This window comes from Phragmites australis, chromosome 14 (genome assembly GCF_958298935.1).
Source record: "Phragmites australis chromosome 14, lpPhrAust1.1, whole genome shotgun sequence".
NCBI lineage: Eukaryota > Viridiplantae > Streptophyta > Magnoliopsida > Poales > Poaceae > Phragmites > Phragmites australis.
In genome coordinates, this window is record NC_084934.1 from 21,728,871 (window position 1) to 21,800,513 (window position 71,643).

Genomic DNA, 71,643 nt, shown 5'->3' on the forward strand with positions numbered 1-71,643 from the left:
CTAGCATGGTTGTGTAGATCTCGAATTTACATGAATATCAGTGGAAGAATCGTTGAAAATGGAGTTAGGACGAGGAGAAACGGGCTTCGAAAGTTTTGCCAGGGGAGAAATTCAGAAAAAAAAAAAGAAAAGGGAAGAATATTCCCGGAATATTCTGCTGAGTCGGCTCGGGACTGGGCTCGACTTGTGGCTCGGCTTCATGGCTCAGTGGCTCAGACTCAGTTTTGCGGCTCACGGCTCGGCTCAGCAGCTCGGCTTAGACTCGATTTTTGTCGGTGGGCTTCAACGGGCGGCTCAGCTCGGCTAATATGGGGCCCACCTGTTGGTTGTGAAGATAAAAGAGAGGGGGGGGGGGCTCAGGCAGCAGAGAGAACGGGAGGAAGAGAGAGGAGAGGGTGACGGGCGGCGGCAGCAGCGCACCGACGGCGGAGCGCCGGCGGAGGGCGGCGGTGGGCCTCACCGGCCGGAGGGTGGCGGCGGGCCGGGGGAACGGCTTCGGCCGGTGCGGAGAAGCGGCGGTGGTCGGCAGCGGGGAGGGCGGCGACCGGCAACGGAGGCCCAGGTACGCCCAAGGGGAGGGAAAGGAGGGAGAGGGAAAGAAAGAAGGGGGCCGGGGAGGGGCTCACCGGCGGTGGCGCTCGGAGGGAGGTGGCGGAGGGCTTGGAGAGAGAGAGGGAGAGTGGGTGTGAGGTGGGGGAGTGGGGAGAGGAGCACTGTTCATCTCCTTATATAGATGTTGGCGACGGGCTGCGCGGCGCGTGGCGCGAGGTGGCTGCACGGGGCGCGAGGCAGTGGCACGGGGCTCGAGGCAAGGCGCGTGGCGCGAGGTCTGCCGGCGCGGCTTACGGCGACGGGATGGCAGGCGCGGCGCGGCAGATGGCGGTGGCAGACGGGTCACGGGGAGGGGATGGGGGAGATGGAAGAGAGAAGAAGAAGAGAGAGAGAAAGTGGGAGATGGGGAAAATTTTTAGGGATTTGACAACATGAGATCAATATGATTAAGGAGTTCGGACTTACCTTGGTGAAGATCAATTCTCGATTGGTCCTATCGTTCCAGCCTCACAGGCTCTTTATCATCGGGTCTTGCATTCAGTTCCTTCATCACGTCCTTGCTTAGACTCTTGGCTTCACGCCTACACAAATTAATGACAAAAAGCGTACAACAACTAAGCAAAGGAATATCAGAACAAAACTAAGGAACACCAAAGCAAAAGAAGAATGACTGGGAAAACGACGAAAGCTAACCAAGCGGGAAGACGATCGGCTACTCTTAGCTATGTTAAACTAACATATGAAGTCTTGTGGGGTTATCTAGTGAAGCTAGGCCAAGTTATTTAACCTAGTTGTTTTATTGACTTAAGAGAAAACCTAAACAAATCACGATTAACTAGGTGAACGTCTATTAACTTAACTGCTAAAAAGCATTGTTAGGTATCTACTTGTAGGAGAGTACACATGTACTGATATATATATATAGGAAAACTAGTATGTACTCTTGGGTGTATGTACTCCCACCTCTCATATACCACTTTTACACGTGTGTTGTACTTCTTTATCACTTTAAATATACTTCATTAGTAATTATAAGATACTACAATACAAATCCCACGAAAATTTTTATGAAATTCCATGATTTTTATCTTAATTTGCGTATATACTTCTTTTATGTATAAAAAAGAGTATATAGCAAAAATGAAAGGCTAACATTGAATTTTTTTTCATACAACTCATATTGTAGTATCTTAGAATTAGTATTAGAGTATACTAAAAATGATAAAAGAGTATAAAGTGTTTGTTTAGGTGGTATATTGCATGTGGGAGTACATACTCCTAGGAGTATAGAATAGGTGTCATATATATATACTCCCACATGCAATATACCACCTAAACAAACACTTTATACTCTTTTATCATTTTTAGTATACTCTAATACTAATTCTAAGATACTCCAATATGAGTTGTATGAAAAAAAATTCAATGTTAGCCTTTCATTTTTGCTATATACTCTTTTTTATACATAAAAGAAGTATATACGCAAATTAAGATAAAAATCATGGAATTTCATAAAAATTTTCGTGGGATTTATATTGTAGTATCTTATAATTACTAATGAAGTATATTTAAAGTGATAAAGAAGTATAACACACGTGTAAAAGTGGTATATGAGAGGTGGGAGTACATACACCCAGGAGTACATACTAGTTTTCCTATATATATATATATATATATATATATATATATATATATGCACACACATGTGATACATATATGTGATACTTACGTTTATATGTACATGAGAATATACACATATATGCGCAAATATAACTCTAGGTGATTATATGTGCTCAAGTATCAGATTAAATATTCAAATCTATAGCACTAAATCATGGTTATCTAGTATTTATTCTTAATTACCTAGTGTTACTTAAATGCCACTCTAATTAAGCTATATTTTATTGCTATCATAAAATCAATTATGTGATTAATTAACTAGATTAAATTATTCTTTAAATCTAATTATTATTATTTTAAAAAGCAATTAATTAATTACTAATATTAAATTATTCTATTATATTCTAATGATTGGTATTTATTTATCTAGTAGTTACACCGGTTAACTTATTATATTAATTATATTAAGATTAAATTAATAGACTATAGCATGCAGTAATACTCTATTCTAAACATTAGTTAAAGAAGACCTTTAGTTTATTTAAAAACTATTCTAATTAGCAAAAGGATTAAATCTACACTTAAGCTAGATTAACATATGTGACTTATATTATGATTATAACCTAATAATAATTATTGAATTATCTAAACTCAATTTTATTAAGTAAAAGACAAAAACTATTTCTAAGTTAAACGTTGCGACACCGAAATAAATATCGGATGAGAAAATTACAACCTTCAAATATTACCAGATTTGGCAGGGAGATAGATTGTGATTCTAGAGAAATATCGGTAAAAGAATCATTAAAATCAGAGTTAAAACAGTGAACATGCGACTCTTAGAAGATTTGGTAGAAAGGATAATCTGAAAAAAAAAATTAAGGGCTACTATTCCACGGACTCGGCCCATGGGATTTGTGGACCGGTGTGAACTGTGAGGGAAATGCATAGTGGCCGCACTACGCGGTGAACTCGGCTCATGGGCCGGTGGACCATGGGCGGCTCGGTGGGTGGTCCACTGTGGACCTGAGTTGGTGGACCAGTGGAAAGTGGGCCCACGTGCTAGTGAGGGAGGGAGAGGATAAGGCTGGTGGACTGGTTTATGCAGACAGCTCATGGAGGGATAGAGGGGGTCGGAGGGGATGGAGGCCGGAGGGAGACGCCGGGGAAGAGAGGACGCCGGCCGGGGCGAGGAGATTGGCAGCGACGGCCTTGGCCGAGTGCGGAGGCACGAGCCGGTCGCCCAGAGGAGCGGTGGTGCAGGCCGGATGAGGAGGACCTCCGACGGTGGGCTCACTAACGGCAGCCTCTTCGTATAGACGCACGCGAGAGAGGCGACGATGGGGAAGGCTAGAGCGTGCATGGTAGGAGGCGGCGCGGCGCGCACGGGCGGCAACATGCACGGTGGCAATGGCGTGCGGGAGAGATGGCGCGGCGTGGTGGCGAGCGAGCGGTGGCGTGCGTGGGACGACGTGGGTGCGAGAAATGCGACACGACACGATGGCGCAGGTCGGTGGCTCTCGGGACTGCATGCGCAAATGGCACAGCGTGGTGTGACAACGCGGCCGAACGGTGACGGTTAGAGACAACGAGGAGCAAGGAGAAGGTAAGAAGAGGGCGCCCACCGAGGACGGCAGCGCGCATGGCGACTCAGCTGGGAAGGCCGGAGCAGTGTGCGCTGGAGGGGTCGTGGGCTGGGCTAGCTGGATGTGCACGGCGGGGAGGCGATGCGGCGTGCTGGTTTGAGCGCGGCTAAGCGACTGGTGTAGTCTTGGAGATCTTCCTTCTATAGTTTGGAACTTGATGGCATAGATACCGAGGGAGTGTGCCATAGTGTCATGCAGCACAGAGGGGTAGTGTCATGCGGCACTAAGTCTTATGATGCATGATGCCTTCTGTTTCCTTCTGAATTTTATCTTCTGGTTCCAAGAGTGCTTTTGATGGTTATTTTTCAATTAGTCAGCGCTTCAGAATAATCATGATGATTCCCCCATAGTTAAACGATGCTCGTTCTCAAGCATAATTCATTTGAGAAGATGTGATGACTAAGTCTTCTTATTCCTTCTCTTATAAGCGACCATAGTTTGAGAGAAATGGCTCGATGAGAAACTCATATCAATGGGTTGTGGACAAGGAGGGGTAACACAAAGAAGATTTATGAGTTTGTAGGGAGGATAACCAGCAAAGTTTGCTCTAATATAGGGTAGAATAGGCAATGCATGGATAAAAGGATAGCAATCAAGTGAGAGGTACGCAAACAAATGGTTAGGTTAAAGCTTTCTACTAAAAGAATACAATTTTGACTCAAATCACAAAATCAGCAAGTTGCAAAATCTAAGGGTTTTAATCAATTTATTTTAATTATATCTCTAGTAGGTATAATCATGATAGTTCAACTAATAGATCTAATCATCATGATCATCTCTACCAGCTAATCATCTAGCTCCGAACTAAACAACGGATAAAGCATAATCATGAAAATCAAGCATCAAGGAAACAAGATCTCTAATTAAACTTCAATAAAGGCAAATCAGTCTTCATACAGATAGTTGATAAAAACACCATCATAGACATATCTTGTTGGCAATTAGATCTTGGCTCTTGAACTTGGATCTTTTCAGAACCTTGACTAATTAGAGCCTAATTAGAGTACACTCTAATTAGAATACTCTAATAAAACACTAATTATTAGGCTAATTAGATCAATTAGACCAACCTAAACTAATAAAGATAACTAAACAACTAAACTTGAAGTGGGGGCTATATTTCACTGAGATTGGCTATGAACTTGAGATTGGACGATTGAGGCGTCGAGAGCTTCTAATTATATAGGGTTGAAAGGTGATGGCACACACACCGAGGGAATTAGAATCGATACTGTGCGGCACTAGGGCTTGGTGCCACATGGCACTTAACCTTGATTTGCATGTCGCGACCAGTCTTTGTGTATGTCAATTGTTGATCTTCTAGAAGGCCTCCTACAACTTCAATGTGGGTCCTTTCCACCAAATCTTCTCGAAATAGACTCCTGAAGGAGTTTGTATCCTTATTGTTTTTAGATTCCATCTTTGTACATTTGGAATATTCTTCACGGCGATCAATGGATGTTTGATAACTGTCGTCAACATTCCCAGACCGTTTTCCCCCCTCGCCTTTTGACACAATCAGGTTGGTTCAAAGGACCTGACTGTCCTAGTCAGTTGCCTTCTCTCTCTCTCTCTCTCTCTCTCTCTCTCTCTCTCTCTCCCACAACTTGATCCTTCTCAACTCATCCATGTCGATCGTGCTGCTTCGGCTGCTCCACTGATCTCCTCGATGGCGTGTCCTTCTGGTGGTCCTCCACCACGCTTGCACCTAGATTGGCCCTTCTCCTCTCTCAGGACCAACCCATGACTCTTTAAACCCTAGTTGTCGGTCACCGTCACCATGGATGTCTTCTCTAACTTTGGCTTCACGATGAGGTCCCTTGTGGTTCATCGTTGTTGGCCGTGCTTCTTCCTCTCTTGTGGCTCAGTTCTTCCTACCAAAACTCAATGAGGTGGTTGAACCCTAGGGCTCGTAGCCGTCACCGTTCTCCATGCTGGTTGCTTGAGCTTCGATGACCATAGTGGAGCTCAAGGAGCTCCTCTGGGCCTCATCCTGCCTTGTCACCTTCTTCCCCTTCCTTGGCTTGGTGGTGGTCCTCGGCCGTGAGGCCTTGGAGACATCATTGGTCGCAGTCCTCTGTGCCCCGTGCTTGACATCACTGGCCATCACTTCTTCTTTGGCTGCAATTGGGCTCAACCTTAGATCCTGATGGCTCAGCTACCTCAATGTTGCCACTATTGACCATGAGACAGTGAGGGCTTGGTCTTCAGCGATCATAGTGGCCATCGTCCATAGAGCTTGGCTCCTCCCATGGTTCGATATCTTTTATGCTTAGCTAAACTGAGCCTAATCTATGAGCTAATCTTGCCCCAATCTAGCTTAATTGCACTAAAATGATGAATATGCTGATCTAGATGCATCTGATATGCCCTTTGATGCTTGTGATGTGATGATATGCTTGATGATGCTAGGATGCTTACATGATCTTAGCTAAAATCACACTAGCATGATGTTTGGTCCTTAGTTAAGTTGAGAGAAACATGTTGCCTATCTCTACTATATAAAATACGAGTTAGTTCTCGCATCACTTCTTTCCTTACTCTCCTCCCATCTAATAAAACCCCCTAAAATTCAAATAATTATCCACTTATCCACCCTCGTTCTTCAGCCTCCATGCCTTGTTACCAGCTACAGATATGTGACTCATTTTATACTAATAAAAATAAATGAAGAATTTATTAGGAAAATTAGCAAATAATCTACTTCTCTTTTTTTGGTCCCATCTGAAATCAAACTACGGTATTGCTCCTAACATATTCGTTCAATGGCGCTCCTATAACGCATCTACATCTCTATATCTTGAGTTTGTGTTTGATATTACCGCATTCAATGTTTTTGTTTTCGTTGCAATGCATGAACATGTAGCTAGTTAACATACAAAGATGAACACCATGAACTGAGCAAGAACATGGAATGCACTTATTAAATTGATAGCTACTTGTGATCCTTATGTTGGCCTATACTTGCTAATTGCTCACGATCAAACTAGCTCAATTTTAGTGATGTTGTATTCATGGCATTGTGAGAGATGGCTTGATCTATATGCTGCTCTTCAACTCCTAAACAAGCTAGTTGAATCAAGCAACTCCTATGCATGATATTACAAGCACTTGATCAACATACTCTTGTGCTTGTTCATTCACTCTCTTATGCCTATCATGGTTGCCACTCTTATTCCTGAGCTTACCTCACAAAGTAAGTAGAGTCAAGAATGAGATGATGGTTATGTGATGTATGATCTTTCTCCCTAGATTCCCTCCCCCAACCTTTCTATTTATGCTTGATGTCTACCCTCATTTCTAGTTTGTTTTGTGTAATTGTTTTGGAGTTTCCATGTTTTGGTAATTCTTGGAGATGACACCTAAGCTTTTGCATGGCTTGCATGACTTGGAAAAATAGCACCTAGATTAATGAGATGTCGTGGCAAGCTTAGGTGTCAAGAAAGGGTAATTAATTTGGTGAATCGATTGGATGAAATTTGTGGTATTTATAGGTTAAACTTGCATAAAAAATATTAGAATAATTTTGTTCATTTGGGAATGTTGTCTTCTTGCATTTGGACCCTTGGCACTTGTTTCGGCTTGCCCATAGTTCCTTTGTGTAGGTCGGTTTGCGCTATTGTGTCTTGGGCTATGGTAGTTTGTGATTTCCACAAAATCGAGGGTCTTTTATGCATATAGCCCTTGGCTTGGAAAAACCAAAGGACTTGTTTGGATTTTCTAAAAAATGTTAGGGTTTTTCTATAAAAATATACTAAAATGACATGACCATCATAGATTTAAACTGACAACCATATGGGATTCTGAAGGATTTCTGGCTTTGGTTGGATTTCTGGGTTTTGCAAGTTTTGCCTCCTACAACAAAATGATTCCCATGGGGTAAGCAAATATTTCTATTTACCAAAAACAATACAAGAATACTCCACGATGGATGCAAAATGTAACTGGACATGGATATATATATACCTTAATGCAATTGTTGTACTATTTCAATTTGAATGCAATGTATGAAAGTTTGGGACAAAAGTCAAAACTATCTGGTTTCCAATATAGAGAGCAGTTGCGAGCTCATGACTACCGATAGCTTGAAAACCAAACACATAGGATATATAGGTTAGACAAACCAAGTTGAATTATGCCTTGATTTATATGTGATGAGTGACTGATAAGGATGTGTATTTGGTGTGTTGATTTGTGGGATTGCAAAAGCATATATATGTACTGCGATTATGATCATCACTAACAAAAGTGCAGAGAAAAATAGAGTTGGCGTGTTTGTCTCTGAGTCTAGAAAAATTGTACATGCGGAATGGTCCGACGCTTGTGATTTTGAACATGCCGAATGGTCTGGCGTTCAGACAGACTACACGCTGGAGCATTTCAACTCAGAAGCAAAAATTGAAGTACACACCGGATGGTCCGGCGATGGGCATAGTGAACGTCGAAGTATTTATTGTAGAGAGATTGCAAATCGGCTCTGGTGGACTTACATGCGTCGGATGGTCTGACGATGGAAGATGTAAATACCGGATAATACGCCAGATCTTTTGTTGTAGAGAGGATGCAAATGGTGGTCCGATGAAGATGTATACGCCGGATGGTCCAGCGATGAAATGAACAGCACAACAGAACATTTATTGCAGAGAGGATTGCAGGATGGCCAGTCTAATGAATTACACACGCCGAATGGTCTAGCGCTCAGGAGGAATGTATGCCAGAACATCTGGTGTTCATGTTTTTACTAAGAAGTGCTTTCAATTGAGAATTTTGAGCTTGACTAATCTATAATGGGGTTGGAGATGCATGTGTGTTTGTCTTGTAGTGTGCAGGTGATGGATGCAACTTGGCGACAGACAACGAAATGATCGGGACCAATCAGGATGCAACTTGGTAGCAGTCAAAGGTGACCCTACCTAGGCATGTTGTGGTCAAGCAAAGCATGAGAAGAGGAATGAAAATAGCATGTTGAAAAGTCAAGCGAATGTGATGTCGATACAAGTGACAAGACGGTCCGAGGGATCGGGAGCAGAGGAGACTTGTACTTATCGACGGCCAAGATCGTAAGACATAGTACATGCATCGACATCAGGTTGCTTGCTTGGGGTCAGAGCAAGCGACAGTGAATCACGCTTTGAGAAACGTGTGAAACAGTTTTGCAGTTTGGCCTCAAAACTATGGAAGGATAGAGTGTATGTGGCATCATTACGAAGCTAGCATCAAGATGAAACTAAGTCGTAAAGAAGCCACGATCGTTCGATGGATGAAGCGAAAAATGAACCAAAATATCCAGTGGTAGGTAGGAGGCTATTGGAAGAGATGTATTTTGGGAACAAAGAAATTTACGGGCTAAGTTACCTCACTAAGCCTATAAATAGACAGGTAGTGCTGTAGGAAAAGGTAAGCCAGCCACTTGTATTTGTGTGTAGGGTTTTACAAGAAATGAAAGAGTAGAGCTTAGCCTTTGTAGTATGTGAGAATTTTTTATGAGAAAGCATCTTGTAATCGATCTAAAATAGGGTTGGCCTCTTAAAGAAATAAAGTGTATGTTTTTTCCGATACTCATGTTCATCTCCTTCTAGTGTCTTTTTATTGGCTCATTTGTTTTGTTGTGAATTTTTTCTTTTTGGGTGAGATTTTTGTTTTGTTTTTTAGCTGAATTTCACCAACCTTACGAAGTTGATCTCTTTGTTGCTAGAGGTATAAAATTCACATATAAATGTATATAATTGAGTTTTGAATTCTCTTATTTCTAGATCATCAACTTGGTGATTTTTTTTCTATTGGTGAACTTTTCTTTACTTCAAAAGTTTTTTTTCCTCATGTTATTAACTTTTATGGCTATGACATATGAGATGAGTTTCTAACTTGGTTAATCCTTCAGTGTGGAGTCGGGGACTCAAACCTAGATGGACACTATCCCCCACTAGGATCCTATACAAGTGAGCATAGCTCAGTTCTCGGCTTGGATGAGCATCTTGACCGGATGAGCTACGTACTTCTGCTACATATCAAGGACCGTCAGATTTTCTAACTCAGTTAATCCTTCAAGGAAAAAAGACAAAAACATTTCTAACATAGGAAAACATGAATACCTCGGTGAACACTACAAAAATTGAGACAAAAATATGTTTCTAACCAAGGAAAATAATTAATCGCTACTACGGAAACGATCTAATCTGACGGGTTAATACAAGCATGCCACAGGTTTTCCTAAAACCAACTGCACTGCCCTTTTCTACGGTCGATTCTTTTGCTCTGGCCGTTAGACATAACTGAGGAGAACCGCTATTACAGTCAGTTAGAGGGTGCAACCGGCTGGAACCGATTATAATAAAGATATTAATAGGACACTTTCAATACTTTGTTTTTTATGATGTCTAGAGGAGAGAGTAAGAAATTGATGTTTAGAAATAAGCCTTTAATTTATGTATGTGTCTTGTTAGTTTCTTAAATGTCTTAAAATAATTTATTGTCTCACAATCATTTAGGATTGCTCAAAAGTTAGTTTCTTCCATAAAAAACAAGCTTCTTCTATCTCATCTTTAAATTATTTCCCACGTCATCTTCTTGCTTATATAGACATCTAATTAATGTATAAGAAATTAGGATTAGGAGTGGCCTTATAGTCGGTTCTATCCTTCGACCATCTATAATAACTATATTACAGTCTGCTATATTTTCAGCATGTCACATGTTTTTAAAGTCGGCTATGAGAATTTGGATCGCAAAATAGGTTGAAGGGTTCACTTGTTATAGGTTAGACAATGATTGATATTTCATACACCAATCAACTCATCTCAAAATTTAAGTTGAAGGGAAACGATAGCCACCTCCCCTCTCATTAATTGAACTTCCAAATAAATTTAGAATTTTTGGATGCCACTTTCAATTGCAAAAACATACTTCCAAGACAAAAATTACTAAGTTTCACTTGGATATTGAACAACCTTCAGCTAAGCCTTACAACTTTCAACTCCAAGTTGAATAAAATTCAAACTCTCAACTGGAATTCAAGCAACGGAGGAGGAGGCATCATCTATCTAGAGGAGATGAAGACGGAAAGGGAATAGGAAGCGTGGAGAAACTCAGCATTCCACCCTAACTCGCAGAAATCATCGCCATCCGACAAAAATCGATTTGACAATCATAATTGACGTGGGGATCTACCATAGAAAACTTGACAGAAAAAAAATGCGAATACTTTTTCAAAATATTATGCTTGACCACTTGATTCAACACGTAATAACAAAAATGTGAAATTGAGTACGTTCTAGCATAGCCCCTAGCTAGCTCTTCTTCGCGCCCGGACATTCATCGACATACGTGAATTTGGATGCTGTTTCACTCCTACCCCTGACCGCACGGGAATCGGATCCTCTGACTTTAGACCTCTGTGGACCGTTGGATCATGAATAGATAGACCAGATGTATTGCTACAGTATAATGAAAACAGTAAAATCGGCACAGTAAATTAATGGAACCGTTACTACAGTACTTTTGCTACAGTAACTGATGGCTACAGTAACTGACGGCAGAGAACTGTCCACCTACTCACAGTTTACTGTTCATTTGTGACTTCGTACCTCTGGAGTCAGGGGATCCGGATCCGACCGCACGATGCTTCTAGCGCTCGCAATCCTCCTCCTCTCCTCGCCGGCGCCGTCGGCCGGCGACTGGTCGTTCTGCAGCGGTGCCAGCGGCACGTACAAGCGAAACAGCACCTACATGTCCAACCTGAGGTCGCTCGCTGACGCACTGGTTGGCGACGCCACAAGGCTGCACTCGGCTACTGGCGATGCCGGGGAGGGCCCTGACAGGGTCTACGGCGCCGTGCTCTGCCGCGGGGACTCCACCGGCACCGACTGCACCAGGCGCCTCCGGGAGGCCCTTGGAGCCATCGACGGGGACGGCACTGGCGACGCCTCTTGTGGGGTCCGCAAGGACGTGGCCGTCTACTCCGAGCTGTACCAGCTTCGCTTCTCCGGCAAGGACTTCCTCTCCGCCTTCAGCAACGCGCCGGAATGGGTCGACGTCACGAACCCAGACACCGTGCCGCATGCCGTGGCCACGCAGTTCGACGAGCTCGTCACCGAGTTGTTGACCGCGCTCGCAGACGCAGCGGCGATGCGACCGGATAGGTGCGCGGCGGGCGAGGCGCCGTGGTCGTCGTCCGGGGAGGACCGGGCGGTGTACGGGCTGGCGCAGTGCACGGAGGACATGCCGCCAGAGCGCTGCCGAGCCTGCCTCTACGGCATCGTCGCGGAGAGGCGGCAGAAGATTAGCGGCGGGAAGATGGGCGGGGCGGTCTTTGGGGCGCGGTGCACCATGCGGTACGAGATGGACCTGCAGTTCTTCAACGTCACCGGCAACTGCAAGATGCTGTCCCTAGGTACGTCCTGCTTAAGCATGTCTAGTATTCAGAATTCAGATTCTTGCACCTTTCACAAACAACTTCCATGTAACCCATGGATCAAAGGACTCAAATTACTCGGATGGTAGCCCATACATAAACCGGAGACGTTAGAGTATCGAAAGTCTTTTTCACAGTTGCCTGAAAATGGCTTAAATCTCACTCATCTTATCCATTGGATTCCCATCCAACGACACCCGTGTTTCTTCTCCACAGAGCAACACCTTCTTCTCTCTATCCTTATGGGAGGTGGTCGCCGGCGTCAGTGAGGCCATGGGATGTGGCTGTGGAAACGAGGAGGGGAGGGGTGGCGGCCGGGTGAGAGTTGGGGCGGCTGGGGTTTCTAGTGGCGCCGGATCTCATCCAACGGTGTACAACGAAGTGACTGAAATTTCCTTTGTTTTCAGTCACCCCTTTAAAGTATCCTTCTAAAGGAGGTCTACGTAAAAGAGTTGTACATGAAGTATCTCCAAAACGAAAGACAACATGCAGTTATTCAGATATGTTTTGTGACTAACCGAAGGGCCAAGATGAGTTTTTTTTTTCTGCAAGGTCCAAGGATTGACCTGACTCTGAACTATGTAACTATAAACTACAAGTAACAACTTCCCATAGATTAATCTGAGGCACATCTCACATTCCACAAAATTCAAGAGTAATTTTTTTTTTGAGAAATTGTACTCATCCTTAAACTACTACTGATCATTTTTTTTGTATTATGTTCAGAGCAAAAGAAGGACCGTGCGCTCTTGATCATTGCAACAGTTTACTCTGCCACGGTCCTCTGTACACGTTTGATTTTCTGGCTCCTAAGCATAAGAAGGCGAGAAAAAAGAAGTAAGCATATTAGTCTTCTCGCAAAAATGAAAAAACAAAAACAAATGCTTTAATTACGACAAGCGGCAGCTAGATCACTGCCAATTATTCCAGTTCCATGTAAAAACTAATGGAGAGATCCAAATTCAGGAAAAATGAACTCGATGGAGGAGCCCAAGGACATGGATGAAGTACTGAGGCTGTGGAGGATCGAAGATACTAGTTTGGAGTTCTCATTGTATGATTTCTCTAAGATTGCTGATGCTACAGACAACTTCTCACCCAACAACATACTAGGAGAGGGTGGCTTTGGCCCAGTTTACAAGGTATTTCCCAGTTATTACCAAGTCTTGGCTCTATAAAATTTAGATTGCTCCATATAAACATGGAGTGATGAATTTTGCAGGGAGTGTTTCCTGATGGACAAAACGTAGCAATAAAAAGACTGTCTGCACGGTCAAGACAAGGTCTAATGGAGTTCAAAAACGAGATTCAAGTTATAGCAAAGCTTCAGCACAAAAACCTCGTTAGGCTGATTGGCTGTTGCATCCATGAAGAGGAGAAAATGTTGATCTATGAATACCTGACCAACAAAAGCTTAGACCACTTCATTTTTGGCATGTTCTTATTCTAAAATGCTCATTTTAAAATTATATTCCTTCTCGTATGAAAAACTAACACTTGGGCGTGTGTTACATTGCTTGTAGATCCGATCAGACGGGTATCACTTAAATGGAGGACACGAGTTAAAATAGTTGAAGGAATAGCCCAAGGGCTTCTGTACCTTCACAATCACTCACGACTTCGCATCATCCATAGGGACTTGAAAGCAAGCAATATTCTGTTAGATTCTGAACTAAACCCTAAGATTTCTGATTTTGGGATGGCAAGGATATTTCCAACGGATGCCACCCAAGCAACAGCAAGCAGACTTGTGGGAACATAGTAAGGGCATTAAACTAGTTCTGTTACTAATGTTTCTATCAAAGCATTTGCTTTCTGACTACCACATGACACCTTTTCTAGTGGATACATGGCTCCTGAATATGCATCTGATGGCCTTCTCTCGATCAAGACAGATGTTTTCAGTTTCGGGGTTCTGCTTCTTGAGATTATAAGCGGAAAGCGGAGCTCAGGTTTTCAGCACAATGGAGAATTTTACAACCTTCTTGAATATGTAAGCAACTAAGAACTAACAATCTGTTAAATTGGTGGAACAAATATTGTTTTCCCTTATAATAAGATTTCATAAATCCTAACATATCAGTTACCATTAAGGATGTGGTTGCACGCCCATTCTACATTCTTCGTAAGGCACGAAGTATAGGGCATCTTCCTTTATTTCCCTATTTTATTGCCTTATGTTTGCAGTTAGATCTACCAGCATAAAGATATACCATAATACGCATGTAAAAATCTTTTTTTTTCTTTTTCAGGCATGGCAACTGTGGAAAGACAAGACATGGAATGAGTTCATTGATCAATCATTTGGTGATGAGTACGAACCCGGAGAGCTGATGAAATGCCTTATGGTGGCATTGATGTGTGTGCAAGAGAAAGCAATAGATCGTCCAACGATGGCCGATGTTGTTGCAATGCTTAGTAGCGATGGCATCACTTTGCCAGAGCCAAGGCAACCAGCTTACACCTATATGACATTAGATGTGTCAGTAAATGTCACTGCATTTTGTAGCAGAAATTATGTGACCATCACCACTACAAATGGCAGATAGTAGAATTTACATATACTGTTAGCGAAGTGTGCACTACAGACGTGGTAATCCTTCTTGTGTTAATTAATTGTACAAGGGCATTGTGTAACACTTCTTCTCAGCAGTAAACCTGTAAGGCTGATTTGGCTTGTTGTGGTTGCATATGTAACAAGATGTTCCTTATTATCCTATATAAACAGCGTGAGACTGAGTAAATTTATATTTCTGTTCCAAAGTGGACATCCCTAGCATGTAACCCACGTTCTGGTGTGTAGATGAATTCCATTTCCCAGAACAAATCTTATTATTGTTAGAACATATCGTAAATTTATACTTAGCCAGTTTAGCTTTTCTTTATTTTTCACAATTTCAGGAAGACATACTTGTCAGCATGAGCGATTTTAGAAGACATTTTTCTCAAACCCACGGGAGAGCTATGTGTAATTCCATTAAAGAGGAGGAGCAAAAACAAAGTACAATAACACACCACCACACCTTAAAATAAAAATATAAGCGCCAGAAACAAGAAAAAACAAGCCGGCCATCAAGAATTACTAAGACCCAGCCAATAAGCCACAAAGATGCTTAGCACCGGCAGCACACCAAAGGGCGCCCTCACCAGCCACCGATTGCACCACTAGGCTCACGTTCAGAATTGCACTGTTGAAAACAGTCATTATGATGCTTCCATAATTTCCAAAGCCACAAGAATAATAAGGGAGTTAAGGCCTTTTTTGAGCTACTTGTCGACCTGCTTGATCGCGTGGCACCACCAACCCGAGAAGACCATCACACCTAGCTGAGGCGCGCACCATAGCCTGCAGCCCGAGCTTTAGCAGGATGATGAACCAAACCTATCTAGCAAACATGCAGGAGATCAATATGTGTTGGACGGTTTCATTAGCTTTATCACAAAGGGGGTCACAAAGGGAGCAGGAGGCTAGGTGCATCAGCCTCCTCTTAGCCAACAGGTCCACAGTCTAGCATCTATAAAGTGTGGCAAGCAATAGAAAAAACTTGCATTAAAGGGGTGCCTAAGTCTTCTAGATTTTTTCCAATGGGCAAACTTGATGGAGCCAACAAAGAAAACGTTGTAGGATGATTTACTTGAGTAAACACCTGACCTTGTCAATCCGACTAGTGACAAAATGATCATCCACTTCAAGTTTAGCCACAAAATTCTTTCTTTTTCTAAACCTGATCTGCTGGTGGAAAAAGGTAGTATTAGCATCCCCTTAAGTAGAGGATACGGGAACGCAGACAGGCAATAGTGCATTCAAGGGAGGTCAAACCAAGACAGTGTTATTTTAACTTCTTGCGTAACCACTCCTTCACAGGTGATAAGTGCCGAGAGTCCCTAGCAATCTCAAGGTGATAGAGGACCTCCTTATGGCGAGCTGGATTTTTATATTGCCAATTTTTCGATGGCTCCAACTATGAAGCCCTCTGCTGAGCCGCTGCAATTTGATATACAACCGCTCCACCAGGCAAGACACCACAATAGGAGCCTCCCAATTGACTTGCATCGCCTTCTGGAAACCCTGAAAATTGGGCCAAAAGCTTTCAAAAAGGAAGCAACACTTGCCCCGTGTATTGATCCTAAAACCAAGCAACAACAAGCAATGATCCGAGAACACCGACGCAGAGCTTTGCAATAAGGAATCTGGAAAGATCTCCCAATCCACATAACAAAAGGCACGATCAAGCCTGACTAGAGTAGGAGACCTGCGCTCATTTGACCAAGTATACTTACAGCCCAAAGAGGGATCTCCGCAACTCCAGTGTCAAGCAAGCATCGAAAGGGACACATCATGGCACGATTCAGATTCATATTATTCTTATCTACCGCATCAAATTGAAATCCCCGCCCATAAGCCATGGGCCAGCACACAAGGTTCATACATCCCTTAGCTCTTGCAAAAAACTCAGTTTCTTAACATCATCCTGAGGACCATAAACCACCCCAGTGAACCACCAATTGTGGCCTTCTTGTTCAGCAAAATGGACCGAAACCGAATGTGCCTCCACCCGAGAACCAATGGCCTGGCATACAGTAACTTTCCAAGCAACCAGGATACCACCTCGAACCATTAGCAGGCAGGGTCAAATCGATGTGAGGGCATATCCTACTCTCTGTTCTAGGCGCTGATGTTGATCGATTTTAGAAGACGTAATCAAGAAGTATGACAGTGCCTGTGTAGAAAAGAAAGTCCAATGCTCACAGGGGAAGAAAATTCTACATCAGGTTTCAACCCACAATGCAGGTCTCTGGACCAGTCTTCCGTGGAAAATATGGGCATGTCACCACCTGTCAATTCCTGTTCCAAAGAAAAGTCTAGCTCCACTTTAGTTTAGTCTTAACAGTCGTTTTCTACAGATTGAATAGAACCTAAGTTTGACCTTTGAATTCCTTTACCTCTTGGTAGATGAAGCAAATATGATATTTGGCACTCATCTGTGACAACTTGACAACCAATTCTGCAATACAGATAGACCAAGAGCCATGGCATTCCAGTTACCAATCACGATGCTACTGCTATCTCTCCTGTTCCTCTTCCTCTCCTGCCCGGCACCATTGGCTGCCCAGACATTCTGCAGTAACTATAATGGTGCCATGTACATGCCAAACAACACCTACAAATCCAACCTAATCTCCCTTGCTGAAACACTGATTGCCCACGCCGTTGAGGTGCACTCAGCTACTGGAACAGCCGGCACAGGCTTGAACAAGGTCTACGGTGCAGTGCTTTGCCGAGGTGACTCAAACGGCTCCGACTGTCACAAGCACCTAACCAAGGCCCTTGACGCAGCCATCATCAACAAATCCGGCAATTCGCACTCTCTCCAGAACAAGAAGAATGTGACCTACTACTATGACCAATACCAGGCACAGATAAGCTTCTCCGACCAGGACTTCCTTTCCAGCTTCAGCAACATGCCAGAGTGCACCATCAGCACTAACCCAAATGTTGTGACGGACACTGTGGCCACACAGTTCGAGGATCTTGTCACCGAGCTGATGAGTGGGCTCGCCGATGCTGTGACAAGCCGAGCAGAAAGGTATGCAACTGGCAGAGTGTGGTTTCATGAGACACGCCAAACGGTGTATGGGCAGATGCAGTGCATGCAGGACATGCCATATGAGCATTGCGTTGCATGCCTGGACGGCATCATCGCAGACAGGCAGAGTAAGATCAGTAGTGGTCAGTTGGGAGCGGCCATTCTTGGGGTGCGGTGCACACTGCGGTACGAAACAGATTGGCAGTTCTTTACCGATACCAGCAAGATGATGTCCCTGCATATGTCCAAAAGAGGTAGGTTTCCTCAATAAAGAGTTGCATTAATTAGATAAAAAATAATCTTAACCATGAAACTGTGATTCAGCCTATTGAGATGAATATAAGGGAAGAAACCAAGGTTTATAATACTTTTTATTACTGGTAGAAATTTGAGTGTCTACCTACCTTTATCCCCAAAAGTCTTGAATTTCAAATAAAAGAAAATGGGGAGAAGCAAAATACCTACTCCACTGCACTATATTTTCCACCCTCTGAATTTTTGAACGATCAGTCTTGTGGGTTCTGAGTTCGGACCTTCATGCCGGCAGTGAGCTTGACATTAAACAAGCAATTTATATCAATTATTTCTTGAAACCCAGCTACTTTTTTTTTCGAAAGAGTAAAAGTACTTCCCAGTAGCTGGAACTGTTCTGTCAAATATGCATGGTACAGGTGAAATAAAAACTTGCTGTTTGGTTAACACACATTGTTTCAACAAAAGTATCAATATAATTTTTAGTTGTCTTATCAAACTACAACTCATTGGTTTTATGCATGGATGTACAGATAATACAGCTGATGTCTTGGTTGGCATTGGAGGTTTCCTACTAGTAGTATTCATTTCTTGCTTGGTTGTTCATGTATGGATCAAAACACAACGACAGAGAGGTATGCACTGGCATAACAACAATTCTCCAAAGCATACAAAATGTGTGCCGTTAATTATTGTACTCCTACATGTATCAATAACATATAATTTAAATATTAATTTTCAGAACAAGCAATATTAAAATTACGACGACTGTCTTTAGCAATAAAAAGTGTGATAAATCTGTGGACGATGGAAGGAGGCAACCTGGGATTTTCACAGTATGATTACTCCCAAATAAAAGAAGCTACAAATAACTTCTCAGTTCATAATAAACTGGGACAAGGTGGTTTTGGTCCCGTATACGAGGTAACTATGTCCTTACATTGCTAACACAATCCTAAATACACTACTTGCTTTAAATTATTGTAGTTGATTATGGAAGAGATATCTTCTGCAATTATGCATAGCTATTCGTTTTGTCAAAAACATGCCTATAAAGGAATGCTAGTATAATTTTACTAACTTTAAGTAGACCCAGTTATGGAGCGATGAAAAAAAAATAACTTGGTGTTCTCATTTGATCAATCCCAGGGCCGACTGAGCAGTGGATGTAAAATAGCAGTCAAAAGACTAGAACAATGTTCTTTACAAGGTTTACTGGAGTTCCAAAACGAAATTCAGCTTATCGCAAAGCTTCAACACAAAAATCTCGTTAAGCTGCTGGGGTGCTGCACTAAAGGAGATCAAGAAAACATGCTTGTATATGAATACATGGAAAACAAAAGCCTAGATTACTTCATATTTGGCAAGACTCGTCTTTTCTACATGTGTGATGCTGTTTTATAGTTTGCCAACAGGTTTTGATTAACTATACATGTTCTGCAGATAATGTGAAAGGAGAACAGCTAAACTGGTCAAGACGCTTGCACATAATTGATGGGATAGCTCAAGGGCTTCTTTATCTTCACAATTATTCACGACTATGTGTTGTTCATAGGGATTTGAAAGCAAGTAACATTCTCTTGGATAGTCAAATGAATCCAAAAATATCTGATTTTGGGATGGCCAGAATATTCTGCTCAAATATGAAAGAGTCAAATACCACCAGAATAGTGGGCACACAGTAAGAACATACAGACATGTGCATTTTCAACTATATAGATATGCTTCTTTTGGAAAGAAAAAAAAAACACTGAAGCATGTGATCAACTTAATATCAAAATTTACCTTTTTTGCATTATTCACCTGTATCAATTTTACTTATGTTGCTCAGTGGCTACATACCTCCAGAATATGCGTTTCACGGGATTTGCTCCATCAAGTCAGATGTTTTTAGCTTTGGCGTATTGGCATTGGAAATCATAAGCTCAAAAAGGACAGCCCACTTCTATCAATACAATGGAAAACTATATAATCTCATTTCATACGTGAGTGTAATTACCCTAAATACCACCTTGCACTTTTATCTGTGCATATCCATTTGTTTCTACAATGTAGTATATATTTTATTTGTTTCACAAAAACACACTATTTTGGTAGGCTTGGCAACTTTGGACTGATGGAAATTGGGGACAGCTCCTTTATTCTCCTCCAGGCAATGGACATAAAGAGATAGAAAGGTGCATTCATGTGGCACTTCTATGTGTCCAAGAAAGAGCAGAGCATCGACCTGATATGGAATGCATTGTCACAATGCTAAACAGCAAGGATGTGAGCTTACCCAGGCCTACGCAACCAGCTTACTTCCATGTAAATCCTAGCGAGGAAGAAGTCTCATCATGCAGCGTTACTATGAGTATCACATTAGAAAGGTAGAACCACACAATCATCAATTCTGACAAAGATACTGGCTGTAGTAATTAAGTTTATATGCATCAAGAAGAAAATATTTATATTAATATAGCGATATGACTTTGTTTGATGTTTATCTCATTTTTATGCACAACATATTTTACATTTTTTTCGCAGAGTTGCAAAATGATTACTTGGCTCAATTTCTTACAACTAAAACTCTTGTCTTAAACGAAAATGGGGCACCCTGAGTCTAACCCAAAGGCATTTTGATGAGTATATAAGCACCAATTGCAACACAATGACAACAAAAGGAGGGAAAGGTAGTACTTTATGACCTTCTTGAGTTACACATTCCTACAGTGAACTTCACAACAACTAGTACATGACATGCATGTATTCTTGGGTTTAATGAAGGAGTAAGAACTGCAACGGAGACACACATAACTCAGGTACAGTAACCGCTACGATATGGTGGTTTGAACTGATAACTTGAAGTGCCATAAAACTTCATGCTAGTTTTATTTTTCCTTTGAAGAAACTGCTATTCTGCTAATCCTCTAGAGTCTCCACGGAAAGGAATCCCAAAAGAAGAAAATCACAAAGCCAATTGCTAAATCTCCAATTAGTATAGTAAAGAGATTCATTTCTGTTGTCAGTTAAGTGCCAGTGATTTATGTGTAGTGTTCAGTGTCTTAGAGAGTTTATTTATGTCACCGATTGTGAGCTACTCTGTAAAACTGGTCTCCCTATAGGGTGTTTGGTTTGAGGAACGAGGCGATCCATCACCACCTGACCAACACATTCCTAAACACACGTTTGATTTGAGGAATGGAATGAGCTGATCCATCACCACCACATGATTAGTGTAAATATGAGGAATGGTGTCATCCAACCAAAATTCATGAGATGAACCCAGGACCATCCCATCTAGAATGGGTTTATCCCTCAAACCAAACACCCCACTATTTCCTGAAGTTGTGCTTTCCAAATGAAGCTAGCTAGGCCAACAACCCTTTGGTCTGACAAGAACCACCTCATTGCCCCCATTTCAGCTTGCTCCCATCCCGATTCGTCGCAGACGAACGAAGCAGTAGACGGCACCCCACCAAATCGAATTCCAAAGCAGAATTGCGCCGCCGATGCTAACTCTGACTCGAAAGCAGAACAGCAATGGGCTTCACAGAGCCGAACCTGGGTTTCCTCTCCGCTCCCGCCAGGCGACGCGCGCAACCGTGAAGCCGGAGCAGGTCGCGGTAGGCCGCCGCCCTAGCCGGCGGAAGGGACGAGGGGTGCTCGCTGCCTCGCCGCTCGCTACCAGTTCCGCGCCTTGACGACGAGCCCTTCATCGCCAGTCCCGTTGGGCCAGAATCCTGGCCCTGGGCTCATCGGAGAGTGCTATGGGTCGAACATGTTCTCTTGGGTGGGTCGGATCACATTACAATGTCGGACCGATTTGATGCTGTATCAGGGCAAATCCACAAGGCATAACTTAAAAAAAAAAACTTAGATCCTTTTAAAAAAACTTAGATCTTGTTTGTCAGAGCTCCAACTCCGAGCTCTATGCCAGATCTTGTATTCGTAGGTTATAATAAATTAATTGAAATCTCTATTTTTAGACTAAAATAAAAATAAAATAACTCATCTAAACTCCTTTATGTACCCGCAGCTCTAACCTCATAAATTTTTAAAACTAAGAATACCTAGCTTTAAGAATTTTTTAAACTAGAGCTCTATCAAATAGGACCTTCACCGTTTCCAATATCCATGTGGATTCATCATAGATGTCCAAATGGACCGTGCCTACTGGACCGACCCGAGGCACGGCACTGTAGGCACGGCCCTATTACCGACGGGCCGGGCCGGCACGGCACGATGCCACGGGCTGTGCCTGGGCCGAGCGCACAGCACGACGGGCCGTCACGGCACGGCCCGGCTGAGTCGGGCCGGCACGGGCACGGCCCAGCCCAGACCGGCACAGCATGTAAATACCAGTTATTTTCTATTTTTTATATATATTTTTAATTTTGTAGCTATTTTTAATCTATTTTTTATATTTTTATCTATTTTCTATATATTTTTATATATTTTTTATTTATTTCGACCCGTCGGGCCGAAATCGTGCCCGGACCGGCCCGGCACAGCACGGTCACCGACGGGCCGTGCCGTGGGCCGAGGGGAAGGCACGCGGGCCGGCACGACACGGCCCGATGGGCCGTTCGGGCCGTGCCGAGCCGGACCCGTGCCAGACCGGCAAGAATGGCCCATTTGACCATGTTTAGGATTCATATATCCGCATTTCTACATGACTTCAGTTGGTGATTAGTGCGTCCTTCCAATCCTCTCATCTCATTTTTCTTATACTTTATTTGTCAGTGCTCCAACTCAGATATAGAGTTTCTAAGCTAAAATAAAATAATTTAAACCTTTATTTTGTCTAAAATAAAAATAAAATGATTTAGTCAAACATTTCCCATGCACCCATATCTCCAGCTCTAAAATTCTTAGAACTAAAGATCTAACAAACATGCTATTAATCACCACAACATAGGCATCTTTGTTGATGCCAATTGGGTTCAGTGCTCAACCTTTCCTAGCCCCGGGAACTTTGTCAGGAGCGGCATGGCTCGAGGATGATGTTTGTCGTTCCGAAGCTCTGTTGGATCGATGTAGATATGCAATGTAGCAAGGCAGAGCTCAATCCATAACTCTAACTGTAACGGTGCGTAATTGATGGATGATGCTCGACCTGAGCACGAGACAACGAGATAATGGCACTGTGCATCGGCATGTACATGAAAATGACCGGACCGCTGTGGATATTTCCTCTGCTCCAGTCAAAGGAGTTACCCTTTCCTGATTCTTGGCTATTGATACTTCCAACAGGATCGAACCCACAGCAAAACACCGAAAACTTGGAGATGTTGGCGTCCGACGCTGTAAATTCGCAGTCTCTGAAACCATCTCAGTCACGACCTACAACTACTTGGCCGGGGAGAAGACTGAAGAAATATCTACGCGTGTTGTGGGCAGACCAGCTTGTGGCGACTGGAACAGTAGAATTCAGACATTCAGTCCAGAGATCTCACCGTCAGTTTGAGAGCTTCCGGCTGAATAGTCCGCGGTGAAAACATGTCCCCGTTCGTCGCATCAAGGATCTTGCGTTGTAAGTTCCCCAAGACGACTCTTGGGACCTGCAGGTAAAATGTGAACTGAAAGCTAATGGTAAGAAAAATTAAGGGTCCAAAAACAGGACAGATGTAAGATAGCGCCACCGAGAGAAATTCCAACTCGTGATCCGAAACAGGACAGAAGCATTTTTTCACATCTACCGAAGACCACAAAGAAGGTAGGATACAGTAGAGGATAATGCAAAAAGGAATGGTGAATTTTCCCTCCTGTATTACACCAACTCATCAAAATAAAAGGCCCCTGTCGCAGAGGGGGACAAAGTATAGTCGCTAATCCACTTCTTCACTCCATCGATAAATATACCTTACTCATCTGGAAACATATTTTGCCAAAAACATAAGGCTCTCAAGAATTGTTGTTTATAACTTCCATACAGCAAGCCAACCTCGGAAAGTCCATTCTTCAACTTTCATGACGTTAAAGTCTATGACGTAACCAATGACTCCCTCACATGAATTCTATGTGTATCACGTAGTTTCCTTATTTTTTCTTTGTTTGAATTTGTCACACTACACACATACAACCACGAGATGGGAGCATACAAAGAAACTGAACACTGCGTAAGCGTATACAACCTGTTCAGGACTTAATTCTACATCTCATTTTGTAATTTGCCTCTACAGTTTATGAATAGCATACTGGTGTGCACATATGCATTTCAAAAAACTAACAGAAATTATGTAAGATTAATCTTATACATTGCCAAGTTTAATTCATGTAGTCTTTGGTGCAAAGAATAACCGAAAACAATAAATACAATTCAATTGACCATACTACTTGTGATAACCTGTTACTTGTAGCATCAAACTGAAAACTAGGAATTTCACTTGCTATGACATTGACATTTAGGACTTTTATGCCTAAAACTAAAAGTAGGATTCTCAAGTCTAATATGGTAATGATATACATGACTAGGACTCAATTTGGTGAGTACACAGCAAATTTAAGTTTGTAAAAAGTGCCCATTATCTGGATGAATACATAAATATCGTCAGTGTTACCAGGTAATACGGTGTGCTTCAACAGTGAGTAGCATAGAGTGCAAGGACAAGAAGTAAGAAGGGAGCTCCAATTTGCAGAGGGGGTGGTCTATAACTAACCTCAAGTATGTTCCATATCCATGATTTGGGCAGGTGTTACATCTGCAACATTAGCTCCATTACACAAATGTTTTTGTATATTGTGGATGCGCTTTACCAAATATCTGGCATTGTTATGTTCATTACTTCATTCGATCCAAATAAAATAGAAAAAGAAAACAGAGAAATTGGCATCAAGTACTAGTTCTCAAAACTCCAACATGATTGTCACAGGTGTTTGTGGGTATTTTAATGTTCTCCAAAAAGAAACTGTCAACAATTTTTAGCAAATCCTGCAGTCTTACTAGTGACTTGCAGTGTAGAGTATTCTTTTGAAGATGAAAACAGAAGGATTCAATATTCAAGAATGAAGATCAACAAAGTCATGAGCTTAATTAGGTAGGAATGGACCAAAATGAAATTCAGTGAATACATTCAGTATTTTGTGGAAGTTTGTCGTAATTCTTATCTCATTTCATTTTGACTAGTCAAGCAACCCACACAAAGTCTAAGTTATGGCTGCAGTTTTTTCCTTCCTCGTGAAAATAACTTTTCTGCTGACCAAAAGCCAATAATGCATGGATTATTTAAGATGCATGCATCCATGCTTCATGTACCCAAACCCACAAGTTCATACAGAAAACAAGTTTTTCTGCCACTGCCACCGTTGCACCAATATCACGCATCATGCTTCTTGTTGCCCTCCTCCTTCTTTCTTCCCCGATGCTGTTAGCTGAAGGCCAATCCTTCTGCAGCAATACTAACATCCTGCACATGCCAAACAGTACCTACATGTCCAACCTGAACTCCCTTGCTAAAGCCCTATTTGCCAACGTCACAAATTCAAACTCACATTCAGCTAATGGCACAGCGGGAACGAGCCCCAACAAGGTCTACGGAGTAGTGATATGCCGAGGAGACACTGCCCCTGGCAATGACTGTGCGAACCGCCTCAATAAGGTCCTTGATGCAGCCATCAACAATAACGCTAGTAGTTCTTGCTCTTCCCAGAAGAACATAACCTTGTTCGGCCACGGGTACCTTGCCCAGCTAAGATTCTCTGACCAGGACTTCATCTCCAGTTTCAGCAACGCTCCAGAATGCACAGTAAGCGCTAATCTGAACCCTCTGCCGGTTGGTGATGCTTCAGAGCATTTCAATAAGCTTTTTTACAAGATGATGGTAAAGCTCACTGATTCCATGGTGAGCAAAACAATCAAGTACAAGACAGGCGAAGGCTGGCTCAGTGAAACGAGCCAGACAGTATACGGGCTTGTGCAGTGCACAGAGGGCATGCTGCCGGAGGCTTGCCAGGATTGCCTGAGAAGCACCATCACAAAGAGGGAGCAGATGGTTGGCAGTGGCCAGATGGGTGGTGCAATCCTTGGGGTGCACTGCAGCTTGTGGTACCAGACAGGCGTTCAGTTCTTTGCTGGCCACCCGATGTTATCGCTAAGCATGCCCACACGTAAGTTCATCTCTAATGCTGTGTTGGTTGGCTTGGTTCAAACAGTATTTCATTTTCACCTCCTCTTAACCATCTGACTAGAGAATTGAGCGATAACTCGGTTGGTAGAGTCTCTGATTGAGAGGCCACTCATTTAGGCTCAAATTCGGGTGCTTGTAGGTCATGTGAGTATATCCGTAAAGGATTCGATACTCCTCTCAAGACAAAGCTAGGGGGACGTCTTCTTCCCGTGGTCGAGTTTTTTTAGCCATTTGATTTAAACTAAACAACTGAGACAAAGAAAAAATAAGATTGCGCTCACCAAAAAGACAAATTGCATCTTTTATGTAGTAGGGTTCAAATTGGGTGGCATATACTATATTACTACGCCATGTAAAATCAACCAAAACAATTTTGATCCAAGAAAATGTTTATTTGCTTCTGATAAAATTTACCTCTACGTGCCATTGTACCATGTGGCCTCTTATTAGCATTTTTCCAAATCCAATATTGACTAGAGTTTTCATATGCATGGATGTGCAGCAAACAAATTTTGGATCTGGATCACGATTGGATCATTCTCCGTCATTGTTTCTGTTTCTTGGTTGCTTATTCATATATGGATCAAAACAGAGAGAAAAAGAGGTAAAATATTAGTCTCGTGGCATTTCACCCTTGCATCTGATTTGACTTTCATGGTAAACAAGGAGTACCAAGAAAAGATCTTCACTATTGCTTCCAGAACGAGCAAGATACGAACTACAACTGCTGTCAATTGCAATACAAAATGTATTAAATCTTTGGAGGATTGAAGAAGGCAATTCAGGATTTTCACTGTATGATTTCGCTCAGATAAAAGAAGCCACAGACAACTTCTCAAGTGAAAACAAACTTGGACAAGGTGGTTTTGGACCTGTTTATAAGGTAAACGTACTAGCATATTAGCATGCATATTCAGCTAATTGTTATTATTGTATAGTTACTAAATATTGTTTGCTTCTTAATAAACTATTTTTTGTAGTAGTTTATGAATAGCTTGTTTTCAATTTCTGAAAACATCCATGTCCATATATTTCATAAGAAAAATAGAACCTAATATCTTCTACTGGAAATGTGCTTGTTCTCTCTCTCAAAGAAAAGGAGACATATGTTTGTTGTAGCACGGGTTATAAAAATATACTGTTCTTTTCTAATCTTTATTTATTTCAGGGCCTATTGCCTGGTGGCCTTGAAGTAGCAGTCAAAAGACTTGCTGCATGTTCTGTACAAGGTTTACTAGAGTTCAAAAATGAAATTCAGCTGATAGCAAAGCTTCAACACAAAAATCTTGTTAAGTTGCTTGGCTGCTGTATCCAAGGAGATCAAGAAAAGATGCTTGTCTATGAATATATGCAGAACAAAAGCTTGGACCTCTACATATTCGGCACGGCTTCCATAAGATTCCATGCTTTCTACATGCTGTAATTTGCAGATGTTTACAATTTTTTGAGACATTTAATAACCCGTTCACATTATGCAGATTCAAAGAAAAGAGCACAATTAAACTGGTCCATGCGTCTACACATAATTGATGGGATAGCACAGGGGATCCTATATCTTCACAAGCATTCACGGTTATGTATTGTTCATAGGGATTTGAAAGCAAGTAACATTCTCTTGGATAGCGACATGACTCCAAAAATTTCTGATTTTGGGATGGCTAGAATATTCAGCTCCAATGCGATGGAATTAAATACCACCAGAATAGTAGGCACACAGTAAGTACAAATGCACTTGGTTTTCAAGTTTATATTCACAAAAAAAATAAGTGCTTCTACGCTTTCCTAATGAGAATAATGCAGAACTCTATAGCTATTCTTTTGAAAGAGATACAAGCTGAACTGCATGTACTGACTCCGCAATTGCTTGCATTAACAAATGTGGAGTTTTCTTTTGGAAAAGCATAGAAGCATATTATGAAGTTAATTTTAATTTATATAATTCTTGTGTCTCGCTATTATTATATAACCATTTCACTTCTTCCACTCAGTGGCTATATATCTCCAGAGTATGCTTTTGACGGGGTTTGCTCAGTCAAGTCAGATGTGTTTAGCTTTGGCGTCTTGGTCTTGGAAATAATAAGCGGAAAGAGGACTACTGGTTTCTATCCATATGATGGAAAACTATACAATCTCATCTCGTATGTAAGTAAAAATTACTCTAAGATTGCATGCCCATTTGCTTGTATGATTTTCTTGGGGTACTGTTTGCTTGACAAAAGTATATTGATTTCCAATAGGCTTGGAAACTTTGGAGAGTTGGAGAATGGTGCCAGCTGGTCTGTTGTCGCATAGGAAACAATCATGAAATGATGGAAAGGTGCATTCAGGTGGGGCTTTTATGTGTTCAAGAGAGTGCAGAGGATAGACCTGCTATGGATCATGTGCTTACCATGCTAAACAGCAAGAATGTGAACTTGCCCAAGCCAAAGCAACCAGCTTACTTCTTTGTACGCTCTAGCTTGCTCTCTAGCGAGCCAGAAGTCCCATCGTCCAACATCAATATAAGTATTACATTAGAAAGGTAGTGTCGACGATTGGTAAAGTCAATTATGTAAATACTTATTTAAAGTAGGGATATCTGGTATCGAAGAGGAGGATACAAGATTTTATACAAGTTCAAACATCCTTTAGGATAACAATCCTAAGTACTGTACTGCCTTGATTAATCTTGGGAGAAGATAATTACAATGCCTTGATTAATCTACTCATATGAATCTCAGTGAGTTCTCTCGTGCTCTAAATCTTAAAGCTCTTGTCAGATGAATCTGATCGTGACTTGAATCTGCTATGAGTCTCAATAGGTTGTTTTTGTTTGTATCCGATCTCGTATTGTTCTTATTTAGCTCTCATATGGATTATCTTTCCGATCTCCCTTATTGACATACTCCCTAGCCCCTAGTCGAGTTGAGGAAGCGTACCCTACTATGTATATGATGTTAGAGATAGTGCAATAGCAACATGGTCCTAAAAGGGCACAACATGATAACACCATTAAACAGTATGCATGCTAACTTTCAAAGTGCTTTTTTGTGATTCTCTCCAGAGTCTACATACTGTAATAGTAAAACAGTAAACTGTGCAAAGAAGTATTTTAGCTTAATGTTTGGTGTAATCAATAGTGCATAATCAAATTATCAGGCACGTGTATTTCTGTTTAGAACGCCAGGCACGTCTGTATTTGCAAAATCCTAGTACAGAGAAGTACTTGGAAGTACTGTCTCAGTACCAAATTAAAATTGGGTTCTTCTACCACTCACAAGTAGCAGAAGAGTTCCCTCGAAAAAGCATGTAGCAGAAGAACCACAGTCACTGACCCATCAGGCCATCACCGTTTGGGTGGTTTCACTTTTGTTAATTCAGAAGAACAAGATCACCAATTTGAGTTTGGCAGCCACTGAAATTCACTACGACATATAACGCACGACCTACATTTAGTCAATTACTCAATTTCGACTTCATCCTAAAAAAAGGCCCATCGGAAAATTTCGAAATAAATCCCATCCCTACCCTACCCTACCCTACGTAAGAATTAAAACTAAGACCAATGTGGCATCTTCAGGAGCTGTGAAGTGGAAGCGAAAATTGGGGAAGAAATGTGGAAGCAGCAAGAAATTAACCTGCGAGACTGGTGGAGAATTGGGGATCCAGTGAGACTTGTGCTTGTAGCTTCTTTTAGTGGAACTGCTATCTTTCATATATATGCTGGACCTAAATCCAAAGGCAATGACGACTCTCGCTGTTGGATGCATGCTTCCGTGGATGCCATCTGCTGGATCGCCTTATGCCATGAATCCTTTATATATGTTATCAAGTTACACAGAGAACACGAAAACTTAAACATCTCCCCGTGAAACAAACTCCTGCCCTCTTTCATGTACATTACAGAAAATCCTAACCACTGTCTGTCACCACAATAGTTGACACCGGTGATTTTTCCTACTTTCCCTTCTTCTTTCCCAACCTGGTTTGAGTTCCCTTTTTTACTTCTCCCTTGCCACTTGACGCCCTAAATGGAGTTGCGAAGTTCAGACTTTAAAGTTTGAAAGCTTCGAGTTTTATGATTAAAGTTCAAATTTCTCATCCAATTTCAAGTTGAAATATCTCGATTTCAGTTAAATTGCCAATCTAGTGGCAAGAGTTTCTTCAATGAAAAGAAACTCGAGTATCCACAGCTCACTGTATGTTGCATGGCTGATGTTATGAGGTCCAAGTACTGAAGTCCCAACCTCTAATGCAGCAGTATTCTGGAATAAGCTTAGATTTATATTGTGCAAATTATTAGCTGTTTCAATCCCAAAGTCAAAATTTCCATATGAATTCGTAGATTATCAGACAGAATACTGCCACGTACCCTGCCCTCCTACATATCTGTGTCTGCCGTTGTGACTAATCAATTACGGCAGCTGGGCAGTCTCTTTCGACATGATGGCACTCGGTTATAGTATTCTTACAAGTAGGATCGCTCATATATATATAACATTTTTTTGCTATACACGAGGTAATAATCGATCAATCATCGTGTATCTCAAAAGTTTATTTATTTGATTTCAGGATAAACTTCTAACCACCTTCTGTTCTTTGATTTATGTTGTATTGACTACAGAATTTGTTTAATTATAATCACTAGATCATTATTTTTCGAGACTAATCACTATATCTTAATCCACTAAGATCCGCTGGTTAGTTGGATAGAGATTTATTTAAAAAACTAAATATTTCTTTGGAGAAACATGACAGTCGATACGCTGTTACATATCCAGTTTTGGCATTGCCAATTTGGTATGCATTTTAATTTTCTGCCGGCCTTTCGTGGCATTATATAGAACTCAAGGTTCAGCTTACCGACCGAAGTTCGGTTACCGAGCTCTGACGGTAACCAAAAAGTTACGGTTATTACGGTAATCGGTTAAAAATTTTAAAAAATTCGAACAAAATTTATTTGACAAAAATTAAAATTTAGGGAAAAAATTACGATTTTAGCCGCTCGGTAACCGGTCCGACCGGTTACCGAGCGGTTTTTGCGATTTTTTTTTATCGAGTGGTTTTCTCGAATTTTTCATATTGTCGGTAACCACTCAGTTTTCTCGGTAACTGCTCAGTTTTCTCGATTTATCGAGCGGTTTTCTCGATTTTCAGTGAAGTTCAACAAAAAAATTCAAAAATTATCTCAATCTTGTAAAATCAATAACTAATTCATCTGAGCTTCAAATCAAGTGAAACAAATTTTGTTGGTTTCCTTGTAACATGATCTACATGATAAAAGTATTTATACTCATAAAAATATTCAAAATTTTCTGTGAGAAAATGTAAATTTAAAACCAAGTAAATGCATAGTTTGCTCTTTGCTAATCCAAAAATCATGAAACTAATTTTGTTAGTCTTCTTACATGATCCTATGTCTTTTAAAAATACATGAACTCATGAATTAGTTATTGTAACATGCAGGATTGTGTAAATATATTGCGACTAGATTAATTCATAACTGACCCATCACACCTCAAAAATTAGTGAAACCACTTTTATTAGTTTATTTATACTATGATTTATGTAGGAAAAATAATAGTACACATGAAAAAGTTAATTACATTGCTGTTTCTTAACATATTCACTTTATGCTTCTGAACTTGTAAAAATCATAGAGAAATTAATAAAACTCTAAATAAAGTGAAATCAATTTTAAAGATCCTCTTAAGATACATTTTACATAAGAAAAATATTTGTTTGCATGTTAAATTTTTTCTTAACATGAGTTAATAACTAAGCCACACGCTTCAATTTTTTTCCTTTTTTTCAAACTTCCTCCCTATAGAATATGATGCAAACAACATTATTTTTAAAAAAAATCACAGAAGGTCTTAGAATTATGTCTATTTTTTAGATTTTTTTGAATTTTTTATTTTTTAAAATTTTTTAAATTCAAATTCGGTTACCGTTCGGTTCTTGAAACCAAACCGGACCGAGATGGTCGGTTATCGTGATTTTTGCTCGGTTACGTCGGTTTTTTTAACCCTGATAGAACTCCCAGTTTTCTAGTTGACAAAGTCAAAGTGCGACTTCAAAGTCAGTGAAAAACAGAAAAGCTTATGCAAGTGACAATGTAAAATACCAGGAAATTTCATTGACGGGATGTATTTCAATTAGATCGTTTGTCCTCTACATGAATAATAATAATAATAATAATAATAATAATAATAGGAAACAGTCTGAATATATTATATTGCTCGGCCATTTCTTTTCTAGCATCTCCGATCCTTTTGCAACTCTTATTTTAAGAAAAAAGTCCATTTTACTATGCTTGGTGTTCCACAATGTCTCCTATTTTCATTGATACGTGACCTAACATGGCAACACTAGTTTTCTCAAAAATATCTCTAATCACTTTACCACCAACTCTTTTTTTAACTCTTTTATCTATTTCCATGAAAATAGTTTCCCAAAACTTTGTTAGGTATGAGTAGTAGTAAGGACTAAAGAGTTTGTGGGAATAAAAGTCTATGTGATGAGCTTTGAAGGGAAAGCACAGTCATTGCAGATTATTTTTGATACCACCATGCAGTTCCTGCTTGCACAAACTTATTACCCCTCAATGTGAAATGTTCATAAATCGGCGCAAATGGTATTCTTCAAGAGTTAGGTAAAGTTGGGTTAATTTTTTCTATACGAGGACATAATCCGGTGCGTGAAACTCAGATAGTCCAACCACATGTAAATAATGTAAGTAAGGTGCTGAAAATGTCAAAGAAGGAAATCATAAAAATAGAACAAAACATGGTCAATTAAAATTGAAAAGTGTCTATGATTATCTATGAAGCAAGATCAAGCAGCCAGCTGATCGCCTGATCTAGCCAGACATTTTTTTCGCCGTGGCACTACTACAGAAAGGATTATTAGTGACAGCTTAAAAACATCATCAGTGACAAATTTTGAACCGGTATTGATAATTCATGACTTATAAATATATACTAATAATGAGTATCAGTGTCGATCCATAACAACGAACTGACACTGATACTCAGACTTTCAATGTCAATTTGTGGTACAAGCCGGTACTGATACAGAGACTATTAGTGTCGTCTTTTTATCATGAGCCAGCACTGATGCTTTTGTAGGTACAAATAAATTATGAATTCAATAATACAATATTATCGGTGTAATGGGTTAAGGGTGCCCAGACAGGAGGACCCCACACTGTCGAATGTCAGTTGGTTGTAGATATTTTTAAGACCACGACCTCACGGCGCGAACATGGCGGGGCTCATAAGACCAACCCCCTGGTCACGATAAGAGACTCTTGCTGGTCGCAGGGCAGATACTCACGTAACCAGTCAAGTCTTATTTAATGTTGTCCCTCAAGTATTTTCCTTCCTCAGTGTAGCGAAAATAATTCTATTAGACCATCATTGTGATTTTGGTGATCAATGACAACATAGTTATTAGGACTAACATGTTTGTCAAGAATATATGTTAGTAAGTCTCCTGGATGCAATATATCAAGAAGTCACCGCAGTCGAGATAAAGTTTTATTGAATCGGAGAAGTCCTAGGAGAATTGACCTCACCGGACAATCCAGTGCAGTAGAGTTTGCACTCACTAAAACATTATGCACAGAGGCTGATAGCCTCACCGAATAGTCCGGTGCTTTATGTGTTAAACTCACCAGAGCGTTTCTGACAAGAGGGAGAAGGCTGATGAAAGGATCGAATGGCCCAAGAAGGGGAGGTGAATTGGGCAATTAAATTTTTTTACTGAAAACTAGAACAAATAGCAACATTAACCTAGATGAAAAGAAATACGACTACACAGACAAGCTAGCAGAAGGCAACAAAACAAGCAAGCAAAGACACTAAGAAAATATAGAATTGAAAGCTTACAAGAATGTAAATGCTCAAATTAAATTGCAGAATAGTAAAGAGATGGACAAGAGAACACCAAATTTTTTCCCAAGGTATCGAGGAGTTAGCACTCCTCCTCCTAGTCCTCGTTGGAGCATCCACCAAAGATATTGCTCCCCCTTAAGTCACCAAAACTCAATTGCTCCCTCATTATTGCCACTTCTCTATCTCTGGATTGACGGGTATAAAACCAAGTACATAGGTCTTCCTGGGGCTCCCATAAGAACTCCAAGAGCTCACTGATACACCACCAATCATTAAGTTACTCGAGCAAATAATCCCAGCGATTCCAGGCCTCCCAGCCGGTACGGTCCTAGCTCGAGGAGCCACGGGCGGGAACACTCTCGAGTAGGGGAATCTCAGATGGGAAGCTCAGGTGGTCGAGCCCGAACACGACAATGTGGGCCAAATTGTAGCTGCCCTGTCCATAGGCACAGAAATCAGGAAGACCTGAGGAATCGTATTCCTCACTTTTGGCATGATCTACGGACGGTGATCGAAAACCACCGTGAAGAATGCCGTGAAGATGATCGCCGCTACTATGGCCGCGGATCTACAGGACGAGATGGTCGACATGACTCCCCTGCTCGAAGAGGCAAGCGTGACAGTCCCCCACCACCTCCTCCTGATGAGTTTGACGGGGGCTGCAAGGCTTTCGTGCACGAACTTCGATCAATTCGGTGACCCAAGAAGTTCAAAGCGGGCCTGATCCAGAAATATGATGGGAAAATCAATCCCAATAAGTGGTTACAGATCTACATCACTATTATTCGAGTATATCTTGTGAAGTTTTTGGAGCTGACTAGTTTCTAAGTGTCCTAATTCACCCCCTTTTAGGACGTCACTGTTCCTCACACCTAGGCACTCTCTTTCGGTGAGCATGGTCGTGGGAAGACTTTGTGTTGCAGTATCCCGTCCTGTAGCATTTAATGCTAAGTGATGGCCTTACGAGTGAGTGTGACAACGTTGGTGATAATACATGGCGTGCAGGACAAATAGAGTAAGGTGGACATGAGTACCCACTATCATGATGAGTTAGGAATAGCTAGTCTTCATCAGGTGTAGGTCTATCACCTGTTTTAGCACGGTCTGTTTGTATGAACATATTTTCTTCTGGTATATAAATGGGTGAAGACCCGAATAGCAAAAACAGGAGACACTCTGTAACAAGTTCACCCAAGTCAAAATAAAATACACATGATGTAGGGCTATTATCCCATGAGAGGCATGAACCTAGATAAATGCTTATGTTCTTGAGTTAGTTTGATATACACCCACAAGAAACGTTGGCCAACACACACGTCGTCTAGTATACCCCAGATTCATTGTCAGGGATCATCCCCCAACAAGCATTCAAAATATGATTTCAAATTTGTATACATAAAAACATGCATCACAAATAGTTAATCCACATCTATACATAATCATGAGTTCATCAACATCCACACATAAACATCTATCTCATTCAAATGGTATAGTGCATAAACGAGCGCACTATCTCAAACAAGAAAGGGTAGATTCGACATTCTATAAACAACGAAACCTCCTCTACCGAACTCCACATAAGCCTGATACCTGCCTTCATGAACCCTCTTTACTTTCGAGCCAATTTGTGTAATTAAGCCGCATCATGACATAATAGAAGAGTGAACCCAAGCTAACATCCAAATGCATCATGCTCTTCCAGTAAAAATCCTACATGCAAAGAGCATGAACATGAAGAGAAAATTTTATTTCGAGTGAAACAATACTATAGCCTAAAATCCATGGCACTAGCCGTGTCAAGTGCATGTAACCACGAGAGACTGGTGGTCATTGAAGCCGCATCCTCCACATTCTACGCAAGCATTTTCAATTTGAAATAGCTGTTGTCGGAGGATGAACTCCACAAGCGGGGATCCGGAGGGACCCCCTTTAAGATTTGGCCAAGGGGATGGTTCTGATCTACCTTGTACGTGAATTAAATGAGAGTAAATGAGATGCAGGCGGGATGGATGATCAGATGCTAGAGAAAATAAATGCTCAGAGGATTTTAGACAGGTTCGGGCCGCAAGGAGCGTAATACCTTACTCCTGTATCTATGCTATAAATGCTCTGAAAATGCCTCTCTGATGATTTCTTGTGTTACAAGGATTTATGTCTAAGTCTAGAGCTTCGTGTGCCTTGTTCTTTGTTAGCTTGTCTCGGTATTCTCCAACCTTCCAAGCTTCTGTGTCCCTGTAAGGCTTGTGTTCTGAAGCACTTGTTCTCTAAGTCCTGCCTTCGTTGTCGGGACACACCCCCACCTTTTATACCGTCGGGGGGGGGGGGGGGCTTGGCGTGCCCAGAAAGGAGGGCACGAGTCTCAAGCCGTCATAAATGAAAAACAACCATCATGGGCCGCAGCTTGACGTTACGGGGGGTTGAAAATGCGCCCCCGTCCGGTCCTGTTGTCATCATGTCGCTTTTTAGCGGGTGCAGCAGGGGAGCCCACCGGGCAGCCACCGAGCAACCCCGCGTGCCCGCCCGATCGAAGCAGGCCTGACACGGCAGGGCAGCAGGCGATATGCCTCGAGCCCTGCGACGATATCCTGAGGCGCTCCGGATGACGTGCGATGGGACCCGCCACATTAAATATCCCCATGCCTCCCTGTCAGGCAATGACAGCAGGCGTGGGGGAGTGGTTGGAAGTGATGGGCCACGCTCCCTTTTAAATGCAGCATCGGGCATCTCACCAATTGACGCATCACCGCTGAGCCCTTGTGGGGTCCACTGGCAAGGGGCTTCTCAAGTCCTTGGGGAACTCTAGGTGCTCGGGGACTACTGTTCATAGCCCCGAGAACTCTCTCCCGGATATGCCTTTTCTCGGTCCTCGAGGAACTCTAGGTGCTCGGGGATTACTGTTCATAGCCCCGAGAACTCTCTCCCGGATATGCCTTTTCTCGGTCCTCGGGGAACTCAGGTACTCGGGGACCACTGTTCATGGCCCCGAGCGTCCTCTCCCGGAACTGTGTCTGCTCGGGTCCTCGCGGTACTCGGGGACCACTGTTCATGGCCCCGAGCGCCTTCTCCCAAAACTATGACTGCTCGGGTCCTCGGGGAACTCGGGTACTCGGGGACCACTGTTCATAGCCCCGAGCACCCTCTCCCGGAACTTGGTCTTCTCGGGCCTCGGGGAGATAATCCCCGAGGGGAGGGCACCACATGGGACTCTGCTGTCCTGGCCTCGGGACTCGGGGACCCCCGGTTCCCATATCACCGATAGCTGTAGTCAGGTAAAATCTACCTAACTTATCCTCGACATCTTGCAAAACTGCTGCCACTGCGTTTTTTCAGCCACATAGCTCTCAGGTGTTTGGATGCCAAAGGCAACAATATTGATATATTCTTCTTTGCTTTTCAGCATCCAAAAACTAATTGATATCTTCCTTGTACCACCATCACCTATAGTGGTAGCCACAACAGATTGTGTACAACCCTCTATGCCAGCAATCATTATGTTTAACCAAACTAGAGGAGGAATCACCTACATCAATATAGGCAAATCTTTAGCCAGTACATATTTTTCAATTATCAGTTATCCAACCAAACTAGACGAGAGGTATACTATTTTGATCAACCCTAAGGGCACCAGGGAGGGCGAGGCGAAGCCATCATAGAGGAATATGCTAGGAGAACGCAGGGGGGCACCACGCGGTGGGAAGTAGATGCTCCTTCAGCTGTGTCCACGATACCTACTAGATCCACACGGCATCTACAAAGAGTAGTGCATATATGCTGATAGAACTGAACATCAGATGTAAGTCTATAGTATATATATCACAAACTAGAAATTTACATTATGTTATTATTTATTTGTATCCATATTGTTCACGATGAGTAGCCATTGTATGAAATGTTTTTATCAGTGACCCAAATTCTGTATATTCCTTCTTCTTTGCTTACATTGTCAACTTCTCTTAATCATATTTATGGGCAAATGTTCTATTCTATCAACATATGGGGGTTCTACAAGCATCATCAATGGGTTGGAATGGTTCTCCCGCACTCACGGGCACTCTTGCATACTATTTATGTGAAATTTTTAGAAATTAGAGTATGTCTGCACATGATTAGATTAACAAAAATATGACATAGCTGATATCATGAACACACAAACTCGTGGCTGGCCCTTACTGATATGCAACCATTACTCAGTTAATTTCAATCAATTGCATTACATAAAGCTTATACTACGATTCTCCATACTACAATAGTGGCACTACAGGCATTGTGGAAAATTGAAGCGTATGTTTAAACCGCACAAACATAGTAAAGTATGTTTCCATACCAATTGATCCACATGATTTACCAATCCTAGCACCAATTTCGCTGAACAATTAGAGAATTGCAAGATCTGGTCATCCACAAACCAAACCGCATACATGCGATGAAGTTTAAAATGAGGCAAGGAGAAAAGCACCCATTGTGTTGGTGCGTGAGCAGAGGTGGACGAAGTCCTTGAGTTTCTCAAGCATGAGGTTGGCCTTGCCCATAGGCAATGGGTAGGCGACGGCATCGACCTCTCCGATCTCGAGCCCGCAGCTGACCTTGACCTCCACTTTCTGCTTGGTCCCCTCGGGAGGCTCCTTGATCTCACCCTTAACAAGCACAGAGGTGCCCATGGCGGTGAGGCGTGTGAGCTGGTGCACAACGGCGTCGACTATGACATGGAGTGTGGTGGTGCAGGAAACGTCACTGAGCTCAAGGAGAAGGCTGTCGTGAAAGAGGTCACTGGGGAGGAGCCCGCATCATGGTGATGGGTCGGCGGGGAGGAGGTTGGCGTGGTTGTCGGGGAGGAGGCCGATGCATCAGGGAGGCATGGAGGAGGCTGTCGGTGAGGCAACACGGTGGGGAGACATTAGGGAGATGTGAGAGGCACTGGCGGCGGCTTCGAGAGATGAATGAAGGAAGCTGTGGCCAAGTGCTGAATATATAGAGGGTAGCGCATTAGTGCCGGCTGTGGTCTACAACCGGCATTGATGCCAGAATCTATGCCGATTGTAGACCACAGTCGGTACTGATGCTATAACTATTAGTGTCGGTTTTTTCCTAGAATAGCATTGATATTGTTTTTTTTGACAAAATTTTTGTTGTAGATCTAGGACTGTAATTTATTATATATTAGTGTTTATATTAGATCTATAATTTTTATAGTACTTAATCATTATTTTTTGCACGAACTAATTTATTGTATATCTAGATTTGTGATTTATTGTATATTAGGTAATTTATTTTATACTAGGTTTATAATTTGTGTAGTACATCTTCCTTACATAAGGTAATGTATATGTTTAATAAAAATTAAAGCTTTTTACTTAATAGAAATTATGGCATATTCTTAGTAGATACGAATTAGATTTATAACTATCATACAATAGCTTTATTTGTATTAATTAAAGTATAAATAATAGCTCTGAACCTTTTACTTAATATAAATTAAAGCATATACTTACTTAATACATATCCTTGATATTCTTACTTAAAGCATATTTTTTTCCTTAGCTTCGTATCTTCCAGGTCCAATCATGCATTGAGTGTATCTTTTATTTTGCCAAGTATGTCTAATAAGGTACCAATCAAACTATCAAACATGTTCTAGGTTGTCATCATCATTGCTGACAAAAGTATCTTTGAACACCAACATATCGATATCTTCATCAAACGTTATATTGTTGCATCTGTCTTCTTCGATTGTGGGCTACTCTTCATGTACAACCTCCGTATGTTCACAATACTCAGTCCAGCAGATATAGCCAGGTTTGAAACCCCTGCGAAACAAGTATGCACGGATCTGCTCTATACCTTGTACATCCATATCTAGTCCATCTGCAAATTCATGTTTATTATTACGTTTTAACAATCATTACAAAATCATTGATCTGATAATCATGCAATGTTTCAAAATGCACATCTAATTTATTGAATTATCTCGCATCTTGATTGCTCAATGTTAGATGGTCCATCACATTCCGCCACTTGGCGCGGGTCAGAGGACCCACATTCTAAACGATGTCATGTTCGCTTGCGACTAGCGGGTGCACATGTCATCCCTACAACACAATATTTAAATTCAATATATTGATCTATTTAGAGGTGATTTTAATTTTTTTTCTAATTCACTAATAGAAAATTTGAGCTAGGTTTTGATCTATTTAAAGGTGATTTTAACCTTTTTTTCCCTTAAATCACTACTAGAAAATTGAAGATCTAGGTCACTATGGCATAATCACATACTTTTAAATCTAGAGCAACCGAGCAAATAAATCTAACCACAAATAAAATGTAGATCATCTCTATGTGCCCTACAATGAGAAAATTATAATTTTTACTCAATTAGAGCTCAATTGGAGCTCTAGCTTCTCCCAAAATTCATCACCATGGAGCAATCACATACTTTCAAATCTAGAACAATCTAGCAAGTAAATCTAAGTAAAAATAAAATATAGATCATCTTACTAACCTTAGAGCACTTTGCGCGCGTAGATTCCTCCAAATTTTGTAGTCTCTAAGCGTAAGGTTGGGCACAAATAGCGGGAGCTGAGCAGAACAGAGCTCCACTCTATTCTGTTTAAGCTTGGGGGAGAAGAAGACGTCTCTTATATATTGTACATTTATTAGTATCGGTTTATGGTTATTAGTCGACACTAAAATATCAGTACTAATTTATACTAAGAGTCAGCATTTATATTCAGTATTAATATCGGTTTAATCTGACTCAATTATTGATTGAGTATGGGACGTTACAAACCGAGCGGATGATATGTTCTATTGTAGTGTGGTCAGTTGGTCACACCGACTAGATCGTAATCAAGTAGGAGTATTTTACTATAGAATCTACCAACCGTTTTCCTTTTTTTATCTTTAAACAAGGAGAATTTGTTAGTGCAGTCGTCTAATTGTCAACCACGAAGATGCATATACATTGTGTTTCTTTTAACCGAAAGAGGCAGGAATTTATGCCCTTGGCCGGGAAAAAAAGTCACACAATTTGAACGTAGATCGATGAAACAATAATTGAATCATAAGTCTTGGTTAACGTGAAATCTATTGATGTAGATGTATGCTTTCTACAATTCATAATTATTTCAAAAGAAATCTGTAAGCGTGTAAGCAGATATAAAGGGGAGTTACGCAAAGTGAGCACCCATAACCTCCCTCTAACTAGCGCCGGTAAGTCCCCAACTCTAATTCGTTGAAAAAAAAAGGTCCCAACTCTAATCCTAAATCAAGATATTTTTCTACATTTGGTGACTGTTCAACTGCTTAAGTAGAAAAATCAAGAAAAATAAAAATGGTACAATGAAGAGTACTCAGAACCAGACCTAAAAACCAAAAATAGAAAATGTTTTGGCGCATCAATTTGACACGCTCGTTACTCCAAACCAAAAGTTGGTCGTGCACAGGGCCAGCATCTACACGTTGGAGCTGGAAGCTTCCAAATCTTGCTGAATTTGTCACCCGGGGATGCACGCCACTAATGATACTTCCGTATATATACTAAAGCGATTGGAACTGGATGAGTTCCAAGGGAACAAGCTACTGTAGTTTCCTATAGCACGTCCCCGTCATGTGGTCCCCAGTCCCAGCGTCGGCTTCCACCTCGTGTGAAGTCTATGAGAGTTCCACCGCTTCCCTAGCAAATCTCAGACGCCAACCAAGAATCCTCACCACCGCCTTTGTCCATGTTTCTCGCACCCGTGAGACGATCCCCGCGAGCTCCTCAACCATCTGTCGGCTCTCACTACCCCGTCTACTCCCATCCTCCCACTGTTGCAAGCACTGATAACCTCTAATCTCAATATTGTGCAGGAAGCCAGAGGAAATAACGAACAACTCTACGGGTTTCAGGAGCTGAATCATTGAGGTTATTCTCTAGCTTTATAAACCTGGAGAAAACTCTATAATTTCCTTTGTTACCACAACTTGCCACCATGGCTTCCCAACTTTTTTAACTCCCCTTTAAGTAGATCGGTTCTGTTGTTAATTTCTAGTGGTAGTAACAATCTCCAAATTTAATATTGTGTAGAATCTCCAATTTTAATACTATGCAAGAAACCACAGGAAGTAACGAACAACTCTACCAATCTAACTTAGACTCTTCAGGTTGCAATTGGTAGTACTAGAGAATCAATGACACATTCTCTTGAAGAAAATGAAGCTACTTCTAATCCTGAAAATGTCACCAGGTAAAACTATCATCTCAACAACTCTTTTTAGCTCTTATCAAACTACAATAGTTTGCTGAACAACTTTCATCTATGCTTAATTTTCAGAACATCTCACAGCAAAAAAACACAGGCAAAGAGACAATTGTTCAAAGCCTAAAGCCTGTTAACAGAACTACCTTGGAAGGTAATAGTATACACAAATCACATGACAATACTCTTTTCCAAGATTAGAAACGAAAAAAATAGAACTCCATCGCATTCCTACTATTTCGTTCTTTCCAGGAACCAAGTGTTTTGGAAAAAGCAACCTAACAGATCAACTGTACCTGAACGCAATGTTCTACCGTTTGGTATTGCAAAAAAAAACTGCCTACTAAGTTGATTTTAGTTATATGTAGTCGGTTGGCATGTTCACGTCATGATACTAAGCTTTGTGTATAGTTAACTTGATATATCTATGGGGCCATCTTTTGGAGCTCATATTTACTCTACCCACATTAATCAACCCAAGTGATCTGTCTTCATTTCTATGATAATGTTGGTCATATGATATTTCATGTCTCACTGGGTTATTACATTGTATATCATTGTTTGTTTATGTAATTTTTTGAAAAAACAATTGCAGTCATGTTTTTTCATTCATATATTGATACTAATCTGACTTTTGTTGGATGATACAATCCCAACACAATGACTCATGAGTATAGGAATTCCTATTTTTGGGGAATAGCTATGAACACTTGAACAGAGAAAATCCATATGTGTTTGGTGCTCTGTTACTAAATAAATATTTATGATATCATGCCATTTTCGTTCCTCTAGGCATCAGAAAATCTAATCCCATTTGTTTCATCTCTTTTTGACAAGTACTGCTGTTATGCCACTACTAAAAAGTAGAATAGTTTGCTGTGACTACTTCAATGTAGTTTTGTTAGGTTATAAAAATTTCTGTAGCTCTTTTTTTTTTGGTTATCTACTATCAATAATTTTGCTATCTATTATGTGCAAGCATTATGAACACTGTCATTTACTGTTCCAAAATGAACTTGCAAATTTTTACCTACCAACAGTGCGCCGGGTTCTTACTTCTCTTTGCGTTTTGCTTATTGTCAGTTTGTCATCCAGCAATGGTAAGCCGTCCTTTTGTTTTGCAGTAGCTTATATATTCTCCAAATCAGATGCTTAGTGCCAATCTTTTTTGGATTACTTGAAGACAGCCTACTCATGTGTATGCATTTAAAAACTCCATGCTTGGAATGAAGCTGAGCCTGGCGTTTGTTGATTAAAAAAATCATGTAACCTTTCTTATATTTCCATATTACGAATGACTATAACAAAACATACAGACGACACAATTATCTATACGCGCGCAGCGAAGCGCGCGAATCTGGCTAGTATACATAAATCGACCCACTCGTCAACGGAGTCAATGAGACATTACATTTTTTTTTCTTTTGGCGATCGAGGAGTGAGACATTACAATTTGATTATCTGTAGACAGCCTAACAAAGGTCAAGTGCAGCTAAACTGCTAATACTAAATTGACTAGAAGCTTTTCAGAACAATCTATGTTGCCCAACCTCTAAACAGAGCCAGATCTGATAAGTCACCGGCCCACCAAATCCTTTAAAGAGAAGTCGTGACACGTTATATTCGAATTTTTTATTTTTATATTGTGAAAATAAATAATTACATAACTAGACATCCCTTTGAAAAAATTACAAAAAAATAGGCAACAGGCACATGTCACCTTCCAACGGTTGATAGGTTTAAACAAATTAAAGATGTCCTTCTTACAACAAGTGGTATGTGAAAAAACACACTACGTTCTATTACTCTTAAAATTCAAAATACTATCTAAATAATCATAAAAAATTTAAAAAAAATTATATTGTGGAGGATACTATGATCTAACTCTCAAACAAATTTCAAATAAAAATATAATTTGTACAATGAGAAATAAAAAAGATAAATTTTATTGTATATAGTCCAACTCTTTTTTCTTTCTCATTGTAAAAGTAATTGCTTGAGTTGAAATTTTTTATAGAGATAGATTATTGTATCCTCTACAACATACTTTGTTTTCAGAATTTATAATGACTAGTTTGATATTGTTTTGAAATTAGAGAGCAATGGAACGTAATTTTTTTAACCTATCGTTCATTGGAAGAGCGACTTCTTTATCTTTTTAAAACATGTTGTCCTTCCAACGGGCGATAATACCCTATTTTTATAATTTCTTCACACGAACACTTAGTTTTAAAAAAATTATTTTCAAAATATAAAAATAAAAAACGCCCGTCATACTCTATCATCCCATTAGGAAAGTACAATGACACCGTCATTATGTATTGCTATATAATTTCGAGGTGGTTTAACAAACAACCCTATAGTAGATTATATTTTTAGTTGTCTTGTAATAAATCTATAAAATTTTAATTTGTGTATGGACCAAATAAATATTATGAGTTGCATGACAATGAAAATTTATATAATGGTACCAGAGTAGTCTCACAGTTCTATTTTTTTTTGCTTATGTGACCATTTTATTTCGTGAGACACCGATATTTTTCTCTTACCCCCTACTCTCCTACACATCACCTAAATTGTACAATTGCATGGTATAGGTGTCTCATGTAAGATGACTTAATAGATAACTTCTAGTTTTTTCAGATGTGGAGTAAATCCATAAACCCTTAATTTTTGTATGGACAAAATTAATATTGTAATTTGCATGACAAAGATAACTCATATAATAATACAAGAGTAATCTTGTAGTTCTAAATTTTAGCTTACGAGATCATTGTTTCACAAGACAATGACATTTTTCTCTCATCACCTCTCTCCTCTGTATAGCCTAAAATGCTACGTGTCAATACATGAGCCCACTGTACAACCATTGTACATGCCATAAGATAGCCGTTGTACTAGCGCTCGGGGCATCGTCTGCCTGTAAACTACTCGGAAATAAGACCATCAGCAGCCACAGGCACAATCCAACGAATAAGACACAAAATTTTCTCATATTTCACGGCCTCCAATCTCCATATATCAGTGATCGCAGGTATTCCAGGTCAACCCTCTCCAGCTCAACCTTTTTAAGGAAAACTGGCAGCTCAATTAACAAGCCATTAACCAAACCCCAAATTAAGCGACTATTATATCTTAATTAAGTACGTCTTACATGGTAACCCCGATGCCTATTAGTATAGCTAAGCGCAGCTAGCTTTTGTGTCACTCTGAGACACCAGCATTAGCTCGATCCCCCAACGTGTCCTCTCTCAACACCTAGCTGCCATGCTTGTCGTCTTGCTCCTACTCCTCGCCACCGCCTCCTCGCCGGCGCCGGCAGCGGACGACGGCGGGGCCTTGCCGGTGGTGAACCCCATCGACTACTCCTGCCGCCCCACGGCAACAAGCGTCCAGCGGACGTACCTGCCCAACAGCACGTTCGCGGCCAACCTCGCCAGCCTCTCCTATGTGCTCCCGAAGAAAGCCTCGGCATCGGGCTTCTCGGCGGGGGCCTTCGGCGTGGCCCCGGACACGGCGTACGGGCTCGTGCTCTGCCGCGGGGACTTCACCGGCGGGCAGTGCGTCTCTTGCCTCCAGGCGGGGCTCCGCCACGCGGTGAACCTCTGCCGCGACAGCAAGGACGCGACCTTGTACTATGACCAGTGCCAGCTCCGGTTCTCCGACCAGGACTTCCTCGCCGGCGCCGACAACTCGCCGGAGAGAGTCGCGAAGAACATGAACAGCGTGTCCAACGGGAACGTCGACGCGTTCGACGCCCTGGTCACGAGTCTCGTGGGCGCGGTGGCAGACGCGGCCAGCAACGCGAGCAGGAGGTACGCCACGGGCCAGGCCGGGTTCCCGCCGGAGAACATGAACGTGTACGCGCTCGCGCAGTGCACGCAGGACCTGACGCCGGCGCAGTGCCGAGGGTGCCTCGCCGGCCTCATCGGCGAGATGCACGAGTGGTTCACTGGGAGGGTAGGCGGGAGGCTTCTTGGGGTGCGCTGCGACATCAGGTACGAGAATGATGTCTTCTTCGCCACCGCCGGCGACATGGTGAAGCTCACGCCCTTGGTGAGTTCGTCCAAAGGTAGTCCCAACTCCCAATTCAGAAATCATTTTTTTAGCAATTTAAGAGGAATTCATTCTTCATCTTAATCACTAGCCTAAGTTTCCCCCCAATTTTCATGCACTTTTTAGAGATAGTTAATTGACGTGCATTGCCATTAGTCTTGCGGGGTTGGGACAGGGTAAATAATTTTTCAAGGTTAGTTGCACATTTCTTTGCTTCCCATAATGAATGCTATATTTTACCTTTGCGTATGCTATTTTGTTAATGAGATGTAGCGATTTTAATTGAACAATCTCTGTGTCTTCCTGCATTCTCAACGTTTTGTTATTTGAGATCTTAAATGGTACGCATCATAAAGTATTTATTTCATATTTAAAGAGTTTGTAAGACATTATATAACTTGAAATTAGTACCAAACTATCCCTATAGAAACAATATCATGTTTTTGCATCTACAAATTAACACACATATGTAAGTACAAGTTGTTATTGTTCTAAACAATGTATATGCCAAATTAAAACTTGGGCAAAGTATTGATGCTGAATTTAGGCCCCTTTGAATGCGAGAATTTTTCCTAACTCCTGTGTGGGTTGAACTGTTTATGTAAAATCTTGAAAAAATCGTCCAAAATTTCTGCTTTTCAAACATGCCCTTAATATATTAGGAGTTATTTGCACAAGTCATCCCATACAAAAATAATGAAATAAAAGTTAGAATTATTCGATTTTTTATGCTGAAAAATAACTCTAGGATTTTAATCCGTGGTCTAGCTAAAATACAGTTATATATTGTCCATAATGCCAACAATGTGGGGGTGGGGGATATGATTTAGTTAGAGTATCTTGCACCAGCCATGCCAGTTAGCTATAAATATATTAACATCGTATTTTTCTTTACGTGGAGGGAGGAATAAATGAAGAGAGAGAGAAAAACTAGTTAGTAACTGGTTGCATGCAAAATTTATTACCTTATTATATAGCTGATTATATGTGAATCCATATTAAATTAAGAAAGCACGCTATAGTTGAGCCATTAGAGGGATTGTCTGTTATCATAATTATAAATAAATTTTGTAGCTATTAGCTCTTACACATGCTATTTTATATACAAAACAATAATGGCACTATAACATACACCAGAAACTATCAGTGCCAATCTTTCGTGCATGACGTAATAAAGTTAATTAAACTATTCAATCATCAACTTGAAATTTTGTGTGTACATGCTTATCTTAAAGTTGGGCCCGCTTGACTTTGCCCTCATAGAATAAAAGAGCACACCTCGGTGCATATCAGACTAGGAACACACACTCCGGCAGCGAATATACCATTCGTGCGCCACGAGTACGACTGTATCGGTCCGGCTTGGTTGAGGTCTTGCCTTTCGAATCAAGGATCGAATTGACCTGGATATATTTTTCCTTTATCCAGACGCCTTTTTTTCCTTTTGAGAATACAAAATCCCAACAGTTGGTAGCTTGGGCCCTCCCTGCAATTTCTTACTCCATCTTGCAAGCCTGCCATGTGAAGGAATCAACCGTAAGGGGGAAAATATTGCACATAATTGGTGTAAGAAGAGTGAGTGACATGGAACTCTCAGATCGTCCCCCATCTCAATCATGTAATGGTGCCTTGTCTGGACCGGACTGGCCGTGAGTAGCAGTGGCAATGCACTCCCTGTTATTCCGAGACAAACATTTGTTTTGTTTCGTCGCGCCTCCTATGTTTCAATCGTCACAAAAATTTCAGACTACGGTAGTTATAGGGGAGGAGGATTTGCTTTCGTGGAGTTTCATCGCTGCTGAGCTTAGAGGGAGATTGTGGGAGACAAGTCTGTTTGGCGGGGTGGGGACCCTGTGGGCTGTGAGCAGCGGAAGACCATCGGTTGGACGGAGCTGGGGTGGGGGTGAACCGAAATGGATTGGTGATATCGGGTTAATGTGGCGACGGGAGCAGATCTGGTGGTACGGGGAGTGATCTAGCCACACGTGGGAGAGAGATTTTGTGTTTGTTGGAAATATGTCAAATGTATGTACACGATTGATTATAAATAGACTTAGACATGTAATTAGGTAGGACTAAAAATAGAGTTATAGTCGGAGTCCTATTTCTGAGTCTTTAAATATAAGGTATTATTGTTGTAACTGCAGATCGACGAAAACAGAATATAGGGAGGAACACCTGTTGTCATATCTAAAGATGTAGGCAAGATGACTAAACCTCGTTAATGTCTCGTATGCTGATTTCGTGCTTGGTTTGTCGCTCCTAGTAATGTTTCCGCTAAACCCTAACAGTGTGCAGTTGATGAAGATTATGGGTGAAGAAGATGAACATTGTCGCTGCTGTAAACTGTTAGATCTGGGCAGGGAACGGTCGACTGAAACGAATGACGTTTTCGGTCGCGTGACTAATAGCAGCTCCCTTGTTTCACCCCAAGCCGTGAACGTGCGCTACCTGCTGCAAGCCTGCAATGCTACGCAGTTCCTAATTTCCTTATTTCGTAATACGAGTTCACAACCGCTAGCACTTCCTTCCTCGGGAACTCAATTGGTCGAGAATGTGTCTGTACGACTAGACTAGTTAAATCTGAGTTCTCTTTAACGAGAATTTATATACCTATTTTTTCTCAATATAAAGCCATCATTTCCTGTAAAAAAAAACTATGTTTCCTCGATTTGTTAACTTGAACTTGATGTGCCGACACAATTAGGTGACCGCGTGTCAGACCAAATGATTAAATTAAGGGTCTGTTTGTTTCAGCTAGAGATTCTGAAAAATAGCTTATAAAAGTTGGATTGTGAAAAGCTGGATTATGAAAAGCTTTTAGACTGTAGATTCTAAAAAAAATTAATTAACAGTTTAGTAAAATGGACTTTCACAATCTATCAAAAGCTGAGGAAAACCAGCTTCTCAGATTCTCATAATCCAACCAGCAGATTTTAAAAAGCTATAACCAAAAACTGTCTGTTTATTTCAGTTTCGAATTATAAAAGCTGAAAGCAGAATCTGAAGCTGAAACAAACAGTGCCTAAGTCTCGTACACTTGCCCTTTTACACAGATCGATCTCACGACGACGCCTTTGCAGCGACACGCGGAAGCGGAGCCACGTGCGTCACGAGACCGAGACGCTAGCTTTGCCTCGCCGAGACAGGTTGTCCTTCTCGCCGAGTCGCACGATCGACGCAGTCGCCGTCGCATGCATCCATGATCGAGACTACTCAGATGCGCCGTGCTGGGCGGGCAGGCCAGTCGGCGCACCCGCTTCCTCCCCGCGTGCCGCTTTGCCCCCACGGCGACCTGCGCTTGCGTTAGCCGCCGGAAAGACGACCCCGGTGCTTGACTCGCTTGGTCTCTGGACCCGGGTCGTCGTTGATGGCTCTGGCCGGTGAGCTGTGGGCCCAGCCCAGTCGGCAGCTACACTTGGATGTTCGCCTGAAGAGTGAAGGTTCCTTCGAGCGACCAGCCACGGTCCATGGTGTTGGCTTCAGGAATCAATCGATGGATGGCTTCATCACTCTTTGCGACTGCCGAGCATGATGTCACGCAACTCACGTTCGCCCAGACTAACTACCACTAGGCTAATTGCCATTGACACGCTAGCTCATCAGCTGGTCACCCCGAATTTCGTTGCACTTCAATTTATTACTGCTAAAAGAGTGCTCATAAAAAAAACGGAATTTATCTCTAGCTAACAGCAACAGTTTGTTAGAACCGAGCCCTAGGATCGCTCTCTCTCTCGCCGGACGGAGGTTGAAGACGATGAACAGTAGACACTTGGTTATGGCACCGAACACCCCGGCCGCCGAACGGCCTGTATGTTGGCTTCTACTCAACTCAAAGAACTCGGACAAACTGACACACAAGGATTACATGGCCTCTTATAGCCTCTCGGCGACGCAACGCACTCCGTCGAGCTTCACGCGCACGTACGCGCTCTCCTGGCGACCCGGCCGTCTTCACGCTTCGAGCCACGAACTCCTCCATGAGACTTGGTCTCCAGAGCTAATCTCGATCCACGTCACGCTCCTCCGCTTCTGTCGCCAACGGCCTCCGACTCGGCCATCCCTGCTGCCGCCCAGCAACCTCGCTAGGCCATGGCGCACACCGCGGTTTATTTTCCTAACATTCTCCCCCTAAACCACGACGTCGCCACGTGGCCTGCCCTACAGGAGCGTCGGCTCGTCGTCGGCGTCGGCGAGCAACGCCTCCTCCTTCCTTAGCTTGGGGCACTCCCTCAAGAAGTGGCCGCGGACACCACAGTTGAAGCACTTGCCCTTGTCGGAGCTGCGTCGGCGCCTGCTTGCCCCCGAACTAACGCTGCTCCCCCCATCATCGTCGTCGTCGTCTTCATGGCCGCCGTTATGGCCTCCCTTCCTGTCGCCATCGCCATGACGCGCGCCGCCGCTGCGCGCGCTCTCCTTCCCACGACGCTGACGCCAGCGCGCCTCCCACTGCTTCTCGGTGAGATACAGTTTGCCATCTGCCCGTGCCGGGGGCGGCTCGTCGTCCTCCGTGGCGCGGTCCTCCGCCGCGCGCAACCGTCCGTCGACGTCCTCCAGCGTCAGCGTGCTGAGGTCGGCGGTGACTTCAATGGCGACGGCCACCTGGGAGAGGCGCTTGGGGACGACGCGCAGCAGCTTCTCCACAACCTTCACGGGCTCGATCGTCTCCCCGACTGTGCCGAGCGCCGCGACCAGATTCGACAGGCGTAGCGTGAAATCGTCGATAGCCTCGCCGTCGTTGAAGCGGATGGACTCGAACTCGCGTCGCAGTCGCTGTGCCTTGGTCTTGCGCACCGATTCACTGCCGATGCGCATCGACTTCACCGCCTCCCACGCCTCCTGCGCGGTGTACTTCACCGCCAGAGACGACACCATCTCCGGCGGCACGGCGCTGGTGATCGCGTCCAGTGCCAGGCGGTCCACCTGTAGGCTGACGCCGCCAGGCTCGATGGCGTCCCACAGGTTTCGTGCTTGCATCTTGATCTTCATTAGCAAAGACCAGTCGGTGTAGTTTGTCTTGGTGAGGAGTGGCCAATTCGCCAGTCCGCCGATCTCCCGCACGACACGCACGACCTCCTCCTTGCCGCTACCACCAGCACCATCGCCACCCTTGCTGTGGGCGCTCTTGCCGGGAGAACTGGGAGGGGTCTTATTGCCGTCGTCGCCTGCCATGAGCGCAAATCGGATAGCACAATCTCGATTCCAGCGGCGGTACCGCGCCGCGATCGAGTCCAGTCCCTACCGACATGGCTCTGATACCAATTGTTAGAACCGAGCCCTAGGATCGCTCTCTCTCTCTCTCTCGCCGGACGGAGGTTGAAGACGATGAACAGTAGACACTTGGTTATGGCGCCGAACGCCCCGGCCGCCGAACGGCCTGTATGTTGGCTTCTACTCAACTCAAAGAACTCGAACAAACTGACACACAAGGATTACATGGCCTCTTATAGCCTCTCGGCGACGCAACGCACTCCGTCGAGCTTCACGCGCACGTACGCGCTCTCCTGGCGACCCGGCCGTCTTCACGCTTCGAGCCACGAACTCCTCCATGAGACTCGGTCTCCAGAGCTAATCTCGATCCACGTCACGCTCCTCCGCTTCTGTCGCCAACAGCCTCCGACTCGGCCATCCCTGCTGCCGCCCAGCAACCTCGCCAGGCCATGGCGCACACCGTGGTTTATTTTCCTAACACAGTTGTGCTTCGATCGGCAAATACTCCATCTTGCTTCAGATATTACTGACTAAATTTCTCTACCATGAAAAACTTCTTTTGCATCTTACCTTGATCACTTGAAGTCTGCTCCAACTGACGTACTTTGCATCGTGTTCAGGGCGCAACACAACGCTTTGGATCGTGGCCATCGTCGTCCCCGTATCGGTGCTTCTGATCTGCTTCTTGGCGTGCTTCCTATGGATCAGGAAGCGAAGGAGAAGAGGTACCTACTGCTGCATTCAGTGTCTCTACTACTGAACTTAGCTAGCCTGCTCGTCCAAATGCTGTGTTTGTCAGACACTAGTCGTTAACGGCATGGTTTAATCAGTGATCAATATGTCAGGGACGGTGAGCATGCCGACCACGTCCATGGAGATGGAGCAGGTGCTCAAGCTGTGGAAGATCGAGGAGAGCGACTCCGAGTTCTTGCTCTACGACTTCGACCAGATCGCCGACGCCACCAACAACTTCGACGACGACAATAAGCTTGGCCAGGGCGGCTTCGGCCCTGTGTACAAGGTACTAGAATTTTTCATGCACCCATGCAGATAAACACATTCACTCTTCAGTGCTATATATGTTGATGCTGTAATTTCTGTGAAATGTAACGGACGACGTGCTTGCTTGTGCTTCATTCAGGGTGAACTGCCCGGCGGGCTGGAGATCGCGATCAAGCGGCTGTCGTCTTGCTCGGTGCAGGGGCTTATGGAGTTCAAGAACGAGATCCAGCTGATCGCCAAGCTGCAGCACACGAACCTGGTCCGGCTGCTGGGCTGCTGCGTCCAGGCGGAGGAGAAGATGCTCATCTACGAGTACATGCACAACAAGAGCCTCGACTTCTTCATCTTCGGTACCGTCAATCGATCATTAGCTAGGCCTCGCATTCTCCTTCCTTTCTGGGTACCTGTGGCTGATGTTTGCACTTGCTGCAGACGGTGAGAAGGGGGCGATACTGACCTGGGAGAGACGGTTCCGCATCATCGACGGGGTCGCGCAGGGGCTCCTCTACCTGCACAAGCACTCGCGGCTGCGGGTCATACACCGGGACCTCAAGGCGAGCAACATCCTCCTGGACCGCGACATGAATCCCAAGATCTCCGACTTCGGCATGGCCAGGATATTCTGCTCCAACGTCACCGAGGCCAATACCACCAGGGTCGTCGGCACGCAGTAAGTAGTTGTAGTTGTAGACTTGTAGTAGCCCTGATGATCAAGATCAAATTACACCACACATACTTACCAACAAAGATTTAGAAGTAGTCTCTATTGGTGATCTGTGATCATGGTTCTCGTTACAAATTTACAATGTTGACAGCATTTGGCTTCTCTTGTGAACAGTGGTTACATTGCGCCGGAGTACGCTTCGGAGGGCCTGTTCTCCATCAAATCAGACGTGTTCAGCTTCGGCGTCTTGCTCCTCGAGGTCATAAGCGGGAAGAGGACCGCCGGGTTCTACCAGTACGGCAAATTCTTCAACCTCACAGGATATGTAAGCAACAGTTTTATCGGCCCTGCAAGAAAAGTTAGCAGTTCAGCATGTCTGTCAGATCACTGAACAAAAATGTCGGATTCTTTCAGGCGTATCAGCTGTGGCATGACGGGAAATGGCACGAGCTGGTGGACCCGGCGCTGGGCGACGGCTTCCCGGTGTCCGAGGTGATGAAGTGCGTGCAGGTGGCGCTTCTCTGCGTGCAGGATAGCGCTGACGACCGGCCCAACATGTCCGAGGTCGTTGCCATGCTGGGCAGCGAGGGGCTAACGATGCCGGAGCCCGGGCAGCCGGCCTACTACAACGTCAGGATCTCCAGCCTCGCCGTGTCGTCGCGGGTGTCGGAGTCCGACTCGTGTCGGGGTGTCCGATTCGGCAAAAAAAATTGAGACACGCCAAATAGTACTTGAAATCCGACACAGATACGCGAGTGTCTGACTCAACAAAAATTTTTGAACACGGATGTCCGGGTAACACTGGCGAGTCCTCCTGCAGGTTCAGCAACATACCCCTGACGGGTGACGAAGGCAGATAAGGAGCAGAAGCGGACCTATACTATAGTGAGTGGGTGCATATGCTCCCACTCAATTTCTGACACTACACTTTGGTTTTCTATATTTTGCACTTAAGACTTTATAGTTTTTTAATCTCTATATTTTGCGCTAGGTCTACCCCTGAATAGCAGGCAAAAATCAGAATAGGTTGACATAGTTGATGCAAGAGATGCCCGTGCCTATCGACATGTTAACTGATCTTCTTGACCACCTCTCGTAGTTCTAAGTCCATTTTTGAAGTGGCTTCAGTGGTCTACTACTCCGTAAACTTGTAATACATGTACGTGGCTGTAACTGTATGTTTTTTAAGAGTTGTACGCTTAACTGCAGTGTTATATGTCAGGAAGGAATTGCAATCATGACTCTATGCACATACTGCGAAACTCCAAATAGCAGTTTTGAAGTTTTTATTGCTCCAGTCCAATGGTTTATCTTTCTAGTCCGTCTGCCTGACCACTCAGCCACATTCGAGTGAAGAAAGTCGTCATGACGGTACGGGACCAAATGAACTTGGAATTCGTTCAAAGAAAACTGGACAGGCAATATGTCCACATATACTCACCAAAGAAAACTGGACAGGCATTCAAAATGTTGAACATGTACATTCAAAATAATGAAATTTTAAAAATAAAAATAAAGAAAAAATATTCATATTGGATCTCATTTTATTACATTAATTATAAACAACTCTATAATTCAAACGTATTCGAAAACAGACTAAGGGTTTGAGACAAAAATGCAGTTAAAGTTTCAAACTCAAACCACATTTACCACCAACCCTTCCCAACCAATCATCATGTGCCATGCCTCAATGTTGTGCTGTTGTCCGGCCCATTTGGATCACAGCCATTCATTCACGCCTTGCACCAATCTCAAACATTGATCTGCACTAAGGGTGTGCTTGTTCTAGACCTCAGAAACTTGACTAAATATTGGTCATGGTTAAAGTTGAGGTCATACCAAATTGAGACAAAAAGATGATCCTTGGTTTGCCACAAGCCAAAATTAGAGCGGAAAATGGTATTTGGATTGAAACAAAGCCAATATTGGTTCAAACTGTGAGTATGATATAAATGGGAATGACTACCTTATAGCTAGCTATTTTTCTTTCTGATTACAGTCAGTTTTTGAACAAATGAAAAAGCGACACGTCAGAATAGAAGGGTTTTTTGTAAATGAAAATGTGACTGTTTTTTTTTCTTTGCAGACAGTTTTTGTTTTTTTGCAAAGAATCGACTGAAAATTGGTTGCCACAACAGTCAAAATGTTTGTTCGTTGTCAGCGCGCAGGAAATCAGAAGTTGTATCCCGCCCGATTGTTAACGGGTGAAAAGGGGTGTCAAACCCGAAACCAAATTTACCATAAAGAACCGAACTGGATACAGATCTAGAAAGAAGAGGGTAAGAGAAAACTTGTGGCTTAAGAAAGAAAGAGGAGGCGGAAGAGAAACGTGAAGAAAAAGATCAAATCAAAACTGATCATGAGGCAAAAAAAAGTGGAAGGAGACATGCGGCAGAAAGGAAAAGGACAGGCGATGCAGCATGCTGCAGTAATACCAGAAGAACATGGTGTTGAAGCGGCAAAGGTCAGTATACACACCTGAATATGTGACGCTCTTGTGCTCCTAGGATGTAAAGATTTGATTTCTGCGTGGGGTTTTGGGTATGAGATTGGTTGGATAAGTTGGACTCAACCCACGAGCCACCGCCAGATAGGAGGTAGATAAATTGGGCTTTGGCACTTCTAGAATTTAACAGTTGGACTGAAATTTTAGTAAAGAAGGTTCTGATATGTAGAAATTGAAACAAAATAGATTGAAGATTTATATTCTTGGTTGCAACTCTGGTATAAGAAAAACAGAACAATACTTTCGTAATGCAATCCCCTTTCACTTATGAAAACATTGTTTCGAGCAACAGAATTTCACAGTCCATACATTGCACAATCTTATATCCCTTTTAATCATTCGGGTAGATCTGTTCCAAAAATGCACATAAGGCACTATTGATGCAAGCCTCTTAGGGACAAAACACTAATATACTGTAAGAACATGGATACAATCAGAACAAAAGTAGACAGGTAGAAAGCTTAACACGCTACTCTTACAACATGGAGCAGGAGCAATAATGACAATAGCAGTAAGTAATATGCATCACTAATGGTAGTGGCATTTATCCCAGTGCTGAACATTAGCTTATGGCAAGCTCATTGCATTGGTCCCAGACCATGGAGTAACAAAACAACAATGATTAACTGCACCGAATCACAAGCGAACTACAAATTAAAGAGCACCTTCATAGTTGGCTTTTTTGCAGGGTTTTTGGCATTCTGGTTTTCGTAGTAGATTACCCAGTTTTGCAAGCATTTCTTCTTCTCAACCAAACCGGAAAGGTGGTTTGCATTGTATACAATATGTTGACCAAGAAAAGGATTGTAAATATTATTACTTTGATTTATTATTGTAAAATGTTTATCTAACATGAAGCAACTTATGCGATTACAGGCTGGCAGGATAACAACAATTCTGAAATCAAACATTCAACAGAGAACATCGCCGATTGCAATTAAAAAGAACAGTTATCTAGCAAGCTTTAATTATCAGGTTTGTTGTGTCCAGAAAAATCATCAATATTAACTAAAAGATCCAGCTATATTGATATGATGACAAAACTTACGTCTGTACAACATGAAATTATTGTTTTCCAGGGGCAAGCAAAGCATGTGGAGCAGAATGTTGTGTGTGAAGTTGGTTCGTCAAATGAGAAACAAAACTTGACAAAAGTGAGAAAAAGTACAGCTTAGTTTTATGATATCTCCCAAGTTTTGTAATAAATAATTGTCTTTAAAAAATTGCAAACAGGAACTAGTGACAGATGAATTAAACCTAATAATTGGATCAGAAAGCTTATGTAGGGAAAAAGGAGAAAATGAATTGTGCCACTCAAAGGTAACTGGTGCGTTGGAAACATTTATTTATGATGTATTTTTAAAAAAATTGAATTCATTGAACTGTTATATGAATTCAATCAAATTTGTTTGGATATGAAACACAAAGTTGCATGGGAACACAAAAGCAACAAAACCTCGGACTAGACTTCTATAATGATGACAATGAAAGATTGGATGAGGTAATAGTTTGTTTTAAAATAAATATTAACAAAATAAAACAAACAAAAAAATTTAACTTAGATATATTGTCTTTCCAGGGGATGCAATGCAGCTTCACAGAGCTCCTCCTGCAAGGAGCTTCGAATATTGAGGTAAGAAAGTTCAGAAACAAATAACATCTAATGCAAATATTGATTACTAAAGTGGACATGATTACAGGTTGATCTTTGTTAAGTGCTTAAAGCTTGTAGTAAAACTTTAATTTATTTTGTAAAATATGTATACAGAACTCAATGTATATGACAACAAGCAGAGTAGATGAAATGGCATCAGATGTATTTGGTACACAAAGCAATAGAATGCCACTTGATGAGGTAAAAAAAATTGAAATGTTTACATTTTGAATCATTATACAATGCTGTTTATGAATGTATTTATGCATGTATATAAGAAATTGTTGTAACGGAATGTGTTGCAGATAAATAATTCAAGTATAATTGACAAGTTGTATGACAAAGGCATAGAAAAGACACATCAAAATTGCGCTACTGATGATCAGGTTTGTGAATAAAAAATATTTTATAACAAGTGTATATAGATGTCTGTGATTGTTTTTCAGAAATAACAATTGTTCTACATTGCAGACCAAAAATATAGAACACTATGAAAGGGAAGAAAGCTTAATATCAGATTTGAATCCATGGGACCAGGGTGTATTTGACAACATGAATCTTGAAATGGTCAGTAGCTTCCATGTTTTTGTAAACCATGACTTATTACATGAATAAAAGATAGTTTTTATTAGATCTAGAAATACATTTGTTTTAACATATAAGTTAATAATGTTACAGGTAAATGAGAGCAATGAAATAGAAGAGCAAAATGTGCAGCAGATTATTCATGAACATTCAAGATGTCCAGAGAATGTAGGTGTTGATAATCATACATATGAGGAAACAAACAAAGAATTGACAGAAGAAGACATAGAAATTTTCTTGGAAAATGAAGTGTTGGCAGCAAAACAAGAGAATAATGTCCAGATAGATACTGAGTTGACACCAGAAATGGGTATGGAATTTGATAGCTCAGAAGCAGCGCATCGTTTCTTCAACTTTTATGCATATCTGGCAGGGTTTTCTGTGGTTGTAGCTGGTACTTATCATACACAGAACAAAAAAAGAAACAATGAACTTACTAGGCTGACACTGAGGTGCAACAAGCATGGTCCAGGGAATGAGATAACAAATAGTGCATGTAGTACAAACTCAAAAGCAACTATACATGTGGTACCAGAAAGAGAGACTAATATTATAGCAAAGATTGGATATAAGGTTTTACTGGTTGTCAGTGAGAAAAATGGGATATGGAGAATAACAAATCTAAATCTGGATCACAACCACCCATTAAGTCCAAGCTCAGAAACAAGATTCTTCAGGTCGCACAAGTATATGTCTCTAGAAGAAAAGGCAGTGATAAGAACACTTAAAAAGGTAAACATCCCAACTAGAAGCATGATAGCAATTTTGTTATACATCAGAGGAGGGCGATCAGCTCTGACATACGACACAAAGGATGTTGCAAATTATAGCTTCAAGATAGGCAGAGAAAGAAAGATGAATGACATGACACAGATGCTTGAATTTTTCAATGAGCAGCAATCTGAAATTCTGGATTCTACTATGCTATAGACATGAATATGAACACAAACAAGGTGAAAAATATATTTTGGGTAGATACAAAAGCAAGAAAATACTATGCAAGGTATGGGGATTGTATCAGCTTCGATACAACATTCCTAACAAAGAAGTACAACCTACCATTTGCCCCATTTGTAGGAGTGCCAGCTCATGGCAACACTTATCTATTTGCTTGCGCATTCCTAGGTGATAAAACTGCTTCAACTTTCAGTTGGGTGTTCAAACAATTCATTAAAGCAATGAATGGCAAACATCCTCGAACAATTCACAGATCAAGATGGAGCGACGAAGAAAGCAATAAAAGAAATATTCCCCAACACAAAGCACATGAACTGCTACTTCCACATCAAAAAAAAAAGGAGAGAAATGTGGGAGATGTTTTGAAGCAAATAAAGGTTTGTACTGGGAGATTGAGGATATATTGGACAACTCACTGACAAGACATGAATTTAAAGATTTATGGATAAAAATGATAAACAAGTACAACCTGCAAAACATCAAATACTTGCAAGAAATGTGGAAAACAAAAGAGAGATTTGTTCTAGTGTATTTCAAGAATGATTTCTTCCCATTCATTCAGAGCACAACAAGGAGCGAGGGCACAAATGGAGTTTTCAAAAAAGGTGTTGGACCTCAATTCAGTGTCAGTAGCTTCTTGATAGAATACCAAAGAATAACTGACACAATCCATAACAGAGAAGATAGGTTTGACTATGAGACAAGAAATAGAAAAAGGAAAATGTTGTGGTCAAGTTACACAATTGAAGATCAAGCACATGATTTATATAACAGGTCAATATTTGTGAAATTTCAGCAAAAATTAAAGAAAACTATAGCACTACAAGTAGACCTGATTGAGGAGAACAAGATGTATGAAGTTTACATAGATAAGAATCAACCAGTACAACCCTATAGGCTGAGGAAGTACATGGTACTGGTAAACATACCTGAAGAAGAGTACAGTTGTGTGTGTGGGATGTTCCAAAAGATGGAATCCTTTGCTCCCACATCCTAAAGGTGATGTTGGACATGAAAATCAATAAAATACCAGATAAGTACATAATTGAAAGATGGAGGAAGAATGAGAAAAAGTTGATCAAAGATATACCTATCATTGAGCTGGCAGAAAAACAGTACACTCAGGTTCAACATCTTGTCAAGAATGTTTGTTACTATGGCATCAAATGGGTCAAAAACAAAAAGGAAATATGAGTAGCTCCTGGAATCAATGAAAACAGTGCAAGAAGGAATGCATGCATTGGATAAAGAGGAAGATGCAGAAGCCTCAAATGTGTTAAGTCATGCTCAAAGCAACAGCACAAGAACAATGATTAATGGTGTCATAGATGGAGCAGAATGCAACTCATAAATTCAACTAGAAAATCCAGACAAGATTAAACCGAAGGGGAGACCACATAAAAAAAGGATACTGACTATTTTGGAGGGCATCAAGATGAATAATAAGAATGGCGTCATCAAGAGAAAGAATGTATGTAGTCACTGCAGATCAAAACAACATAATAGGCAAAACTGTCCCAATAAGCACATTCACTATGATTTGCCTAAGAAGAAGAGGCAAAAGAAGACAACAAGAGAACAAGGAGGTATGATATATGCAAAAAATATTATTTTTACATAATTTTCATAATAAAAAGAAGGAAAAAAATTGTCATAATATATGTGTAATTGCTGCAGGAAAAAAAAATCAGAGAATGAATGCCCAAGACTTCAGGTGCAAGGACAAGTAATTTAGAACATGTAAAACCGGAAAATTAGAGATCAAACAAAAGCTGTGGAAGAAAAGCAGAAGATACATTGAGGAAGACCTGAAGCATTTATATTGTATACTAAGAAATTTAGAAGTCAATATGCTGAACAAACAATATTGTCTGTAATGTTGGTGCATGCCCAGAACATGTAGAACCAGAACATTATATGAGGAACTATTTACATCCAGGAGCCCATGTACTGATAGCAAAAATAGTACTATATAACCTATATATCGATTGTTTACATCATTTAAAGTTTGGTGTGTTTGCACTATGCTACTATGCCGAGATGGAGTGATCATGTACGACGCAAATCATCTGTGGAAAATAGGCTCCTTTGTTTGAAGAAAACTTATTTGAATATACGAGGATCCTGCAGTGATGCGAGAAACATGAAAAAGAAAAAAATTAACCTTGGAAATAGTAGTATTAAAACTTATTTGAATAGAAAAAAATATGAAGATGCCAACTTAAAACATACTACTACCTGTGAGCAAAAACTTTGCACTAATGTCTTGGGAATGCGATTTCTTGTACTAAAGACAATGTCATTTGCAAGCAGGACGCGGATGTTTGGAATATCGAACTGATTATACATGGCTGTCAAGTCACAATTTACATCCCACAACTCCATGTACTTGATTACAAAAATACCACAGTCATAACTGTTTAGCAGAAAAAAACAGTTATTAACTTAAACATTGGTACTGCATATACCAGAGTAAAAAAGATCAGATAAAATTGATACAAAAAGATATTAGCAAAATTCTCTGATATAATAGCATAAAACAAAGCAAACACACTCATCTTATAGTGTATCAGACAAACTATATGGATCCTAAGCAAGCCAAGGAAAACAAAACCCACTAACAATATATGAAAACTTTAGGCAATAAAACAAGATTAATCTGTGAAGAACAAGCATTGAAAAAAGCATAATAGATACCATAATAACACTCCTAAAAAGAAAGACAAATGATTTAACGTTAAAGATACATCTTAGCCATTTTATAATGATTGGATGACTGGTTGTATAGGCATGTTTATGTACACGGACATATGCTAACAGTTTACCTTGGACTGCTAGGCACTCACATGCTGTACATGCCAAGAACAGAACGAATGTTACTGAGACACTCCATCTTATTGTGAGATTGAATGTTACTGTTGTCATTTGTAGAATTATTGTTGCAACATTCATCTTCAGGAACCAATAATTGAAATAAATTATTGGGTTCAAACAAATTCATGTATGGAGTGTTTCTATGGACTGGTTTGAACTTCTTATTCATTGGGTGAATAGGAGCTGCAATAAAAAAACAAGAAATTGAAAGCTAATGTTGTCTAACTGCACCATTATTTGCAACAGATGATACAAACTAATGTTGTCATATTTTCAGACACTCTTACCCATTGTTATATTTTTCAGGCTCTTTCAGACAAAGCAGAGTACAATATGAGAACCATACAGTACTGTGTGTAATATTGAAGTAGAAAGTGAGAAACACTTACCCATTGTCTTGCTTGGGAACACGTGGGTAAAAAAATTCTAAAATCCTCTAAATCCAATTTCACTTCTGCATATTCGTACCAAGCTTCCTTGAATGAATTAATCTGATATTTATAAAAAATTATAATACACTAAGAATTACACACAGAATGCTCTAATATTCAATAAAAAGACACAATTTATTGAACTGAAGGGATTGGTTGTATAAAAAATTCCTTACAAGAGAAGTCCTCATTTGAATTTGAAACCCATCGCTTTCCTCAAATATAGAATCCAAGAATGCAAACAACTTGTTCCTCAAGTCAACAATAAACAAAAACCAATGTTTACCACTACAAACTGGGAAAAACATCTGCAGCAATAATGACATTTTCAGCGCCATAAGATATGACCAATACATCAGACCATAAAAAAGTGGATCTTATACGAGCAGTTAAAAAATAAATATATAACATAAACTTCATGTCATAGTGAGCTGTTGTTTTCAACTACTTATGACAGCACCAAATTAATAAAAATACCTTGTGAGAAAGATGAAGTTTGTGGGCAGAGTTTGCACCAAGAAAAGACTTCTTTACAGTCTTAACATCATAGTCAGTTTTATATCTCAACATACAATCCTGAAAAAAAAAGAAAAAAGCCATAATTATATTGTACATGTGAGTTTTGCTAATCAAATAAAAAAATTAACGAACTAAAAAAAACTAACCCCCACGGATGTGAAAAAATAGTGTTTCTTTGATTTTCTTGGGTGACAAAGGTACAGACAAAACACATTAACATGGGGGTACAGTTTAAAAACATAGTTACCTCGTTTTCTTACTCAGCTTGGTTAATGAAAGTATTCTTGGTACTTTGGGAGTTAACAACAGTATGGCATTGTTGTCCACAAGTGTCCTTTGTTTTCATTGGGGAAGAACTATTGTGAATTTGAATGTTACTATTGTCATTGGTAGAATTATTGTTACAACATTCATCTTCAGGAACCAATAATTGAAATAAATTATTGGGTTCAAACAAATTCGTGTATTGAGTGTTTCTGTGGACTGGTTTGAACTTCTTATTCATTGGATGAATAGGAGCTACAATAAAAAATAAGAAATTGAAAACAGAAATAAAAAACCAACTGAAATATAAAAAAATTATCATATACAACAAAAGGAGTAACTAGGGATTGAGGCAGAAACAGAATCAAGGTTTCGTTTTGCTTGCAGAATTATTGGAGTGTCAATTTTAGGGGCTAACAAAAAAAAAATATGGTCACAACTAGTATTGAAGGGGGAACTAAAATAAAAAAAAACATACCAAGTTTGCAAAATTTACTCAAAACAAGATCGGCTAGTTGATTGTCCACATTGGGCACTTGAAAAACAAAAATATAAGGATATGTAGAATACGCATGATACATTATGTGCATATAAACATGAGAAATAAGAAAAATAATATCTCATCAGCTTTTATGTCAACATTAGATTTTGCATATGATGATTTTTCAGCAGGTCCAATAGAACACTGTTCATTTGTTTCCAAATGATAAGAAGCGGGAGATTTCTTGAAAGTACCATCTGTAAATGCAAACAAATGATAACATATACCATGTACATACATCTAGAGTTCAAGAAAATGTAAAATGAATAAGGAAAAAATGGTTTGCAAGTTTATAGAAACATACCATCAGCAACATATTGAGTTACTTCTTTGTTAGGTGAATGCTCATTTGAGTAACCATTGCTTGACTGCAAGATCTCTGTGGGAGTGTAGGATCTTTCAAATTCAAAAATACATCCTTTGCTTGGCGATAAAAATCTAATGTTTGTTTGAGAGTGGTCAATAGCTTTATTGCAATCAACAGACTTTTTCACAGCAACATCACTGTTTCCGTTATTCAGTGCATCCTCCTCATTCATACTTCCAATAGCATTAGGCAAAATATGAAGTACACTAAGAACTAGGGAATCTGCCTTCACCTTGCAGTTTTCACACTTCTTGGAATAACTTTCGTATACCAAATCACATAAAGAATCATTTACCGAATATAAAAATGTAAGGTTTACAATTAAATCAAAATGAACTATGAACAAAAATATTGTATCAGTAAGGAGTTTTTACGACATTGTGTAAGAAGCAAAGAATACTTTACCTAATATAATAACATTCATGAACTATATATCGAATTCAAGGAAAAAGAAATAAGAAAACTCGCCTTAGAAGTCAAAATATCACCAAAAGAATCCTCAAGCTTATGGTTAAAATCAGATGTATGATGTGAAGAATCATCATTTTGTCCAGAGGAGAACCTTTGAGAAATATACTCAATCTGATGAGAACAAAAATAATGAAAAATATATTAGTGCAAAATCAACTAACTTGAGGCAGAAGCATGTGTATTGTATATATGTAAAAAAAATGCAAAATAAACATATCAATAATATCATATTACACACCTTTGAGTAGCATGTCTTTGATAAGTTTTTAATTGGCTTCCTTCCATAGTTACGATTGTCAAGTTGATCGCGTTTTGAATGTATCTTTATCATGTCTCCCTTCCAAACAGATATACATGGTATGTCACGTGGGATAAAGTGAATACCAAAGTTAACGAAATCAAGGTAGTATACCTTAAAAAAAATGAACCAAATTTATATTGGGACAGAACAACTAAAAAAATATAACACAAACAAATGAAGTATATCAATCTAAAGAAAAAGAGGGCTTACTGCAATGAAGTATATGCAGCCACCAAGAGTCTTGCAAGATTTCCCAGTGGACTTGCTTTTGTTGTTGAATTTGCTTATGCTAGTCATTAGCCAATCATAAACAAATTTGGACCAATCAAACTTGTGAACAGATGATATATCTTGCAGAACAGACAAATACTTTGAAGAAGGCTTCATAGATGAGTTGGGGGCCAGAAAAGAAGACAAAGCAACAATCATGAAGCATGAAAATATCATTTCATCAGAAATGTCTATCTGCTGAAACATGTTTCCAAAATATGTAACTGGAGGAATTGAATTCAGATGGAACTTAGATAACAGATAAGATCTGCCAGCTTCCCTATTTAGAATGATCTCATTGCCACCAATTGGCAAATCTAGCACAATATGAACAGATTCTTTGCATATTGGTATTGACTTTTCTGCCAACTTGATTTCACAGGAATTTGCATCAATGTGTCTAGCTATCCACTTGGCAAATTTCTTAGGAACATAGCAGTTCTCAAATTTCAGCAAACAACCCATACCATACTTCTCAATAACATTCCTTTGATGCTGAGTGAGGGATTCAATCACTCTTGAGAAATAAGACATTGAAAACTTAGAAGATCCAGAAGCAGATGGACTAATGATGTGATGATTTATATCCTGTAAAAACATGATACATTAGAAGCATTGTTTGCATAAGATGATTGTTCATGAAAAAAGATTGATTCCATGTACCTTTTGGATCATGTGATCTAGTTTACTCTCATGTGGACCCATTTTCTTACGGTAGATTGCTCTCTGAAAAACATATCAAATTCAATATTGTAAAAAAATAGTCCAATTGACTTGCAAAAATATACAAAAATAAGGTAAATCAAAAGATGTACCTTAGACTTGCAGAAATCAACAAATTCTTCCATCAATATGATGTGACCTATGGAAATGAGAACCTACAAATAAAAAGGTAATATGTATAGCAGCATATATGCTGCAAATTTAAAAATTTGAAAAAAGAAGAAGAATACACTATATATTAGACTGATGAGAACTTTCAGAATCATGTAAGTCGTTGTTATGTCCAGTAGTGTCAGAACTCTCTGTCCCTTCAAAAGTATCAGGTATTGGGATGTCACCTGTAGAACATTTCTTTTTCCTAGCCATCTAAATAAAATGAAGTTCGAAAAGTCAAATGTTATGACAAAAAACAAAAGACAACAACTACAAAAATTAGTACAGGTAATACCATATTTGCACTATTAGTACAACAAAATATGGAAAGATAAAAATATAATCCATTAATATATAAAGTTCTCTCGCCATATACAATTACAGTTCCACACTGCACTTAACCAGTTGCTGTACACATTACAATCAACCATAACTACTAAAGATTGAAAAAAAAAGTCTTCATTCTTCAGAAATTTACAATTGATCTTGGAAAAAGACCCATTCCAAGATAGCAGGACATACTAAAAAAATCCAAATTCTTCATTCTTCATCAACATAAAATAGAGAATCCATTATTTGTCTTCAAGATACTCATCAATTGATATACATTATGACGAAAAAGAGCGTGCACTAAAAAGGAGATAATGAAACTCATGGTACCCTGTAAACAGTATAAGCATCCTCGCAATCTTAGTCTCACAAAAGTTTTATTATATATATATATATGAAAATGACACTAAAAGATATTGTTGGCAAGTGAGAAGGACCCTTGTGTCCATATTACACGCTGAAAATGACATTGAAGCAATACACTGATTGAGGGAAAATATACTGGAAAAGTGTTGCACCTCCAAACACAGAAAAACGCCCTGAAAAATGAAATCATTGACAATGTCAGGAAAAAAAATTGGCAATTACTACATGATCTACTAGACATCACAACTACAAAATTACACTAATTGCTCTCAGTTCTGAAAAATATACTAGTTATCACATGAAATTGTATTGATTGAAACCTAGCAAGGAATAACCAAATGTTTGGTTTGAATAACAATAGAATAGCAGGTAATGAGGTATGAAAAAGATACCAGAAATTTAACTTAACTTTTAGTAAACAACACTAGTCACTTGATAATATGAAGCACAATGGAGATGAAAACGAAATTGGGAATTGGTAGTTTAATATTTGTAATGAAACCAAGAACACCTAGAACATAAAAGAAAATTTCAAAGAATAGATGGGAACAGATGCGGACTAGACATCTCTGAGGAGAGACTATGACATGAATAATTTCTGGTTAAAAAAAGTCTCTCTGTTTCGGCAGTCATAGGGGATGAGCTCTTGTTTCAGCTGTGATATGCAAAAAAAGGGATGAACAAGCAATCGGCTTAAACCATATTAACATGGAGCAGGAGCAATAATGACAATAGCAATAAGAAATATGCATCACTAATGGCAGTGAGATTTATCCCAGTGCTGAACATTAGCATATGGCAAACTCATTGCACTGGTCCCAGGCCATGGAGTAACAAAACAGCAATGATTAACTGCACTGAATCACAATTACAGCTAATTTATAGTAGGCTTATTTTGAAAATACACAAACCTATAACTGAAATTCTTACCATTTTGAACCTATAAATTTTATTTGCATGGAAATTCTTACCATTTTGAACCCAACGAAACCTGGTTAGTCCCTAGCTATTCTTACCATGAACTAAGCATTGCTGCCAGCTCATGAAAAAACAATCTGGTAAGATTTCGAGCATTTTCAAGTTATTTTCTCCAATAAAAAGAGAAATTTGGCAAACCCAAGATAACAATCTGGTAAGTTTTGCCGTATCTGGGCAACCTAGTCTAAAACTGTTCAATTGTTAAGGTTCTCTCTCTACTCGCGTTAGCACAACCTTGCAAGACAAAACAAAATGTCATAGGTATCGAGAGTAGGGGCACAGAGATCATCTTTTTCTTTGCGTGCTACCTCTGGCTGATAAGTGTACGCAATCTGGAATTCTTCAGGTTGGGAAACTGAAGCTTGTCGCAGAATAAGGGGTTAGCTTCAATCAGCTTCTTCAGGTCAACAAGCATTATTGTTCTTGCATATTTTGTATCACCGTACTTGGAGAGCTGCTCATTTTCCCTAACAAGACAAAAACAGATATCACTCCCTGGGCAATCCAGAAACAAAAAGTTACTCAAATAAAGATATCACTCCCTGGTGCTCAAATAAAAATAGCAAACAAGTGCAGTGAAATGAGGGAGTTAACCCAAAAGTTACTCAAACATTGCAGGAGATCTATGTCCTAGGGCACCAAGTTAGCATGTTTTGACTACAAATCTCAACATTTGAGCACCAGGTTACCCAGTGCGGATGCTCATTCGATAGGAGGAAATACACAAATCAGATCGAAACCCAAACCCCAGAACACGCAGGATACAACTATTGACCTCGAATCGCATCGCGAACCAACAAATCCCCCGCTAAATCATCACAAAAACAGAACAAATTCGAAAACACAGAGAAGAGAAACTGAAGCTTGTCACGGAATAAGGGGTTAGCTTCAATCAGCTTCTTCAGCTCAACAAGCATTATTGTTCTTGCATATTTTGTATCACCGTACTTGGAGAGCTGCTCATTTTCACTAACACGACAAAAATAGATATCACTCCGTGAGCAGTATAGAAACAAAAAGTTACTCAAATACAGATATCACTCCCTGGTGCTCAAATAAAAATAGCAAACAAGTGTAGTGAAATGAGGGAGTTAACCCAAAAGTTACTCAAACATTGCAGGAGATCTATGTCCTAGGGAACCAAGTTAGCATGTTTTGACTACAAATCTCAACACTTAGCACCAGGTTACCCAGTGCGGATGCTCGTTTGATAGGAGGAAATAGACAAATCAGATCGAAAACCAAACCCCAGAACTTGCATGATACAACTATTGACCTCGAATCGGATCACGAACCAACAAATCCCCTGCTAAATCATCACAAAAACAAATAAAATTCGAAAACACAGAGAAGAGACACGGGGTTTAGATCTAACCATCAAAAAATAAGTGGAAATGGAACAAGAGAAACTGACATACAGAAGAGGACGAACCCTAAAGATGTTGCTCCCCACTCGACTCAGACGAAATGGGGGCTAACAGTACAAGGGATTATGCGACGAAAAATACCAGATAGAAGAGCGGGATCAACAAAATCGCCAAAAAAAAACCGCCGCGCCAGGACCGACAGGGGACATCGCCGGAGCTGGAAGAACGCTCTAGCAAACTCCCCCTCCATGTCTCTCTCTTTGGTAAAGAAAGGGCGAGCGGCTCGAGGAATATAAAAAAAATGAATAGAGGTGAGTTGTACTAACCGGCGCGAGAAACAAAAAGCACAGGATTTGAAGTGACCAGCAGCGGTTTCACTCTCACACGAAAACACGTCGCGGGTGGAACAAATCGACTCGGCTCATAATGGACACCTATTTGTCTTTCCCCTCTCATAGTGGGTCTGCAACCCGTTTTGATTGGTTAGGAATAAACAGCCCAGTAGCCCACAAACGCACAGTGTGTGTGCATGGGGAGGAGCCCGCTGCACTGCACGAATCTTGTAGCTAATCGTGTGAACGAGAATTTGACTGTAAATACAAAATAAAATAGCTGATAAGTGTATAGAAGTCACGATGATATATGCGGTCCACATGTTATTAAAAAATTTAACATCAAAATATAGCTATGATGGATCTTGAATTGTTGAATTAATTGCAAGGGATCCAAATGTGAAAATGGATCATAAATCACATTTATGGTTTAGCAAATATTGACATTTGGAGTTTGTTGTTCCAAAGACCCTTGCATTTAACTCAAGGAATCAAAGAACGCCAACTCAGCAGCAACTTGACAAGCAGTCAAGCTAAATTATGGCGGCCAATTTGTGCGCCCAGGTTTTGTCTAAGATTTGGCTTGGGCTTGTACAGAGAAGGCCAAATTTTTATAGATGGCGCGAAACTACGACCTTCAACCAAATGGAGGCCTAAATACCTGAGGTGAGCCAAATTTTGGGTTGGTACAATAGGGCCTAGAACCAAACACGACCTAATCAGGTGGCCGATGTATTGGACTCCATTGGGCCGTTTGTGGGTCACCCGCACAGGTCCTGTTAGGGCCACGAGAGCAGCCTACACGACGCACCCACGCGCGGAATACTCACCTGGACCAAGGGCCTATTTGGTTTGTGGCATAAGTGAGCCAAGCTAAAATTTGACTATAGTCAAAGTCGGGGCAGTGCTAAAATCGGGGTTCTATAAAGGCAAAATTTTCTACAGGATATAACTAAAGTGTGGATTTTACTGCAAGACACGATTTTTTTATATATGTTGATGGACACTTAGAAATGTGGATATTTGCTAGAAGACATCATGAGCATTAAAATATTAATATCCGCTCTGAAATAGGATCAAACGTCATTTTTACCCTTAGACCCGCATGTCAGATTTATCTTCTACCTCCTACCCTCTTTTCTCTTCTCCTTTCCTCATCCCCTCCCAAATGTTCTTCTCGCATGGTGGAGGGCCAGTCGTCGCTGAGATTGAATCAAACGGTCACGGACACTAGCATCTGCCATGGAGCATGGGGAGGCTCTTCGTGGCCTCAGCTCGGTCGGGGATGGCTCAGAGCGACCGGTCGATGACAAAGCTCACAGCGCCCATGGATTGATGGGGACCTGAGCCATAGCTCGACCAAAGAAGGGTAGTAGTGCGTCGAGCACACGAAGGCGAACTTAGCCAGGGGGAATTCGGCCAACAGGCCCTACTAGAGCACGGTCGATGATGGTGAGGCGGCACGGCGGAGCAAGGTCGCATGGTGGAGGGCCGGCCGTCGTCGAGCTCGAGCCAAACGGCCGCAGGCATTGGCATCCATGGAGCGTGGGGAAGCTCTTTGCGGCCTCGACTCGGTTGGGGATGGCTTAGAGTGGCCGGTCGATGGTAAGGTGGCTCACGGTGGCCATGGAGGTCAGCTGATAGAGAAATGGCCAGTGCGACTCGGTGGGCTACAGATCTAGGACGATGTAGGGTCAAGGGGATACACCAAGGGGTGAGGAGGATGTGGAAGAGAAGGATTGGATGATAGCTCACCGTGGAGGACAAATTTGGCAGCGACGCACGCAGTCCTTTAGTCAGAGGCGGAGAAGAAAGGCCACGGTGCGGCAGCTTCCAGTGGGGAGAGGGAAAATGGATGGCAGCCATGGCTTCAAGGGTTCCTGACGATCTCCTCTGCAGTAGGTCGACGGGGGAAGAGCCTTGGAAGGTGGAGGCGAGCTCGATCGGTGGAGAGGACTTGGGTAAGCACCTTGAGCACGCAGAAGGAGTCGGCATCGACGGCAGTTGGAACACGGCCCGGCCGGACAGCAATGCGGCACAAGGTGGTGTCAGGAACGATGTGATGAAGCCTTCGGACGGACGTGCTCGGCAGCAGCCACAGGAACACGCACAACAGTGCTTGGCTACCGGGCGGTGGCACCACCTCGGCGCGGCACAAGGCTCGGCCACTGGGCCACAACTCGACCATAGGGTGGCAGGAGGCCGGCCGGGCTGTAGCCTCTAGGGCGGGCGATAGCGCATCTAGCGAAGGGCGACAACGGCTCACGCTCAGGGCGGCGATGACTCTCAGGCAGGGGGCGGTGGAGGCTCTCAGGCAGGGTGGAAGTGGAGAGATGTTAATGGGGAATGAGACGAGATGGGGCACGTGGTGAGCCGGGGGCATCCAACGTTGTTTACAAAAATTTCTCTCACACAAATCACATGATATAGTATT

The 71,643-nt window shown here is 41.3% G+C and overlaps 3 protein-coding genes and 3 long non-coding RNA genes across 10 annotated transcripts; 5 read left to right on the forward strand and 1 right to left on the reverse strand.

Annotated features, from left to right (window-relative positions):
- Nucleotides 1-11,394: 11,394 nt before the first annotated feature.
- Nucleotides 11,395-21,890, forward strand: LOC133890325 (uncharacterized). The gene is made up of 16 exons (XM_062330731.1): nt 11,395-12,207; nt 12,955-13,065; nt 13,195-13,370; nt 13,451-13,661; nt 13,752-13,989; nt 14,071-14,221; nt 14,481-14,776; nt 14,879-14,888; nt 17,218-18,070; nt 18,602-18,703; nt 18,811-18,992; nt 19,218-19,431; nt 19,512-19,749; nt 19,900-20,053; nt 20,166-20,437; nt 20,595-21,890. Exons 1-16 carry the CDS (start codon nt 11,436-11,438, stop codon nt 20,605-20,607), a joined length of 3,993 nt encoding a protein of 1,330 aa, XP_062186715.1. The 5' UTR covers nt 11,395-11,435; the 3' UTR covers nt 20,608-21,890.
- A 3,397-nt stretch (nt 21,891-25,287) lies between these two features.
- Nucleotides 25,288-28,880, forward strand: LOC133890789 (putative cysteine-rich receptor-like protein kinase 12). 3 transcript variants are annotated; one of them, XM_062331346.1, is made up of 8 exons: nt 25,291-25,795; nt 25,865-26,156; nt 26,679-26,780; nt 26,878-27,059; nt 27,345-27,558; nt 27,655-27,892; nt 28,165-28,318; nt 28,414-28,880. In XM_062331346.1, the coding sequence occupies exons 1-8, from the start codon at nt 25,376-25,378 to the stop codon at nt 28,699-28,701; spliced, it is 1,890 nt and encodes a 629-aa protein (XP_062187330.1). In that variant the 5' UTR covers nt 25,291-25,375; the 3' UTR covers nt 28,702-28,880. The 3 variants fall into 3 exon arrangements, 2 of the variants coding, with proteins under 2 accessions (XP_062187330.1, XP_062187329.1); XR_009904108.1 differs by having other exon boundaries at nt 25,288-26,156; nt 28,182-28,318; nt 28,414-28,554; XM_062331345.1 differs by having other exon boundaries at nt 25,291-26,156.
- Nucleotides 28,881-41,746: 12,866 nt separating this feature from the next.
- Nucleotides 41,747-43,729, forward strand: LOC133890790 (uncharacterized). Of its 2 annotated transcripts, XR_009904110.1 has the most exons (5): nt 41,747-41,819; nt 41,899-41,953; nt 42,193-42,275; nt 42,363-42,441; nt 43,412-43,729. It is a non-coding gene; the product is annotated as an uncharacterized LOC133890790 (long non-coding RNA). The 2 variants fall into 2 exon arrangements; XR_009904109.1 differs by lacking the exon at nt 43,412-43,729 and having other exon boundaries at nt 42,363-42,753.
- A 1,584-nt stretch (nt 43,730-45,313) lies between these two features.
- On the forward strand, nt 45,314-54,423 carry LOC133890788 (cysteine-rich receptor-like protein kinase 6). 2 transcript variants are annotated; one of them, XM_062331343.1, is made up of 7 exons: nt 45,314-46,359; nt 52,175-52,279; nt 52,385-52,575; nt 52,696-52,906; nt 52,989-53,226; nt 53,395-53,545; nt 53,635-54,423. In XM_062331343.1, exons 1-7 carry the CDS (start codon nt 45,555-45,557, stop codon nt 53,932-53,934), a joined length of 2,001 nt encoding a protein of 666 aa, XP_062187327.1. In that variant the 5' UTR covers nt 45,314-45,554; the 3' UTR covers nt 53,935-54,423. The 2 variants fall into 2 exon arrangements, with proteins under 2 accessions (XP_062187327.1, XP_062187328.1); XM_062331344.1 differs by having other exon boundaries at nt 52,400-52,575.
- A 2,712-nt stretch (nt 54,424-57,135) lies between these two features.
- On the forward strand, nt 57,136-57,576 carry LOC133891693 (uncharacterized). The gene is made up of 3 exons (XR_009904253.1): nt 57,136-57,227; nt 57,306-57,359; nt 57,495-57,576. It is a non-coding gene; the product is annotated as an uncharacterized LOC133891693 (long non-coding RNA).
- An 8,383-nt stretch (nt 57,577-65,959) lies between these two features.
- Nucleotides 65,960-68,634, reverse strand: LOC133891470 (uncharacterized). Its single transcript, XR_009904223.1, has 3 exons — nt 67,819-68,634; nt 66,685-66,705; nt 65,960-66,049 (listed from the first exon to the last, which is right to left on the reverse strand). It is a non-coding gene; the product is annotated as an uncharacterized LOC133891470 (long non-coding RNA).
- Nucleotides 68,635-71,643: the final 3,009 nt, after the last annotated feature.

Excerpts from the sequence above, each read along its gene's own strand:
- LOC133890325 (XM_062330731.1), top strand. The coding sequence starts at position 11,436 with ATGCTTCTAGCGCTCGCAATCCTCCTCCTCTCCTCGCCGGCGCCGTCG. Across the intron at positions 13,371-13,450 it reads GCTTTGGCCCAGTTTACAAG|GGAGTGTTTCCTGATGGACA; the intron begins GTATTTCCCAGT and ends TGAATTTTGCAG. Across the intron at positions 18,993-19,217 it reads GTTTTGGTCCCGTATACGAG|GGCCGACTGAGCAGTGGATG; the intron begins GTAACTATGTCC and ends GATCAATCCCAG.
- LOC133890789 (XM_062331345.1), top strand. The coding sequence starts at position 25,376 with ATGCTTCTTGTTGCCCTCCTCCTTCTTTCTTCCCCGATGCTGTTAGCT. Across the intron at positions 27,060-27,344 it reads GTTTTGGACCTGTTTATAAG|GGCCTATTGCCTGGTGGCCT; the intron begins GTAAACGTACTA and ends TATTTATTTCAG. Across the intron at positions 28,319-28,413 it reads TATACAATCTCATCTCGTAT|GCTTGGAAACTTTGGAGAGT; the intron begins GTAAGTAAAAAT and ends GATTTCCAATAG.
- LOC133890788 (XM_062331343.1), top strand. The coding sequence starts at position 45,555 with ATGCTTGTCGTCTTGCTCCTACTCCTCGCCACCGCCTCCTCGCCGGCG. Across the intron at positions 46,360-52,174 it reads CTTGGTGAGTTCGTCCAAAG|GGCGCAACACAACGCTTTGG; the intron begins GTAGTCCCAACT and ends CATCGTGTTCAG. Across the intron at positions 52,907-52,988 it reads CCTCGACTTCTTCATCTTCG|ACGGTGAGAAGGGGGCGATA; the intron begins GTACCGTCAATC and ends CACTTGCTGCAG.